This window comes from Lagopus muta, chromosome 2 (assembly GCF_023343835.1).
Source record: "Lagopus muta isolate bLagMut1 chromosome 2, bLagMut1 primary, whole genome shotgun sequence".
NCBI lineage: Eukaryota > Metazoa > Chordata > Aves > Galliformes > Phasianidae > Lagopus > Lagopus muta.
The window spans coordinates 73,505,931-73,578,019 of record NC_064434.1 but is presented as its reverse complement, the minus strand read 5'-3'; the positions used below and the strand labels follow the sequence as shown (position 1 = coordinate 73,578,019).

The 72,089-nt window shown below is 36.2% G+C and overlaps 1 long non-coding RNA gene across 2 annotated transcripts; it reads right to left on the bottom strand.

The window, feature by feature from the left end:
- Positions 1 to 36,145: 36,145 nt before the first annotated feature.
- LOC125689102 (uncharacterized) lies at positions 36,146 to 48,066 on the bottom strand. 2 transcript variants are annotated; one of them, XR_007375042.1, is made up of 8 exons: positions 48,011 to 48,066; positions 47,278 to 47,421; positions 45,293 to 45,363; positions 42,107 to 42,278; positions 41,194 to 41,367; positions 39,576 to 39,736; positions 39,285 to 39,374; positions 36,146 to 38,710 (listed from the first exon to the last, which is right to left on the bottom strand). It is a non-coding gene; the product is annotated as an uncharacterized LOC125689102 (long non-coding RNA). The 2 variants fall into 2 exon arrangements; XR_007375041.1 differs by having other exon boundaries at positions 39,692 to 39,736.
- Positions 48,067 to 72,089: the final 24,023 nt, after the last annotated feature.

The following is a 72,089-nucleotide window of genomic DNA, read 5'->3' as shown; positions in this document are numbered from 1 at the left end:
AGCCAAGGGGTTTAAGAGCTTAGTGCTGTTGGTGCTTTTAAATACCTACTCGCTGGTGATTCCAGTTGTGAGCTAGGCATTTTGCTCATCCACGTTGCTTGGATAAATTGCTGTGATACACCTCTACTTTCCTTGATGCAAACAGTAACCCAAAATAGAAGAATTTCATTCCTCCTGCTCCAGAAACCTGTGTTTTATGCAAATTCAGAGAACATAAATTCAGAAGCCTCCACTTCTTAGACTGTCAGTGAAGTAATTAAGGTAGTTTCCCTGAGCTTGATGACAGGCATGAAATGTATACTCTATGCCTACCAGGTAGACACTTGAAGGCATAAGTTATTTGTATCCTTCTACCTGCTTCCACACTACTGTCTCCTAATGAAATTCTGTCTTGGAAATCAATTCCTAAACAAGTTCTTATGTCTACCAGCTGGCTAATATATCCAAAAATCTGGGGAGTTTCTCAAAATTATAGGCTTAGGCTTCAGCATATTCATGAATTCATAAACTTGAGATCTTCTTTTAATATTTTATGATTGCTATTATTGTTATTATAATTGTTCATTTTTATTGTTGTTATTATTTTTATTATTATCATTTTATTTTAGGACATATTCTTCAATATAAAGTGCCTGACTCTTCTGTAGGCACTTGTAAGAGGTTATCATAACATACTTTAAACTTTGCTCAACATGCAGACGCAGTGGATTACTAAAACATGTATCAGTCTGGCCACTGTTCTCATGGCTTTTTTTATGACGTTTTCTCATTCTGTTTGTAACCATCATGAGTACTGTGGGATCCACTTTATGGGTCTCCTTTATTTAAAAACCTTTGCAGGAGTTGATCCTGTAGGGAGACCGGGAAGACACACATATGGAGACAAAACACACGTGTCTTTGAGATCACACCCAGCCCTAATATTTTAGGACTTGTCCCTTTGGCCTCCATACTTTAGAGAGATCTCATGTTCAAGTAGGAATTTGTTTCCCAGAAATTACCCGTGGTTCTGTATCCACAGTTGTGTTTTTTGTTTTTTGTTTTTTTTGTCCTTTTCTCTATAGATATACTATTTTATTTTGTTCAATAGTAAGAAGTGCAAGAAGGTATAAGGGTACTCTGACAAGATCTGTTTTCCATGGACTCATGTCAGTATATTGTTTTCTTTTAAATTTGTAGGCTTTTATCAGTTTGTCCATTCTTTTCTTCAGGCTCAACAACAAGCTGACAGACATAATTCGTTTGTTGTTTTATGGGGAATAGCATGGGAAAAAAAAGTTTAAATTGTTTTGAAAATCCTAAGGATTCTGCATTAGTAGAATCAAGATTCAAACATGCATCACACAAACTCAGGACTTTCAAAACAAATTTAATTTAAAAATAATAGAAATAAAGCTTTGCGTTGAAAGCTATGTGGCCATTTTTTAAAATTTTTTAATTTTTTTTTTTAATTTTTATTTTTTTTTACTTTCAAGTTGGTGTGAAGTAGAAGATAACTTATTTTTTTAGCATTTGTAATTCTATTTTCAGAGGTTTCTGTAATTAAGACACGTGCCCAAAAGTTAAAACTCACATAGCCTGCAAGGAAAGGTTCATATTCAAATGTAATCATTAATAACAGTAATCTATTTGTGACCTCCCAGTCATGGTTGTGTTGTTAATTACAAGATTTAACTTCTCAGTGATTTGAACTGAAATCAGAACTTTGCATATTGATGTGGTAATTAGTAGTTTCCATTCTTCTCATGCAGTACATATATAATTTATCGCTTGGACAGAGATGCATACAATAATAGTAAGAAACTGCCATTTTTTCACTGTATTCTCATACTGAATGTCTCTGCTTTTTCCCCAGAGAAAGCTAACATTTCAAGCTCATTACATTCTCAACAACAGAGCAAAATTTAGAATTGTATTCTGTACTGGAGATAGAAAATAGGTTTTCATACAAAGGGAGCATAAGATTTGCTCCCAACCAAGAAAATAAATAGAATATACAGGTTTGTCTTGGCTGTTTCTGATGCTGTGTTTCTTGCTTCACCCAGTGTAAATGCATGCCTTTAAGATGGATGTAAGTTCTGTTACTTAAAGTGATAGTGAAAAACAGCCATCACATTACTTAAAAGCAGAATTCTATGAAGCCTGCAGAGGCAATAGGAAGGCATGCTGGATGCCCCATGGGAAGAAACCACCTTCAGATTATGTCCAAGAAGCAGAGTGGAGAGAGAATTTGGATGTCAACATAAGCAACAGTCTGCTGTCGTGCTGCTTGTGGAGCCATATTGATGCCTACCAGCAGTTCACAGTGAGACTCTGTGCCTTGGTTTAGCAACTTTGTATGTAGGCAGATGGCTTCATTTCTTCAGTCATCTTCTGAAGAAAACTGGTTTAAAAGGCAGAAGTGTATTTCCTCTAGGAAAAACCATCATCTTCCAATGCATATACATCTCATAATTTCAAGAGTGAGAGAAAGAGTGAAATTCTAGAGAGATCCCTTAGAAATGGGTGTGTTTTGAATACACATTTCTATTCCTCTCTAAAATACATTGGTTGGGAATAATTTGGAGAAAATTACAGTGTCTTTCCTTCTGCAGGCATTTATATAATATCAAAACTATTTACTGCAGTAACCAAGAAAATATTATATGCTTTACTTCCAAAAAGGTTATTTTAAAGCCACTCATCCAAGAGGAGAATGAATTGCACAAGGAAGAGTTTGCTAGCTAATCACAGTCTGAGTTTGCAAACATTGGACTAGGAAATGGTAGAACGCTAGAGTATGTTTTGTTGTAGCTGTGCATAAAAAGTTACACTAGAAAATGAGTAGGAGCACCAGCAAAATTATACTGAATAATCAGTTTACTTCATCACCCTTTCCCACTATCTTATTTGCTACTAATCATAGAAATGCTTTCCTGACTTGCATGTGCATCAGGGGTTACCATCGTTCAGCATCAACAGGGGGTAATGGAAATCTGGAAGTGCAATGTATCCCTGCTTGAACAGCTGTAATAAGATAAGAACATATAATAATGATGTAAACGACAGAAATTTACTGAAACCTCATCCCCATCAGGAGCAATCTTTTCTCATCTTGATCAGGAAACACTGCTCTTTTACAGGAAAATCTGCTGCCATGGGGTGACGCTGGGTGCCTGGTATTCCCCTCCAGCTTCTGTGCTCACAGCCTGGAAGGTCAGAATGAGCACAGCACTTCCCCAGCTCATTTATCTGAAAAGCAGCGGCCCCTCAGCAACATACTGTTCCAGGCCAACACACAAAGAGAGAAAACACCAATAATTTTTTTTTTTTTTTTTTTTTTTTTTTTTTTTTTTTTAAGGGGCTTAGTGTTAAAAAAAGTCAGGTCTGAATTTTCAGATGCAGAAAGATGATTGCATAGTCATCCCCAACCACCTGTGGCAATTAATGCCCAGGATCAGCAGATCAGCAGGCCCTGAGAGAAGCATCAAGCCTTCCCATTCCCTGGAAGCAATATCATGCTGACATTCCCCCAGCCCAGCCACGACCAGAGCATCTCCTAAAACTCTGTTCTAATTCAGAGTTTGTTCAAAGCAGTCAAACTCTTTCACTCATTCGGTGACTTTACAATAAGCAAGATCCACATATTACACATAGCAGGTACATGCTTTGATTTCTCTGCTTTAGTTCTGCTGCATTTAAAAAGGGAAGTATAGTTTAGATCCCACTTTTGAAATAACAAAAATAAAGACATTTTATAACTTCTTTTTGCAATATCCAAGTATTTTCTACAGTAAATAAACCAGTATGACTAAATGAGATTTTGCATTGTATTGCTAAAATTTGTATTCTAATAACTGTGAAAAACTTTCCATTAATTGTTTTGGTTTGGACATCAACAAGGGGAAATTATTTGATTTTCACTGCAGCTTTCTTACAAGTAACAAAAAGGTTATTTAATTATCTTTTAGTTTCTGTAGTGTGATAGATGAGATTTCAGATTAAAAATGGATTAGAATGGATTACAAAATATAATAAACGTAGCTTCAAGATTTTTCCTTAAAGTAATTTCCTTTATAACTGAAGCTACTTGAATTACACTAAAACACTGATAATTCTTATAATCATTCTTTGCATTAGAAAGCAGATGGTTTTTTCTTAGTGTGAAATTACAAAATGTACAAATAAAAAGATTTAATAAATATTATTGTAATTGAGATCTGATTCTTTCTGTTAAGATCACAGCTCATGTGTGTTTACAAATCTGAGTATTATCTGCAGTAAAGCCACAATCATTTCTAATTCATATTTAGTGAACAAAATAAACATACTGATATGAAATTTAAAGTTGTAAGCTTTATAAATAAATATGAAAACAGTAATCATTAAACCAAGCTAAAAAGGAGTCAATACCAATTAGAACTGAAGACCACTGGAGAAGAACAGAGGGTGAATTTCCGCTTCATTCTTACTATTGTTTATCCTTGCGTAAGCTCTTCATACTCTTTATCTTAATTCATCTTCACGAGTGTATTTGAGCTACTATCAGCTACAGGAATTACACACCAAAGATGTTTATTGACAGTTTCAAAGTATAACACTTGGCTATAGAGTACCTGGTAAGAAGCATTTACATAGCCCTCAGCAGAGCAACTTGTGTTTCAAAGTTATTGAACTGATTGCAGAAGGTATGATGAAGTATAATGACTATACTACACAAAATATGGAATAGTCCTAATTTAAATCTTTCTTTGCATCTCAAATTTTGAAATAACTGACAAATTTCTAGGCTTAAAGTATGGAAATTTCCACTATAATATTTTGTATGAAATAACACATTATCTTCTTACATAAATGATGAAATACATAGAAGCTAAAAATGAAATGTAAATATACTTTGAAGGATTAGAAGTCAATGGTATGTAGTAAGGAAAACTAACAAACTGTTGTTCATCTGGTAGCTCATCATTCTTTGTTGCTGTCCTGAAACTGTAAAGAGCTGTCTGCAGAAGTGGTGCCTGTTTTGCCACACATCTCTTTTGCCATCTTCTTCAGTCGATGGACCCAATTCTATGAGGCAAACAGTTCTACAGAAGGCATATGGCCGGGAACATGCTCTATATTTTTCATATTTCTTCAGTCTTCAGGACTGTAGATAAATAAGTTTAGGCTTATATTTAAAATGACAAATAACAACTAATAATACCCCAAATTTCAAAGCTATCAGGTTATTTCAACAAAAATGGAAAAAACTTACCAATAAATGAAGTCTTCTGAAAATGGACTTTACTAATGTTCCCCTTGTTACAAAAGCTAGCATAATATTTGATGTAAACAGAGAAGAGCAAAGCAAGAGAGCAAGCTTGTGAATATGGCATAGTTACAAGTTACAAGCAGTACAACTGTCAGTTTGAAGTGAATTAAAGGAGAAAAGAACAAAGAGTCAAATGCGAAAAGACAGTCTATTTTTACATAAAATCAGTGTTTTATTATAATCAGGTTTTATGTGGGTCTTCAAGCACAAGTCTACCTCCAGAGATTTCAGCAACAAGCTTTGTGAGAAGGAAAAACTCCCGATTTAATTATCACTTCAGGTGAAATTGTTGAGTCCAGCTGTGAAACACAGATACAGAGTGACATAAAATTTCAAGGTTCTGAATACTGTTGAATGCTGGAATACTTTTATAATATGAGCTATCAGAAAAGGCCTATTTTATAATGCAATAAGAATTTGACAAATATAATCTTTTTTTTTTTCCTTTTTTAATCCCTTTCTTTTTTAATTTAATATCATCTAGAAGATACTGTTCATGGACAAAGGTAAAAACCTAAGTGTTGTCTTACTTTATTAATAGTAATGAAATTTAAGAGTACTTTGAGGAACTATTCATATTAATGTGAAGGCTCATTAACTAGTCATGGGCATACAGGCCCTTTTCAAATACACCTGACAATACTCTGCCTCTTCTTGCTTTCTCCATCTTCTACTCTCATACACTTTAGGCTCACTTTTTCCACATTTTCTTATGTATGAGTAATACATAGATATTCATAGCACATGAATTTCAAAACTAAGCTGGCAATCAGCTGATGAAAGCTATTTTTAAAAGTCATTGATTTTGTATTAGGTAGATGCGAAAAACTGACAATTCAGTTCTCTTATATGAAGAAGCGATACAGTATTTATTGCAATGGTCTTTTTATAATAAGTTTTCTAATAAAAATAGAATACTTTTTTTTTTTTTTAACTGCAGGTGTCTTATAGGCCTATACACATTTTCTCATAGCAGATTTCCTTCAGGTTGATTAATAACCAGCCATCCAGTGAGTTTGCTACCTATGGACTTGAAAGACAGAAAGTAGAATTTAAAAAGCTAACCCTCTCTTCAGCCTAAAATTTAAGAGGTAAATACACATAGATACTAAAAATTTGATTCCAGGAGATTCCTGCCCTTATGAATTACTTTTGCCTATATTTATGGTTACAAGATGTTTAACATTAAATACTCTTTAATTCTTCTGAATTTAGACATCTAACCATAGATATCTAGTTCAATATTTTGGTTTAGAAATCGCATAATTAACATGAAGAAGGTGACCTTCTTAGACTGGAGTCCTCTTCCCTATCTGTGTGACTGTCAGTGCTAGAATAATCACCAGTTCTTTCTATACTATTTATATAAGGAGATTAGATGTCTTGTTTGGCCTGTCTCACCTGACTCTAGACACTTAATGAATTTTACCTGAAGCTTATAAACGTTCTCTGAAATTAGTAGGAATCTCTGCATTTTTATTGAAATGAGTTTAACATTTAACCTTTAACCTCTCACACAACCTGCATCCAAATATTTGAACATCAAGTCTTCTTTATGAATCTAGCAAAAAGAAATGGAAAGTTTTAAAGAATAAAAAGCGTTAGATAATTTTACAATGTTTACACTGTAAGCGATGATTTTTATGATCTTGATAAATGAATGGATATGAGTAGTAAGATTACTCGTCAAAAGGAATAAGTCCAGCCATATTTCTTACTATGGCACAGCTAGAAAGACCTGAACCTGCAGAGTCAATTTCCTTCAAGAAATGCTTCTTTCTACAAAGACAGAAGGATACTTTCTGAAAAGAGAACTCTGAAGAAACAAGAAGCATTACTCTCAGTGACCTATGTATGTAATGTGTGCTCACCAACTGTTCCACACAATCAGGTAGAAGACTACACACAGCTAGTGGAGGAGATTTATTTACATAGTCGACTGATTAGTATCATCTCCAACACTACCGTCCTAGTTCCCATCAGGACTGCAATTTATTTCTTAGCTTCCTTCCTGGTTGACAGGTTACACAACCAAGAAAATGGGTCAGACCATAAGTGTAGCAAGCCATCTGCCTGGGAATTTCCAACAGAAGGATTAGATAATAGGAACAGAAAAAAGCCTACAATCTTTTGTTTACCTTCTCAGCAATCAGTAATTCAGCAATTTACAGACCTAGAATTTGAATTCAAGCCATCATTGATAACAGCCTGAACTCCAACTACCTTATGTGAACTCATAAGGTTGGTTTTTTTTTTGTTTGTTTGTTTTTTTTTGTTTTTTTTGCTTACACTTTTGGTGTCTGAGAAGTCCCAGTAAAAATAGGTTCCCCTGCAGAGAAAAAGGGCTTGCTTTTGTTTTCACCCTGGTACTGAACCATAACAGTCAGATAAAGAAAAGCAATAATCATTCTATATTTATCTTTTTCATACCTGTCACAGTTGTATAGTTTATCATATCTCTCAAGATTACAGTTTTTTCTCAAGTAGAAATTTCATGTGAATCATCCTTAGTATAGAAGTGTTCCCACTCCATAAAACAGTGATTATTAGACTATCAGTGATCAGAATCTTATTACTTATATGTACTTCCTCCTGCAATACCATGTTGATTGTGAGAAATTTCAGAGGAAAAGTGAAAAACATCCATAAAATATTATTAATAAAAACAAAAACTTCTGAAATGAACAGCAGCCACTGAGGTAGTTTTCTGGTGTCAGATAATGATGGTACTTGTGGTAGCCAGAACACATACTCTTATAATAGATATAAGACGTGAAAGAAACACAGGATCTGCTGGAGAAATGGTTGTACATTTGTAGACATTTAAATGACCCATATAATATTTAAAAAACATAATACACTTGCTTGGGGTAGTTGAAGTTCCCCTTACCCTTGAAAAAAATCTGTTTGAAGACAGATTACTTCAAATGATCTTTTTTTTTTTTTTGTCAGCTCCAGCATCTAGTTTTCAAAAGTAAAAACAAAACAACAAGTAAACAAACAATAAAAGCAAAACCACAACCACCTCCTATAGCACTTTCCCATATGGCACAATGAGAATTTTCCCTAAAAGCAACAGTTGTTATTTTTCCATTTTCTCAACGTGCAGGGATCTAGATCAGAAGAAGGATAAAATTTAACAGTATTCTTTGTTCTCACTTGTAATTAAAAATTAATGAACTAATTTCCCTATTCTGTCAGTATTCGTAACCTCAGAGACAACAGTTTTCAGATGTTAAAAAAAATCAGATTTGAAGAAAAAAAACAAATAACATTGTATTTTAAGTGACTCAGTCATGCTAAAGTGGTAACATGCTTACAATCAGTATGTATGAAGCAAAATAATGAAATAGCAGCTGGTAGCATTTCGGCTGTTTTTCTAATTTCCTGAATCAGTCCTGTGGAACAAGAGCTTCATAGTTGGTAGTACATCGGTGGGATATTCTTCCCATCATTTCCATATTATGAAAAAAATTTTTTTTTTCCATTACTGAAACGAAGAGCATTTCTGTTCAGTCTATCTTGCTTCAGCCACTAAGGCTACTCCATTTCACTGGAAGAGGACAATGAGTAGAGAATACAGAAGTTTTCATATCTAGCTATACTTCTGGAACACCAAATTCTTTAATATCACTGAGGGATAATCTACTTTATTAACACAGCACCTTCATATTCTCACAGCACTTCTTTCATTGGAATAGAAATGCTCATAAGGAAAACACTAAGACTTAAGAAGACAGTTTGGCTTATTGACGGTGAGTCATAACAAGGCCTTTCATGCTTGCTTACTTTAATTTCCCATCTTAACCTGGTATTTAACTCCACACTTTTTTTTTTTTGAGCCCAGTTACATGAGAATTGATTTGTACAATTATCACCTTTGAGAGAATGACTCAGCAGATTTTAGATAGAATACATACTGAAGTTCATACATGAACAGGATTTCTTCGTACAGATAGAACATATTTTCCATCAGGAATATAAAGATTCACAGTTCATATGTGAAAACAAACAATAAACCAACCAACCAACAAAAAAAAAAAAAAAAAAAGACCAAGGAGCTTCAAAAGATCTTATACTGCATTTATTTTGTCTGATATATACCATTTTAATAAAATAGCGTTTCCTTGTAGTCTCATTGGTGACTTTTCAGTGTTATCTAATGCTTTTTCTCCCCTCCATCTCAACAAGCATACAAATCTCATATTTGTATAATTTTATATTTAACATTCATTAAAACAAATGAGAGCAACCAAGCAAACTATAAAATAAACTCATGATATAAAAATAGAAGGGATCTTTTAAAGTCATGTTTGTTAAGACTAAGACATTGAACTTCACATTTATTTAAAAAAAAGAAATTAACTTCACTTTTAAATAAGGTATTTTTGTCAAAAAAACTAATGCCTTAACATTTCTTTAAAAAATGAGGTTTGCCTCAATCTGCCTAAGAATCATGGAAGCTTCTTTTAATTGCTACATTCAGACTCTTTTTTTTTTTTTCCATTATATTTCAATAGTCTTTAATTATATTCAAGTGAAAAGGACATAGCTGCTTTGATGGGCAAATTTCCAAAGTATTTCTTCAGTACTTCATGGGAATGACCATGTTTAAACATGCACATTTTTGGTTTGCTTAGTAGACAGTGGCAGAACTTCTATTTTTCTTCCAAATGCTAATGCAATTAATTAGGGGAGAGGGGTTGCAGGAATAAAAGTCCACTGTTTTCAACCAAGCAAATCCCTTCAAACAAGGGATTTAACTCCCTGAGTTTTGCATGAAAGTTCATAATTTGAATTGATCAAAACCAGGAAACTAATCATTAAAAAAATATCAGCGAAATTTGTAAGTCTGACTTTAATTGTCTGCCTAATTTGGGAAAATTTCCTCTCCCCACAGAACAAATCTTCCAGTTTCAATGGATTGTCATCTACGAGTACAATTAGCACAAAAATAAAATTCAGCCAAAACTTCCAGGAAACTTGGCATTTCTTGTGAGGCTTCATTACTTCCAACTTCAGTAAAAGTTGCATGGTTTTAGAACAATTTTTAAATCTAGAAATAAGCAGCTACATTGTTTATTTATGAGGCAAGTTTAGTTTGGGCCTTGGAAAAAAAAAAAAACGCATTTGTATAAATTCACTCCTGAAAACAAATTATTCCTCTATTCAGAACTGCTAATGTTACTTGCCGCAATTATAGAACTGACTGTGGCTGTAAATTTTGCATAGATTAGATGCACTGGATCAATAATAGACAGCAATATGATAAGGACAATGCATACATTCAAAGAAAAGGCAATGTTAATTTAGATTTCAACTTCCAGTGTCATGTGATTAGTCATACTTCAGATAAGTCTCAGACAGAATATCCAGCAGAGAGAAGAATAACTTATTCTTGGGCCAAATGAGTGAAATAGAGACTGAAACCTCTCCTGGATTTGAATTTCCAGTGAGACCTCAGTGAGGTCATTTAGTGTGTCATTTCACATTTGTGTGATAAAGTGCAATAAACCAATCCAGTTCCTTGACACGACAGGCTAGTGCTTAGAAGCAGCTTCTTCACTGTGTCCTAACAATGTGTCTTGGTACTTCTCCCAAAAAGGAACATCTTCATGAAAAGTTACTTAGAAACATCTCCTGTGTTGTTTTGTTTGTTTTTGTTTGTTTTAAGAAGTCTGCACTCTCCAGGGAAAGCCCAAAGAGGATGAAAATCCTTTCAAGTCTTTGCTTCTGTCAAAAACAGTTCATTAAGGCCTTCATTCAGAAATTCAAACCAAGTCAGGAATCTTCAACTGACATGATATTAACAATCTCTCTTATAAAGAACATTCCTATCTAAACAAAAGCATTAATAATGTCTATAAAGTACCTTAATTCATTTTGCTCTTAGGCTTTAAACTGCATCCTAAAGGACTTTTGTGTGTTCAAGATGACAATGTGAAAAAATAGAAGCATTCATGTCTGTAGAACTACCATGAGCACAACAGAAAAATCATACAGAAATAACTGATTTTTAGTTTTCAACCTTAATCACGTTCTTTTAATGATAAATTTTCCTGTAATTATCTCATATAGCAAGCATATTATAGACCCCAGGTGCATACCCACAGAGCTGCTTTTTTAATCCACAATGTTAGGACCATATGTTCATACATTTTCCTTGATCTGAATGAATGCCAGGTGCAGATATTACCTCTGTAATCTCATCATACCAAAGGGATGTTACAGCATGACTTCTGTAGAGAACCAGACCCAGACATTAAATTTCAAGCCAATTCCCTCTGCTGCAGCTTTGCAAGCACTTTGGGAATATATTTTTCCTCTTGTTGTAGCTTATACTCAGTAGGCAGTCAAGCTCCATACAGCTGTTCTCCTGCAGTAGGATCAGGAAAATAATCAGAAAGATAAAAGTGAGAAAACTTGTGGGTTGAGGCAAAGCTAGCTTAGTAGGTACAGCACAAAAAGCACACGACTGAAGAAAAACAAGGAATTCCCATCATCTGGCCAATGCTTAAAAGTGTGCTTCATTGCTCATAATGTTTACTTGGCAAAACAAATGCCTCACTCTGAATAATCCCTCTCCCTCTTCTTTATCCCAGCATTACCACGTACAACACTATATGGTGTGAAATATTCCTTTGGCCAGTCTTGTTCAGATGTTCTGGCTGTGTCCTCCCCCAGGCCCTTGTGCACACTTGCCTCACTTGCAGGGCAGTTTGAGAAGATTAAATACCCTTGATTCTGAGTAATATTATAATTTTAATATTTATTTAGTAATATTTATTTAGTAATATTTATTTAGTAATATTTATTTAGTAATATTTATTTAGTAATATTTATTTAGTAATATTTATTTAGTAATATTTATTTAGTAATATTTATTTAGTAATATTTATTTAGTAATATTTATTTAGTAATATTTATTTAGTAATATTTATTTAGTAATATTTATTTAGTAATATTTATTTAGTAATATTTATTTAGTAATATTTATTTAGTAATATTTATTTAGTAATATTTATTTAGTAATATTTATTTAGTAATATTTATTTAGTAATATTTATTTAGTAATATTTAGTTATTGCTGAGCAATAACTAAAACTTGTATTATCACCACTACAATCATCACAAATCCAGATCATAACACCAAAGGAGCCACTGAGAAGAAAATTACTTCCGTTACTGCCAAAACCTTTATACCTCCATTGCAGAAGAATGGAACAGTGAAAATATGCATACCACCTTGTCTGAAACTCTTGCAATCAATCATCTACATAGCAGAGAAAAAAACATATGTATGCAGCAAGAAAAACAGACATTCATGTTCATTTATGTGTTAGATTCCCAAATATACTTAGGTCTTAGATCAAACAGTCTCTTTTTTCCTGAATATTGTTTTAAAGATTTTATTTATTGTCAGGAACCTATTCTCTTTGCTACTGAGTGCCTACAGTTTCTCATCCACTTCAATATTCTCACAGCACAACTTCATTTTCTCCTGCCTTATTTGGACAGCAAAGTAGTAAGAAGGAGAGTTATGGAATTCATTCTTTGACTACAGGGTGTTTCTCCTCCTTCTAATATGAGAAATCACTGTTCATCCACTGATCATCACTATGACATTTTGGTTTTGTCCAAATTCTCCATGAATTCATGCTTGTGTTATTGATTTTCTGTAAAGTAGACTTCAAAAAGGACAACCATCATAAAGCATGGTACACAAGATCTTTGTCAATCTCTCTGAATGGACTGCACAGCATATTAAATACAGCATAGATACTTATCACCTGCATAAAAGAAAACACTATGATCTGCTATATTTTGGTACAATCAGTTTTCATTGTGTCTAGAACTATAAGGCACTGCAGACTTTAGTAAGACAGTGAAAAATGATATTTTGAATATCACCAAAAGTGGCTTACCAAAAACTATTCTTGAACATAGGAAGCTTTATAGCACCTTATATATTGGCCGAGTAAACTCACCTCGACTAAATTGATCTTCCAGGCTAGATCTGTCAGGAAGGATATACTTTCCTAAATTTTCTCCAAAGTAAACAATGCTTCAATTTCAGAGTTTCCTCCAGTTAACTCAACGTAAGGGCAGAAAAACTGAGACAGAGAGCCCTTGGTTCATATGTCTCCTTAGACATAGCTACCCCTGTTATAAACAGCTGCAGGCTTTTGGTTAGACTTTTGTCTCTGTCACAACTTCTCATGCACAATGATCAGCACAGATGACTCCTAATTCAGTGGCAGAGAGTTTAAACTTGTGCCACTGTCTCTGCTGAGAAGTCTAATAGCCTTTCTATCAAAAATAGTGATGGAAGTTGTCTTCAGTATAACTGAGTATTGACACATAGTTTTTCAGAGGCTGTCTGTAAAATTAATTCATCTTTTTTTCCTAAAAGTTGAGACTATATTTATTTTCACATTTTATAAGAACTTGCTAAATTAGAGTTGCTGTGACCTTCCTATCTAATTTCCAGAATATATCCTTCCATGTGATATTCCAGTACTGCATCTCTGAGACAGAACACCTGGCAACCATTTTCCAGTTCTTGCTATAGTGCAACACAAAATGAAAATGCAAGTTAAGTCACAGAATCACAGAATCACAGAATCACCCGGGTTGGAAGGGACCCCAAGGATCATGTAGTTCCAACCCCCCTGCCTAGCAGGGCCACCAACATACATATTCAGATCAGGTTGCCCAGGACCCCGTCCAACCTGGCCTTAAACACGTCCAAGGACGGGGCATCCACAACCTCCCTGGGCAGCCCGTTCCAGGGCCTAACCACTCTCCTAGTAAAGAACTTCCCCCTAACATCTAACCTAAATCTTCCCTCCTTCAACTTAAAACCATTTCCCCTAGTCCTGCTGTCGTCAGCCCTTTTGAAGAGTTTACTCCCCTCCTGGGTGTAGGTTCCCTTCAGGTATTGATAGGCTGCAATGAGGTCACCCCGCAGCCTTCTCTTCTCCAGGCTGAACAAGCCCAACTCCCTCAGCCTGTCCTCATAGGGGAGGTGCTCCAGCCCCCTGATCATCTTAGTTGCCCTCCTCTGGACCCTTTCCAAAATCTCTATGTCTTTCTTGTACTGAGGGCTCCACACCTGGACACAGTACTCCAGATGGGGCCTCACAAGAGCTGAGTAGAGAGGGACAATCACCTCCCTGTCCCTGCTGGCCACCCCTCTCCTGATGGAGCCCAGGATCCCATTTGCCTTTCGAGCTGCCAGAGCGCACTGCTGGCTCATATTCAGTCTCTCGTCCATCAGGACCCCCAGGTCCTTCTCTGCCGAGCTGCTCTCAAGGACCACTCCTCCCAGCCTGTACAGGTGCCTGGGGTTCTTCCGGCCCAAATGCAAAACCTTGCACTTTGCCGTGTTGAACCTCATCAGGTTCACCCGAGCCCAGCCCTCCAGCCTGTCGAGGTCCCTCTGAATGGCATCCCTTCCTTCCACCGTATCAACCGCACCACTCAGCTTGGTGTCGTCAGCAAACTTGCTGAGGGTGCACTCAATTCCCTCATCGATGTCATTAATAAAGATGTTAAAGAGCACCGGTCCCAAGACAGACCCTTGGGGGACACCACTTGTTACCGGCCTCCACCTGGACATAGAGCCATTGACTACCACCCTCTGTCTGCGGCCTTTCAACCAATTGCTTATCCATCGGGTCGTCCACCCATCAAATCCACTTCCCTCCAATTTGGAGATGAGGATGTGGTGGGGGACCATGTCAAAGGCCTTGCTCAGGTCCAGGTAAATGACATCGGTCGCCTTCCCTTCGTCCACCAATGCCGTCACTCCATCATAGAAGGCCACAAGATTAGTTAGGCATGACCTTCCTTTGGTGAAGCCGTGCTGGCTGTCTCGGATCACATGCTCATTCTTTATATGACCGAGCATGTTGTCCAGGAGGATCTGTTCCATGATCTTCCCAGGCACGGAGGTGAGACTCACCGGCCTGTAGTTCCCCGGGTCCTCCCTGCTCCCCTTCTTGTATATGGGAGTGACGTGACCCTTCCTCCAGTCGTCCGGGACCTCACCTGACAGCCACGACTTCTCAAATATGATGGAGAGCGGCTCGGCAACCACCTCGGCCAGCTCCTTCAGGACCCTGGGATGCACGCCATCCGGCCCCATAGACTTGTATTCATTCAGTCTAAGGAGGCACTCTCGGACTTGCTCTGCCCTTACAGTGGGGAGGGATTTACCTCCTTGGTCCCCACATAGAGGTTTGGGGATGCAGGGTTCAGGGACGTGAAAAAGACTAGAATCCTGGCCACCAGTGAAGACCGAGGTGAAGAACTCGTTCAGCACCTCGGCTTTCTCTTCATCTGTTGAAGCCAGTTCTCCTTTTAAATTTACCAAAGTAGGTACGCCCGTTTTGGCCTGTCTCTTCTGGGCAATGTACCTGTAGAAGGTTTTCTTATTGTTTTTCACGTCCCTTGCCAAGTTCAGTTCTGCCTGCGCCTTGGCTTCCCTGATCCCACGTCTGCAAGTCCGGACGGCATTCCTGTACTCTTCCCAGGTGACACAGCCTTGTTTCCAGAGCTTGTACACCCCTTTCTTCGCCCTCAGTTCTCTCAGCAGGTCCTTGCTGAGCCATGCCGGTTTCCTACCTCGCCTGCCCACTTTCTTATTCAGCGGAATGGAGACCTCTTGTGCTTCCAGGAGGGCCTCTTTGAAGAGCCGCCAGCTCTCCTCAACATCCTTGTCTTTGAGGGCAGCGCGCCAGGGGATCTTGGCCAGCACTCCATTGAGTAGCTTGAAGTCTGCTCTTCTGAAGTTCAGTGTCCTGGTCCTGCTCTTCGCCAGGCCCACATCGCTTGAGATCACAAACTCAACCAGGGCGTGGTCGCTGGAGCCCAGGCAGCCTCCAACCTTGACGCCTTTGATGATCTCCTCGGCGTTGGTGAGCAGCAGGTCCAGCAACGCTTCACCTCTGGTCGGTCTGTCCAATACCTGAACCAGAAAGCTATCATCAATGGATTCCAAGAGCCTTCTGGAGCTCTTGCAGCTCGCCGTGTGGTTTTCCCAGCAGATGTCCGGATGGTTGAAGTCCCCCACCAGGACAAGAGCCCGTGAGCCAGACATCTCACGCATCTGGAGCAAGAAAGCCTCGTCGACAGCCTCCCCTTGATCAGGTGGTCTGTAGTATACCCCTAACACCAGCTGACCTATATTTGTCCCATCTCTAATCCTAACCCACAGGCTCTCAACCTGTTCCTGACTGCTTCTCGTAGGGAGCTCCTCACAGTTTATCCAATCTCTGACATAGAGAGCAACTCCCCCACCCCTCCTACCTCGCCTATCTCTCCTAAAGAGTCTATAGCCGTCGATGGCAGTATCCCAATTGTGGGAGTCATCCCACCATGTTTCTGTGATAGCAACAAGGTCATAACTTCCCGAGTGCATCACAGTTTCCAGTTCCTCCTGCTTGTTACTCAGGCTGCGTGCGTTGGTATAAAGGCACTTCAGCCGGGCTATCCGTCTCGCCACTTTTCCCTTTATAAGGGATCTAGGATCCCCTAGAACAGCAGCATCCCCAGCATCCCCCTGCCCTAGTCCTTCCCTATGCACTCTGCCATCATTGCCCATGGAGTTTGGTATAAGCCCTCGAATGACCCGTTCAATTCCAGTAGCCCTTATTGTGTCCCCTTCCCCCTTCATTCCTAGTTTAAAGACCTGTTTAAAGTCCTTCCAAATGGGAGGATACCAGAGAAAATGAACATTGGATTCTCCTTGTAGTTACTTGACACTTAAGCCAAGACGTTTTCTTTCTGATCCAAACAGAATTTTATGATTAAAATAAAATTTGAATATCAAAGGGACAGTTCACATTCTGCTGATCTATTTGCAATTATAAGAGGAAAATTGTGATCCAAAGATAAAATTCCAGCATGGAAAGAAATCTTTTCTGGAGAAGAATTCTGAAGTGTTTCCTGCTTTCCTTCCCTTCCACCACCTTCTCTCCCTAAAACACTGGAGAAGATTCACAGAATAGACAAAGGTATAACGATTATTAATTTACTTCACTAAACTCTTTGCTACTATTCTGTTTTTGTTTTACAGATAATAAAACAGAGGCAGCACAGCTTGTCTGAGATCTCCTATACTTTGCATGCTTCACATGACTTCCGCAGAGTGAAACATAGATCTTGTTATTATAATACTTTCTTACTGTTCCTGACAAATATGATGTATCCTTTACCTTCATTGGTAGTATCAAGCAGTGAAGTTCACTTTCAAAATGTAAAAACTAGAAATTTAAGTCAGACAGTTTAAAGTGATAAAGAAGAACTGCAGATAAATCTTCCTCACCCACAGACAACTCTGAAGTTGTTCTAAGTCCCTTTAACACATCTTTCAGCCTTCAGATTACAAAGCATGACTTGTACCTTAGAAGTGCTCTGCACAGAACACTGCAATGAGTATAGAACAATGTAATTATTAAGACTTATAGAGTTTTGAAGCTATTTTCTTTCCACAGCATGGAAGAAATTAATGTGACTAATATTGTAATACTCCTTACAGAATTTATTAATTTTATTTCGTACCAAATATTTTCCTAATGAAAAGATCTAATTTTTGTAATAGTGATAAATACCCTAATGTATGTTAACCTGGTGTTCACACTGTAACCAGATACCTGCTTTTAATTTTTCAGCACATTTTTCAGAGTGAGAAAATTTAAAGTGTGTTGTTACTTTCTGAAATCCGTGCATTGACAGATGTGAAAATGAGATTTCACTCTAAAAGCAGTAGTTGCATTTGTATTCAGGTAGTAAGTGCAAAAATAGCAATGTAAAATGTGCCTAGCAGAATATTCGCAGCCACATTAAGTCCGTGAAACCATACAGTACCTTCTATATGATATAAAGCAGTGCTTATGATTTTTTTTTTTTTTTTTTTTTTTAGAACAGACATAATCAGGAAATTTATTTTCAGGATTTAACAACTCCAAAAATCAGGTAACGGGGTCTGGATGTCAAAGGAGAATAGCTTGATCATATTCTTTTCCTGTAAGACATGTACCAGTCTCAGTAATAGTTTTCTATAACTTACATTTAGTTAAACTTTCTCTAAGTATAATTAAGATCAGGGTTTGCATGAGAAGATGAAGATGTATTTCATATAGGTCCCAAAGTGGAAAAAAAAGTAAGAGTAGTACGATACTAGAAAATTTGTTGAAAAATAAAACTATGACTAAAATTTGAATTCTGGAGTTTTCTTTACATCACTTCATATTTCTACCAACATTCTCAGTGGAAAAAACTTCCATTTATAGAAGAAAGTTTTTCCATTTCCTTCCCATGAACTGCTGCGTTGTCAGAAATATGTATATAACTGTCTTGAAACAGTTAAGAATAAGATAAGTACTTAAGATAAAAGGAAAAATACATAAACCAATTATTGCCTAGCAGAGGAAGAGATCTGCTTGGAATTCAAGAGGTCTCAGATGAACTTTACAAATCCTGCTTTCCAAAATGAAGGCAAGGGATACTGCCATTGTATCAGAGACTTTTGATACTTCTTTTCACATCTTTCTAATGAATGTCTCAATATAAAATGCTTGCTTAAGCAGTAGTTCTTTGAGGTTTTCTTTAGACAGCAAGGAAAAAATTAATATAAATATCATAAAGAGAAGTTGAATTGAAAAATGTATATACATGTTCAAAGTTCAATAAATCAGATGGAAGAAAGCATTTAAGTATTTCAGTAGAACATTAGGAACAATTTCTTCTCAGGAAGAATGGTAATGCATTGGAACAGACTGCCCAGGAAAGTTGTGGAGTCCCTGTTCCTGAAGGTGTCCAAGCGTAGGGTGTAGGGTATATGTCATACTGACGAACATGATTTAGTGGACATGGTGGAGTGGGCTGATGATTGGACTTGAGGATCCCAGTGGCCTTATCTAACCTTACTGATTCTATGAAAAGCAACCCATGATATTTAAAGAAAAACAGTTTAGGACACCGTAACAGGATGGAAAATAACACAATAATAGCAGAGCAGCAAAGTTTTTGGCTGTAGCAAATGAGAATGAGTCCAAATACAATAGCCACAAAAATGAAGGAAAATATCTGCTTACCTTTGGAAGACCTCAGGTAGACAGGAATCTTGAACAAGAAATACTCTTACCTCCACTGCCAACCTTTAAATGAAGTCTGGGAAGGCATGGATCCTGACTCCAGCCTTCCAGTCATTCAGGTGCAGTGCTCCCCAAGGTTGGCCATGTCTTCCCCACCATGTGCTCAATCACTGTCTCAGGCCATGACTCAGCTTTTGCACTACAGACACACATGGATAAGTATTTCGAATAGCTTCTTAAAACATCTTTTTACGAAAGTGGTAACTAGTCCATTAGAAAACAAAAACCAACAAACTAGTAACATACAGAAACTATGAATAAAGTTTGGAAGAATGACTGACTTCTGTTTATTTTTTTATTTTTTCACTGAACAATATGCAGCTTTGTAGCATTTTTAGTGAGCAGAGGAGTATATCTGCACACGCAAGGGATAGCGACTCACAGAAACAGATTCCTTTCTTGGCAGCAGGTAACAGGACCCTGGGTACACAGACACTTGCCAAGGGCTGACAGTGCCCATGCTCCTTTTCAGGCTGCGGTCTCTGCATGTCACAAGAGATCTTCTTCCACCTTTGTGTCAAAGGTGCTGCTGCTCTGTGCTGCATACATAAACCTGCACAACTCCCAGATCTTCCTTCTCTTTCCTACCCCAAAGTCTTGCCATGCTTTCTTAACCCACAGTGACATTTAGAGCTTGGTTAGGCTGGAATGACCAGAGCAGAACTGTGAAGTGTAATTTTCTGCTAGTGTTTGCTCCTTTGACTTTCTGAAAGATGTTTTGCTTCTGAACTTACACAAGGGTTGCTCCAGGCAGTGTCTCAGATTACTTCATTATCAATCAGTTCATTCACTGCTTTTCTCCCTCATACAACTTTTGAGTCAACCACAATGCTCAGATAATAAAAAATTCCCAGAGAGGCTTCAATTCTGAACATGAAGACCTTAATGGATAGAAAATTTCTTCACTGATGATTAGCCATCTTAGTTGTTTAAGAAGACATGTCTTATTTCAAGTTTCAGTTGGCTTGCACTCAGCCTGCATTTAGTCGTCCTTGTTGCACCTCTCTCCTGGATTAAAGAGCCCATAATTGCTCAGTATTTTCTCCCCACAAAGGCTCTTATGTCCAGAATTCAACTCACTTCCCAGACTTCTTTCTGATAATTTTAGCACACTAACCTCTAAGTACCTTTGGGAAAAGCACTTCATATATATTTCAAATCACTTTCATGTCCTTCACTGGCATCTCTTCACATTTTCAACAAACTTTACAAATGCTTTAGACAAAAATCCTACATGATGTTCCAGTACTAACAGACAAAAGCAAAATTGCTTCTTGCCTTCTACTCACTCTCTTCCTCCGTATTTATCTAAAGATTGCATTAGTCCTTTTTGATCCATTGCTACAGTGGCAACTCCAATCAAGTTATCTATCCATTATGAATCCCTACATCATTTTCTCTTATACATCCTTTTCCAGGGCTACTATTTTCCTGCTGTTTTTTCTGCTTTCCATTCTTTTTTCTCAATTGTGTAAAAATTCACATTTGGCTATTCAAACAGGTGGGGTTAATCAAGTGAGTCAGACTGTTCTACTGAACAATACAAAACCCCAGTGCTGCAATGCAGTAAGTCTTCCTTTGCTACTGAAAAGGTCTCTAGAGAAACTTCCCCCAGGATGTACTGGGAAGAGCTAGTGTACTATCATGTTTTTCACCTGGCTCTACTGTGCCTACTTCATTCTCAGAATAAATTGCATTATAACACGCTCTCAAATTCACATAATGAGCATTTGCCACTTACTTAGACATCAATTAATCTTTGTACAAATTATGTTTCTTACATTCCCTTGTCTTTTTTATAAGTTCAAAACAAATGCCCGAAGCAATATTTCCCATAGAAAAAAATTTTTACAAATAAAGTCACATCCATATTTGTTCTTTCCATGGCTAGTTATGCTAAAAAGCAAAAATTCTAGGGCTAAACTTGGCAAGGGAATGAAGATTTAGTCAGCTTTTGCAATGCTTACTGCTGTTCTTTACAAGTGTGAGAGATCAAACTTAACTGCCACTCATGTAAGAAGTAACTCATTAGTGCAAAGAAACAATTTTCATGAAGGGACAGCTACTCAATGAAACAAATTTTGGGCTGTAACTCCAACTGCCAGCATTGTGCCTTTACTTCCTACAGATCTACTTTACCCTTCATCCAGTCTGCACGGCTCAGACTCTGTTGGCCTTCTATGACCTCTAATGACTTTCTCTAATTTTTTTATTTTCCAGTAAGTCCTTTGAAAAATAAGTAGATATATAAATTATTAGACAAAAAAGACTCTAACTGGATGTGAGTAGAAAGTTACTCATCTTTCATATATAAAACATCCTTGAGTAAAGCTAATAAAAAGTCACATCTTTCTCAAGAAGTCACAGTCAAAAGACAATAAGATCTCCATGACTAAGATGGAAGGTGTATAAACAAAATATATGTTACCACCCAAGAAAATATATATTACTACCCATAGTAATTTAGGTAATTTTATTTTTCTTAGTATGCTTCACATATATGCATACACATTTTTCATATATATTTGTATCATAAAGTTTTACACATAGTAAACAAAGGTTAACCAAATCTTGGCCCTAGATATCTTTTCAGAAATTTTCCCCAAACAGCAACAAAAAAGTAGATTTTCTCTTTAAGTGTGCCTCACACCTCAGAACAAAATTCTCTAAGAATTTGACCACTTTCCACACATTTTTATTGAAAGAAATGTACAGAATCCAAGTAGATTTGGTAATTAGTCCAGCCAGGCAACAGTTTGAACAACCAAGTGATAAATTGTCTTCAAGCAGATGGCCATACAAAATAATGGTACCTAACTCTGCTATATGGGTACCTCTACTTAAATGGGTCAGAACTGATCTGGAAATTGGCTTTCTTTCATTCTACAAAGCTCAAGCTTGGGAAGACAGTAAGATGATGACATCACTTTACCAGGAAGGAATATATAATTTCTTGATAGAAAGAAGTATAAAAAGATAAAAGCTGGTTTCATACATTCATTCCTGAAATTAATTTCTACTTGCTTCAAATCTGTGAAACTGCTTTTTTTTTTAATGACCTTGTCATTTTCAAGTAGAAAAAATGATTTCTCAGGGAATCTCTACCTTATTCACTATGCACAATAATATAGTTATTTCACTGAGATTTCTGTCAAAACTGGTGGCAAGATGAAATTTGGGAGGTCATTAGATATTTTTTTCCAAATTCTGTTTTACTGAGATTTAATTAGTTTTTCTAAAAAACTGAGTATGAAAGAGCAGTTAATGGACTAGCTGGAATAGGCCACCTGCAGACTCTAAGATCAAATATAGTGGTGGGTTTGGTTCTACAAATGCCCATTCACAGATAAAGCTTTGCAGAAATTATATGTTATTTCTGCACAAAATGTGGAAGACAGAACTCAACAGCTATTGAACATACTGGGTTTTAGAGAGAGTGGAAAGCAGAAAGAATTTCAATATTATGTCTCTTAACCTTCTTAATATGTGCATACACACACCCCTTATGAAGCTATAACATTTTAGATGCTTTTATTCATTTTTTAGGTTTCTACAGAACATATATTCTGAATAATAATTTGAGGGTGATGTATATGCAAAAAAATTTGTGAGATTTTTTTAGTATTTTTGACAATAGCTTAGAAATCTAATTAAATGATTTACTTATTTTTTCTCAGAAAATAATATCAAGAAATGAAGCTGTAAAATGGTAACAAAATATGTATACATAGTGGATGTTAACCATTTGTCATATATATTATTCATGAATCTCTAGAAAATAAAATGAATATATCAACTCACATGAAGAAAAAATTGCTGAAAACTGAGTTACTTTTACCACAGTTATCATCTTAATCCATTTCCACATTACATATTTGGTTTTTTTCACATATTCTTTTTCACATATACATAGCCATAATGTAACTGTAAGTTAATAACTTCTGTTTATATGTCTTACACATGTTTTCTCTTTATCAGGAAATCAGAAAAGTTACTTCAATATGTGGATTGAAATTTTAACATTTTTTTTCCAAAATTTCACATTCACAAAGATTTGTTTAATAATAATTAGCCTGAAAGCTAATCACTGTCTATTAAGTCGTTGAAGCTTACGAGTAATGTGTTTTTCTTTAAGACTCGCAAGTCTTTTCTCATGTGATAGAAAAAAAAAAAACTGTCTAAGTTCAGTTTCAGTTCAGATTTCTAACAAATTACCAGCCATTGAATCAGGCTGAAAAGCTTGATTACAAAATGTTTGTCTTCTTCTGAAATGTATGTTTCAGTACAGAAATGTTTTTGATATACAGTGTACATTCACTTCGGTCAAGTTCATATAAGATCTGATTAATTTTCCCAGGACAGAAAATATAGAAACTTGATTGTATTTACTTTAATTTGTTGATTTTTTCTTTTTAATATGGTGAGATGGAAAAATATTAAACATTAATTTCTAACAGCTTGCAAAAGAACTGTATGTTTAGATGCATAATGTTACCAAATACAAATAATTTTACTGCAGTAAAAAAGAGAAAAGCATATTATTGAAGATAACACTAGTTATAAAAGCAAGAGAAGAAGGGATATGAATCCTCACTATTAGGGCATTACTATATTTAGGTTGGTATGAGAGATGAATCCAGACAGACTGTGGGCAGAATTGGAAGACTAACAAACAAACAAAAAAAAGGTTTAACACATGGGTAATTTTCCCACTTGGAAAGCTGTGAAGCAAGTTATATTTGTGAATGATGGAATAACAAATGTTACTGTTCTGACATTTTAAAAAGCATCATCCTTTTAAAATTCATAAGAATACTAACGCTACAGCAAGCAAGTTAAACAACAGATAATTGACCCTGGTCTGTTTCCTTAGATACAAAGTGCATACAATGGCATTTTTTTAATGAAATTAATTTTCTTCAATATATCCTCTTATAGTAAGAATCCGTCTTAATTTAGTTAGCTGTACATCTATAGCTAATGAGAAAACGATTTTGGAAATAGGTAGTATAAACTCTGAGACGATGTTAAGCTCTAGTTTAACAGGATAGCCTCAAGGAAAAGGAAGAAAGAGAAAATAATTGCTTTCGGTAGCACAGACCTAGGAGTGCTAAAATATGGTCATCACATTCTTCTATGCCATACTACAAGATTTTTCTAAGATGACAGAGGATTTTTTCCTATAGTCATTTTTTTTAATTCATTAAGATTTTTCAATCTTGATTTGGCTTTTGCTCTGGTGGAGTTTCAGGAGTTGGTATCCCAAGATCTAATATGAAATTCCAAATTCACTAACTTATAAATTAGACAGCGCTAGATTAAGTTTTACTCATTCTGATTTAAGTAATTTATTTTTAATGTTCAAACAGTTGTATCTTTACCCCTCTCTGGGGTAGATTTTTTAAAAGTTTTTCTCACGTTAAATGATATAGTTTATTGTGCTGTAGTAACAGTCCATAATCTGTAGTTAGCTTCTTTCACTCCCTTTCTCTTTTTTTTTTCCCCCTCAATATTCCCAGCTTCAAACCTAGAAAGCTGGAATATGCAATTAAGAATGAACATGATACAGGGCCCAATAAAAGAGATGGTGACTATCTGAATGACATTAAGTGATACAAGATATTACATTGACTTTTGTACTCAATTTAAACTGTCTGTGACTTCATCCCTGCCTACGCTTTCCAAGAAGAGGACTATCATTTTCTACACCAATTAATTAATTTAATTACAAATAAGATGCTGCAGTGGTGGGAATGGTATGACTTTTCTGGACTGCCATCAGAAAGAGGGTGAATGTTGGCTGGTTCTTGGTCTTGGTTAGCTTATCCCCTTAAGAAAATCCACTGGACATCCACTTAGAAAAGTCATTCTGAGACCCAATTGCTTTTTGACTGAGAGTTTGAATATACTGCTGATTCCATGCAAAAATTATAATTTGAGCTTTCCACTGCTTCTCACTTTCATTAAGCCTTCAAGATACATTCCTGCCTTTAATTATTTCATAACACCTGTCTGTTTTCAAATACATGTATATACTTTGTACAATCAATGAATACACAGGCATTATAGTATAGCAGAGAGCTTGGCTACATAGTTGCTACAGGAAACAGAAAAAAATAGAGACACTCACCCGCATCCTGTGCTCACTTGAGATACCCCAGTCAAGTGGATCCCCAGAAGAAATCTTTCCCTACTCGTAGTCAGCTCTTAAATAGGTCTAGGAGCAGTGGACCCAGGCTCCACCCCTTCCTGCAGCACAGGTGAGTTGCCTTCACCTGTGTTCCTGCGGCTGACTCATTGCTTGCCTCAGGTGGTCAAAAAGAGGTTCAGGCCATGATTCAGCAGTTTCCTTACAGTGCTTCCTTTGATAATATGGTACATGACTGGAAAGGTTGCTCTTTTTAAATATCTGCTAAACAAGGAAAATGTAATTTTCATTCCAGTATGTCTAGAAAAAATGATTTTTTTTTTTTATTTCACTTATCAACTGTAGCTATTATTCCATTCTCCTTATATATTTTAGACATGCAAGCATAGAACATTCCATTTTATCTTGTTGTTCTTTATTCAGTGATTTTTGGGCAGATGCAATGGAGGAGTCATATCTCTATATGAGAGAGATCTACAAACCTTGCAATGTTTTTTTCATGTGTTTCTTGTCAGGTCATGTCATCTCTTTTTTTGTTATTTTTTTCCTTTTGTTCATTTGTAATGTAAGGATAACAATGCCTTCTTACATCTTCAGCACTGTTTCAGCTCTGAAAATGAATTTTGTAGCATCAAACATAAGCACTTATTATTCCATGGCTGAAACAGCAAAAAGGGAGCATTACAAAACAAAGCACTGGTGTATGGGAGTATCCACTACACCTTAAATATATGATTTTAGGAGAAACTTATGGATAAGAAAACTACAAATAGCACATAATTCATATTATTCTCTCCCTCAAATTTGTTTGTAAAACGATCTATGAAAATATTTTTCTATTGGATGCACGTGGACAAGAAATCACGTCACCTTCTGTAAAATTTAAGTAAACATTAACCATTTTGATAAAAGTAAGAAAGCTATACTTCCAAAACGAAGTGGCAGAACAAATTGAAAAAACTTTACCTGCACCTTCAAGAGAAGTGTGGCCAGCAGGTTGAGAGAGGTGAACTTGCCCCTCCATTCTGCTAGAGCGATTATGAGGCTTCATCTGGAATGTTGCATCCAAATGTGGAGTCCTCAGTACAAGAGAGACATAGACCTGCTGGAGTGCATCCAGAAGAGGACTACAAAAATGATCCAAGGGATGGAACACCTCTCCTATAAGGACAGGCTGAGAGAGCTGGGGCTGTTCAACCTGGAGAAGAGAAGGCTCTGAGGTGACATGATAGCAGCCTTACAATGTCTAAAGTAGAGCTACAGGAAAGAAGGTTGCAGACTCTTTAGCAAGGTCAGTTGTGAGAGAAAAAGGGGAAAAGATGTCATGCTTGAAGAGGGTAGATTTAAGGCTAGATATAAGGAAAAACTCTTATACAAAAAGGATGGTGAGGCACTGGAATAGGTTGCTCAGAGATGTGGTGGATGCCCTGTCCCTGGAGACTTTCATGGCTAGGCTGGATCAGGCAACCTGGTCTACCTGTAGATGTCCCTGTTCATTTCATGGAAGCTGAACTAGATGATATTTAAATGTCCTTTCTAATTCTACCATTTCTATGATTTTCTGATTCTATATGTATAAGAGATCATGTGCATTCAATGTTTCTGTGACCCAAGATAATTATTTATGGATGCACTGGAATGATTCATTGACTTCAGAGACAAGGCCAACAAGATAAGAATTTTGAATTCTCCTCTACTCACAAATCTGCAAACATTAATTAGTATCATAGAATCATAGAATGGCTTGGGTTGGGAGGGACTTTTAAGTTCATCTAGTTCCAACCCCTCTGCTATAGACAAGGACATTCTCCACTAGACCAGGTTGCCCAAAGCCCTCCACCTCCAGGAGGGGGAGAAGCATTCACAATCTCTCTGAGCAACTTGTTCCAGTGTTTCACAGTCCTCACAGTAAACAACCGCTTCTTAATATCTAGTCTAAACCTACTCTCTTTCAGTTTAAAACCATTTCCCCTTGTCTGTTGCTACCTGCGCCTCATAAAACATCCCTTCCCCAACTTTTCCGTAGGCCTTCAGGTACTGGCAGGCTGCTATAAGATCCCATAGGGAGGTACTCCAGCCTTCTGATCATCTTCATGGTCCTCCTCTCAATGCGCTCCAAACATCTCAATGTCATTCTTGTGCTGGGGTCCTCAGAACTGAACACAATAATCCAGTTGGGGGGCTCACGAGAGCAGAGTAAAGGGGTAGAATAACCTCCCTTGACCTGCCGGTCACATTTCAGATAAATAAAAAATTTGACAGGAAAAATAAATAATAACATTTACAAATTCATTTTTCTTTTGGGTTTTATTCAAGAGCTTCATAAGTAAAGCATTTGAACAAATTATAAAGTCAGAATTAAAGCTTGCAATACACACTTAGTTTAGTTTCCTTGTGAGAAGATTTATGCATTTCAAAATTTTTTTCATTATTTCTCATATGTATTACACTACATCACAAAGTCCTGTAACAAGCCTAAAATCACTGGCAGTTTGTATATGTGAGAAATTGGAGCTATATCACAGAGAAGTTAAAACAAAGAATGCTCTCCAAGCAAAGGGTCCCTAGCCAAATATCTTGCAAAGATTCTGCCTATGCATGCATTCCTACTTTTCTGGGTGACCACACTAAATCCCAGCTGTGCAGATATTTGAATTGTGCAAAACACAGCTTATACTTGTCTCACCATGAGCAAACTTTGAATCTGAAAACACTATGACTGCACTATACCTTAAAATCTTAGTATCTATTAATATCTGTTAATAGCTTACTATCTGTTGTAGCTTTGTGATACAGCGTGCTCATCAGGTGGCCTCAAAAAAACATAACTGGAAATCTTTATTTAAACTTTCCTTGTACATTCTCTGTTGTAAGTTTAAAAAAAAAAAACAACAGTTTTCAGTCTATTTATACTGAAATTATACAGATAAATCAAACATCTCAAATTAGATGTCATTCTTCTTTGCACAAGTGTAGGAACAGTTAGAGATTGATCGAGGCTGTCTATCAGCTGTCTTTAACTTACAGCCTCTGTATTCAAGGGGCTGACAAAATACAAGTAGACAGTTTTCCAAGAGATTATGGATTTGGATGATTTTTATCTCTCCTTGTGAACTAGTTGGACCCACATTTCAAACAGCTTTGGACACCTACTTACTGAAAAAAAGAGTCCTTAAAGTACTAAAAGTCTTAGGTAAGCTTTGAAAGAACAGACTAGTAAACAAACAAATATGCCAGTATCATCCTTCTGTCTTGGGGAGAAGTTAAAAACTTTGTAACAAAAAACAACCTGAAACACAACCTAGATATCTATGGGAGTCACTGATCACTCTGATGTGTGCACATTCAGCATTCATTTCAGTGTAAACAGTTTGCTACAATAACCTCCCACTCAGATCTTCAGAGGTGGAGATAAGTGCTCTGTTGGGAGTTGCTGTTATCAAATAGTGCAGGTCACACATCATTTACTGCAAAACCCCAGCCTGCTTCTGGTTCATTAGTTCCCAGTTCTGAATGCTGCTGCCCAATGATGGATCTGTTTTCACAGGAATTTGGAGAAAAGAGGAGGGGAGAGGAGTAAACAAATACCAGAAAACTCCAATGTTCACTGAATGAAAATGGGAGTATTTGCTGTGTTTTGTATGTTGCATATATATATACATATATATATATACATGATTACAAATCATTGAAGGAACCCAAATATGATAAATATCTGGAAATCTCCCCTCTGACTGTAACAGCTAAGAGGCATTGCTCTTGCACCACTAGCATAGGGCATGGTTTTAGCTTAGGTGATTTCAGAAGTTTCTGCCTCTAGCCTTGCGCTTATGCAAGTAGAGGAGGAGGAGAACATAGAAGAAATGCAGAATGAAAAGTAATTCCCAATTAGACACAGTGGCTGGTGAAGCAATGAACCAAGAGACAAACACCCACGCAGACATTTCAGATGGTAGAAGTGCATCTTGCGCTCTATGGAAATCTCCTGTTGTGCTGCAAAACCCTATACTGCTCTCAGAGCTTCACTGCAGCTCACTGGTAATGGGTCTGAATTCTCAACAGCCAAACAATCAGAACATTACCTTGAGTGTGTGCCAGACCACAACTATTTGCAAACTAATATCTCAAAGAAAATAGTCAGTGATTATAATTACCCTTCAAAATTATACTCATCATTGGCAGACACTGATTAGCTTTCATTTTACAGCTTATTTGAAAATGAGTTGCAGACAATACTTCTTGCTAATTTCCAAAGAGGATAATAGGAACCTTTTATGTAACCTCTTGCCACAGACGTACATATGAACTGATAAATGGCTGTCACAGACTTGGTATTTCACATTTTCCTGGATTTTATGCTAGCGTTGAATTTTGGTTTTGCACACTTGAATTTTGAATTTCAGATCTTCATTTCAAACTAAAAGTTAATGATCTCTATTTGAACCCTGCATCAGTGTTGTCGTTTACTAAGCTCCATACCTGTAGTAATATTAACTTAGATGGTGAGATTTCATGTTAAATACTTTCCCTTCCCTTTCCTTTTCCTCTCTCTTTCTTTATTTCTTATACTTACCTACCTACACTGCATTTTAATTAAAGCAAATTGTACATGGCAAAATTTGAAGTATTTGTTTTCAGTAGTTTCTTCCAAAGCATATTTCCCTTGAAGGGAACTAGGCAAGACCTATAAAACATAAACTTGACCATTTAACAACTCTATTAATGATTTGCACTTATTTAAAGTAGCTAATATCTTTAAAATATTTATCTCTTTCTTTTACTGTTCTGGCAGAATTAGAACATTCTGATGATTCATTCGTGTTCATCTACAATGGATAACTTGACTGTGCCTATTTCCATCAAAATATTATCTGCAGAATATTGCATTCATTATTATTTCATATGGTGTTCCACGTTTCAGCAGAACTTGCTATTCTGCATATTGCCTGCATTATTCTAAGTCTGCTTTTCATCTGGAGAGTGAATGATGTTTTGTAATCTCAAAGCCAAGAAAAAATGAGTGGAGCAGAGGCAATGCTTAAGTTAGTTTGGGTTTTAATTTGCTGCATTGCACACATCTTTCAAATTTGCCATAAGCAAAACTTGTTCATGCACTACAGGGCATTTCATTCACTTACAAATAATGGAATAGAGGAGGAAAAAAAGAAAAAGATAGCAGAGAAGCAGCATGACATAGTTACAAAATTCAGAGAGGTAGGGGTGGGAACTAGAAAGAAAAAAGAAATATTATTTGATGTACAGTATGTTTATGTATCTCTAAAAAGTATTACATCTTATTTGGTGCTTCCCTACAACCATATAAAATGTTCAAGTTTGTGATTCTCTTCTCTCCTCTTGCCTATCTGTCTTATCTTTCCTTTATTCTATCCCTGGTCCAATGACCCCAGTTACCACTGATGTAATTATTTCCATCATTTGTAATCATGTCAAAGCTTTGTACTTCATTGTACCACCTGAGCAAGAATGAAAGGGATAGAGAATTTCTGTAGCTTCTGTATCTTTGTCAAGTCTATCTTTCAGAACTCTGGAATATAAACTTCTCTGTAGTAGACCACCTGAGAAAAATTATTGTCTTCCAGAGATTTCTGTCAGATTTTAGTCAATTGCTATTTGTACAAAAAGTGATCCTGGGCTACATCAAATTTCTGATGGCTAAGTCAATATGCTAGTTCATTAATTACTCATGATATTGTCAGTCTCACCGTTAATAAAAAATAAACAAGTTAGAGAAAGGAAATTATCTCTTCATCTAAGAAGAGAAGTTGTTTGCTAGTTGATTGGTTGGTTAGTTTTCCCTAACTAAATGACTTCAGAATTCCGTGTTTGGTTCAGAGAATATTGTGCTTGCTAGAACTGTATACATCTAAGATTAAATTAAATTTTGCTGGCATAACCAGCATTCTGAAACATGCTTATAAATTTAAAAATAGTACTGCTATTCTGCTAATACTGGACACTTTGGTTTCCCAAACTCTCTTTGACATGTACTAACTACATTAATTTTTGAGAGTTCAGGTGTTAAAAATGAATCCCTGAGCAGTTTCAGTAAAAGGAAAATGCCCTTTAGTAATCTGTTGACTCACACACTGTCCTATGAGTTGATAGATACCAAGGTCTGTCTCTGTTCTGAACACTTCTCTGACTACTATTTCACAGTGATAGAGAGCAATGCAATTTTTAATTCAGGTTCCAAACTTCAGACATGCTTTTGAAAAAAGTAAGCAGTGGCCTGTTTGGAGAATGCTTCATTTTGAAATCCTGGCTATTCTAAATGTGAAATATGCTGTGTACATAATTCACTCGGCAAGACATATTTCTTGGTTTTAATGACTGTTGATTATTTATCCTTTTTAATAAGAAATAAACTTGTTCTTCAGTGCTATAGGAGAAAGGTCAAAGGAGAAGGGGCATTTGGCATTTCTACGCATTTGGCTATTTCTTTTGTTCTAGAAATAAATATAATACAAATAATTCTCATGAAAGCAATACAGAATAGGAACATACCCCAGGCAATATGTATGGATGTATTAAGAGTAGTAAAAGGCAAAAGCATGATACTAAAAGGAATAACAGAGATTTAGCACAGCTTTCCCATATTAAGAAATCTAAAACAAGCTGACTTAATATTTAACAAAATCAAGTAGTGTTCCTATCATCTTTCCTGTTAAAAACATGTGAAGCCTTTCAAATTTCTCCATTTCTGTTGTGGCACGATCCATGATCAATGTTAACTGGCAGTATAAACCTCTGCAAGCTTATGTTAAATTAAGCAAGCAAAAAAGGTCAATGCAATCTTCTACAGAGCCATCATAAGATAAAGCAAGGAGGTAACATTTCTAGTCCAGCCTTACCTAGATTGTGCTATTCCTGCATAAATTGAAGAAAAAATGGAGAGCTCACAGAGATTATCTCAGATAGTCAGAAAGAAGTGATGGAGTGAGAATTAACACAAAAGGATTATGAGAGTTAAACATATATTAAGTAAAGTGGTTACTGGTATTTTAAAAAAGGTGAAGAGAGAGAGCATAGTAAGAATGAAATGAAAAAAGGGATCATCACTATCAGGAGAAACAAATATTCAAACATAGTGTAAATACCAGAAGATGTGGGAGGTACAAAAAAAACCAAACCTGCAACATAAATTGGAATTACTTAAGAATTACTTTTGAAAACTATAGCAAAACATAGCAGTAGACATTATGAAAAAATCTAAATTGCTTAGGCTAAAAATAGTATTCTTCAACTTGTACTTCCTAAATGATCTTAAAACTGAAATAATGAAATCACTTATCATTCCATACAAAGTATATATTTTTCTCAGTTAGCTAAGCTGTGCTGTGAGGACAGAATAAAATCTGAGTCTGGGGCCAATATGGTGTGTGCAAACTGACATATTATATTTATAAATACATTTATATCGGTGGTAGGTGGACTGTTGACATAAATGATCTTGGAGGCCTTTTCCAACTTCAGTGATTATGTGGTTCAAACCACAGATGTTCTGTGGGCCAATCTATCTCACTTAATTAGCCTTAAAGTGCTTACTTAAAAACAAACAAACAGGAAGTTCCTGGAGTATGTGGAAAATAACTTCCTGAAACAGCTGGTAAGAGAACCTATCAGTGAAAACACCCCCTTAGGCCTGCTGTTTACAAACAGAGAAGGACTGGTGGGTAACATGGTGGCTAGAAGTTGTGGCATAGCAACCACAAAATGATAGAGTTCCCTGTTATTGCTAGAGACTGGAGGAGGGCCAGCAAAACTTGGGCTTTGGAGGACAGACTTTGAAAAAAGGAAGCGATTGTCTCCCAGTACTTAGCACTGCTGAGGCTGTACATCTGGTAGTGCATTCAGCTTTGGACCCCTTGCCACAGAAAACACATTTAGACCCTAGTATGTCCAGAAAAGGGCAGTGAAGCTGCGAGGGATCTGGAGCACAAGTCTTACAGGAAACAGCTGAGGTAACTTGAATTTTTCAGTGTAGAAAAGAGGAAACTCAAGGGAGACCTTATAGCTCTCTACAACAACCTGAAAGGAGGTTGTGGTAAGTGGGGGTTGGCCTCTTCTCCCACACAATACCATTGGAATGAGAGGTAGTGGTCTCAAGCTGTGCTGGAAAAAGTTTGGATTAAATAATAAGGAAAAAGTTATTTTCTGAAAATGCGGTACTTTATTGTAACAAGCTGCCCAGGGTGGAGTAACCATCCTTGGGGATTTTCAAGAAACCTGTAGATGTGGCAAAAAGGAATATGGCTTATTGGACATGGTGGAGATGGGTTGACAGACTCGATGGTCTTAGAGGTCTTTTCCAGCCATGCCAACTCTGTGATTCTATGAAACACACACACACACACACACACACACACACACACACACAGCTACCTTTGATCATATTAATTAGTTACTATCTTAAACCAATATAAGTTAGCAAATCCTGTTTGCAATACAAATCATCCTAGTGAAAAATTATGTGATTCTTTTTTTACTGTAGATGTTTTGTTATTCTCAGGACAAGCATCAAGCCTCCTTATCTGCATGATTGCAAAGATTTCTTAACAGTTAACTTAAAGGACACTCTGAGCTTACTGAAAAAATTGAGTGAAAGTCACCTGGAAATTATAGGGTCTCCAATGCACTCGAAATTAGAGGTCACCAATATTTACATGTACTGTTTAAAACAAAAATTTTTTTTATCATAAATTAGGAGTGCGGATATTGCTTTGTGCTTTACTGAACAGTGAATTGTGCCTTTATATAAATGCTAGTTTCTTTTTGTTATTGCAGCATATGTCCTCTCTAAAATGAATAGGGGAGGAGGATTAATTTAGATATTTCAGTCTGTAAATTTTAACAGCATATTAGGATAGCTCCTGAATTATGAAACAAAGCAATACTGGGTGATATAAACTCTGCAAAACCCCATCCTAATTTTATATTCCTCACAGATCCAAAAGCCTCCTCCACTGTGTGCTAAAAGATGGCTGTCAATCAAAATGATTAAGCTCTCCTGCATCATATCAAACACAATGCTCTTCATAATGACAATTGGAAACACCTGATCTGATAAATCATTCCCTTATAGGATGCCATATATATCAATTCAGTAAGTCCACAGATGTAGGACAGACTAAAAAAAAGTTTGTCAGGTATCTTCACACAAAAAGAAGAAATAAAAAAAGGTTTAAAAGATTCATTAAAAAGACAAAAGAAATTTTCATGCTACAGGCAGGTGTAGATACAGTGAGAATGAGCATTACTTACCTTTCCATAGAATTGCATAGCCTGAGCTTTCATGCTTCTGTTATTGCTAAAAAAGTGTTGTGGAAATGCCATGAGTTGAGGTCTTTGGTGGAACAATCTGGTATATTCTGAATTTTAAGTAATTTGCCTTCTTATACTCAATTATAGCTAAGGAGGTTAAAATGAAAACATTACTTTGAATTAGAGAAAGAAAAGAGCACAGTGTTTACTAGATATACAGATTGTTTTCTTGTTCATTCTTGTGTAATGCTAATTTGGCAATTACTCTGCTTGCATCTGATTTGAATACCACCACACCATAATTTTATCTTTTACTATAATAGACATCCATTTACTTAGAAATAAATACTGCTTTTGGTCAGGTTAGTTCTGGTTCAAGCAATATCAGTCACACTTGCCTTATATAGTTCTTTCGCATGAGCTGGTCTGAAATAATCTAATCAGACTCATCCCTAAACTGGCACATAACAGAACTGCATAGCACCATACACTCTGCCAAACAGCCTTGTTTTGTAAATACATTCTGCAGTCAGAAAAGTACCGCAGCTCCTTGTGAAGAAAGAAATCAAGGACACAATGGACCTGTGCCCAAAATGATACAGAAAGTCAGATGTGATCTCAAGAAGGATATTTACTTCTTTCATTCCCAAGTTTTACCAGTCTCTGCTACAGTGCAATTGCCATTGTGCTCTTAAGATTTCTGCCAGTGGAGTTTGCAACATTCAGTGCTTAGTGATACTTTTATCTTCACAGGACAGTGCATTTGCTTTGGGTATGAAAAATTTCTTTAATTAGAAGCTGAACTATAATGTCAAACCACTTCTCTTAGAAAAGCAACCGAGGTGCTAAATACAGAACGTGCTCCACTGCATGTAAGCACTTAGTAGTCTTCTCAATTTATTTTCCAGAAATAAGAAATAAAAGCCTGTGCAATAAAATGATAGAGAGCCATTTGAGTAGGAATTGTAGCTCTCTAGTGACATTAACAACACATCTCACCTGCAGCTCCAGCTAATGCCCCTCCCCTGACAAACTCTTCTTACACACAGGAAACTCAAATAACTACTAAACTGCAATAATACCAATTAGAATGTTATGCCTCCTTGTTTCATCTTCCTGAAATACTATTCATATCATGTTTTGTGCATAGAATAAAATACTTGCCCAAAAGGAAACAAATTAGACCACCTGCTTTGGAGAATGTCATTTTAATGGAAATCATTTACAGCTGGCGGTGGAAAACAAGCAGGAGATCTAGACTAAAGAGCCAGAGTGAATTTTCACTGTTAAATCCATAGTTGCACTTTTTGTTTTGCGTGTCGTAGAAACTTTAGTATCCAGCAAACATAAGTCACAGTGCATTTTCCTGAACTCTCTGGAAATTCATCTATATGTAACATTTCCTGTAGCTACTGAGTGAGCCTTGGGCTCTGTTTGACAGAGAAGGCAGTGACTGAAGCATACCTACAGGGATAGTTTCAGCTGTAGGCACACATGAAAGACAGCCTAGCACTGCTCAAAGCACACTTTATGTAAGGTCATCAACATACCTGCCAAGGATAGTGATTTCACCTGTTGAGAATTCAAAAACTGTACTCCAGTCATAAGCGAGTAAATAAGTTATTCCTTGAGTGCTGTTTCTGCTATATTGGATTTTACTCCAGGTGTTTTTAATGAATTAGGATTGAAATAACAGTAAGTGAGCAGTAAGAGCATAATATACAAATGCAACTAAATAATCTGAAAACACTATAGAGGGTTTTTTTGGAAAATGTTTTTCAAATAAGAGATAACTTTTTTAGGCCTATGTAGTGCTTTGCTAAACTGAAAATGCATATATTAGAGCTACTAAAAACAGAATTTTCCTTCATTATTTCTAATCCTACAATCTATAATGGTTATTAAGATCACTCATGAAACTAATTTTCAGTACAAGCAGAAAATGGAGTAAAGAATACAAGCTTATTCTTCCATTCATATTTAAAAACATATACATTGAGCTGGATAAAAACAGATCAGGTAAAATCTCCAAGTATTAACTTCAGTAATCTGTAGTCTCTAATTCTTCATTTGCTACTTTTCTTCAAGTTAAAAGAAAAAGATTTTGTACATGAATTTCTGTCCAAAGAGCTGACTACCACAAACAAACCACTAAGCTAGTCCATGGCTTCATACAGTGTAAACAGAACAACAAGATTTCTGATATAAACTCTTTACTAGGACTATCAAGTTGAAACAGTCCTTCAGTAAGGAGACTATTCGACCTTTCCCCTTCAGTGGTTCACACCATCAAATCCCATGTTTCCTACAAATAAATTAACAACAACATAGGTTTTTTGGGTTTTGTTTAGTAAGAAGAATTAGATCATAGAGTCAACTGACAATTAATATAGCACCTGGTTTTCAAAACTTTTATCAGTTTAATGAAGATTAGAAAAAAAAAAAAAGGACAGATTAGAGAAGCTAGTAACAAGCTGGGAAACTATGAGAATATCTATTTTGTTTCAACATATGAGGCTTATCTTACAGGGAAAACAAACATCGCTTTCTGAATGTGTTTTGGGAAAAGCATCTGTCAGTTTGAAAACAAAAATGTAACTATTTCTGATCTGTGAAAAGGAAGCAGTTAGTATTAGCTAATATTAGTTAATATGAAAGCAGTCCATAAAAAAGGAATGATATTTTATGAAACAAATCTGTCTTGGTGATAAAAGTAAGGATTGTGAAGGTAGAACAATGTGATACTCTTTTCCTGAATCATGAAATAATTCTAAACAAGAGGAGGGGATTTTAAATCTATGATGAAAGATTTTTTTTTAAAAAATGTATAAATAAGATCAGAGTGCCATTTAAATACGAAAATTTTGGAGAATTAGTATGCTTCTGTTCTGTTCTACCTATTAAAGTGTTATAAAGAGCACATGTGTAACAAGTGTAATAAGTTAAGCAATTTTACTTATCAAAATAGCCAAAAATGAGAGAGAAAGAAATCTACCAGCCTGCTAGTACATGGTCTTCACTTTAACTTCCAATTTCTGGCTCATTTTAACATATTAAATTGCTTTAGGGCATCTGTAGGCAGTATAACAGAAAATGTTAACTCAAACTATTTCACTCTTCTCCTGTATCTTGAGGGCAAGTTTTGAAGTAGTTTCTGAATTAATCCGTGAACTTCAGTCCTGTTGTCAGTCATGAACTTATGAAGTTTTTACTGAAGGTGTTGTTTTTCACACAGCTGTCCTCTTCTCACATGGTCTCAGGACAGGACTGAGGTGGAGCTGCTAAAGCAACTTCAAAAATTCTTCAGTAAATCACAAGTGCCAAAAATCTTGTTCCATAATGTTGGCTACATATTTATTCATAGATACACCCAATTATTCATTCAAAGCAAAGGGATCAACACAACAGAAACAAAACTTGTCTTCTCATTTTTCAAATAAGTAGATACAGGCAATTCTTACTCTGTGGTTTGTTTTATAATGATTTTTACTAAGCCATTTAATATGCAATTCTTTAAAATTATTTAACTGTTATAACATTATCTTCAAAACAGGCTATTGTTTGGCAGAAATTTTTATTGCTCTTAACATACAAGAATATTAAAAAAATAAAGGTAGAATTTCACCCAACAACATGTAGGAAGCCACTTAGTGCTTTACTTAGGAAGCCCATCTGAGACAGAACTAACCAGCATATGAATAAATATAAAATGATACCCTTGCCTGCTTGCAAAAGAAGAGGAAGCAATGCTCAGATAATTACAATTTCTGTTCCCCTGATAATGAGAAAAGGATATCACGGACCTCATCATAGGAAGTCTGCTTCCTAAAAATCAGAAGGTTAGCATCAGCAGCACTTCACTCTTTCACAATACTCAATAATATTTCATATTCCATCCTATGTGATACTCATATAAGCAGACTACAGCTATTGCTTCATGCAGTTCCATGGGCCTCCCTACACAGAAGAATTTATGCCTGCTGCCAACAGCTTGTCTATGCTATTGTCACAGTCAGACCATTGCTCTTGCATAGGCCAGTACCACAAAGTATTCTGAGTTGCTGGTAGCACTAAACAAGGATACGTTACTGAAATGTTCATCTCCAGCTGAGCCACAACTGCATACACAAATAAGTGCGTAGATAGGAGGGACAACAGCAAATATTGCCATTTAAGCAATAACCCTTTCTTACAGTTATAGGCAGAGGAGACAAGTTCCAAAGCATGTGCTGAATATTTGCTTGTTTTTGATGAAGGATAAAACCAGTTTTTTCTCATTTAAAGATGTGTTTTTGTTAGAGAAAATAGTACATGACAGCAGTAATTTTGTTCCATAGAAATGTGTTAACAAACTTTAACAGCAAGGAATAATTCATGAACATTCAACCTTTTGGCTTACCTGGGCCACATTTAATGAATGGAAATTGTATTGGGCTTCATATATGTATGTCACTCTAGAATCAATTCTTCCTATTTATGTTCATGGAAACTACAACAGAGAGCACAATAACACTACTCAATAGAGCATATTACCTACTGCAAAACACTATTTTTCAACTATGTTTCAATAGCCCTCACCATTACCTAAGCATTTTCACCAGTGATGAACAAGAGCCTGCATGCCATGCCCATAACAATCTGTACCAGCAAAGGTAACCTACTGTCACCATTGCTGGAAAACACCACCCACCTCCTCACATTCACTGTTTGGCCACCATAAACATTCAGCAAGCATTGGTGATGACAGTGGGTGCAATTTTTTTCTGCATAGAAGAATTCAGTAACAAATTTTTCCTTCATACATACTTCCATGTCAGACATCGTTCTGTCAGTCAGTCCCTCTTCTGCCATCTGTCAAACATCAACAGCACGTAATAGGTTATTGTTGGGAACCTCTATTGCCATACCACAGACATCCACCTCTGACATCATAGGCCAACAAAGTAAAATAGGAGGAATTACCTTCAGAACAGCCTTCATATATGTAGATACATATTAAATTGCATATACACATACAAATACCTAACAAAAACTTTTTCTTTAACATGAAAAATAACATTTTTCTATTTATAACATATGCACTGTGTTTTCTATTGTGATAAATGAAGTGACCAGGGATTCCAAAATTAATTAAAATCTATGTATTTTAAATAATCTGACGGTTTGAGGACATTCTCTAAATTCTAGGACTGAGTCAAATTATTCAAATCTGATTATTATTATTTGAGTCATTAATAACCAGAGAAGACTTCTAGTCACACATCCACTCTACAGCAGAAGAGTCTTTTCAAGTTTTGAACATTGTTTCTGTCACGGGAAGGAGTTGACAAAGCTTTGTACAAGCCATGAGGCTGTTATGTCTCCCCACCTTAGAGCAGTTTTCTTATAAGACTAAGCATCTGGAGTCTGATCCCTCCTAATGTGCTTTGTTCTGTGATAAATTAATCTGTTTAATTACTGTATGAAAAGCGTCTTGCTTTCCTCTGCCTCTAAATACTAGCAGTGTACAAACGCAGCAAATATTCAGCCCATTCAGGCAGTAAAGAGATGAAAGCTCTGCAATTCACCCACCATATATTCACTCTGATTGCTCCAAGAAGTAGTAGTATCAGAAGTTTCCTCCCTTTTCAAAGATGCTGAGAAACACAATTACTCTTTTAATCTGGGTTTTGAATTGGGGAAACAAGGAAAAAACTAAGCAGTAAAATAACTGAAATGACACTGACAATGGAAAGTCATTGTCAATAAATTCAAATAGAAATGCAGATAATTCAGAAGCTTTCAAATAGCTATCTAATTATAGGTTCAGTGGATGTTTATCTAGTAAATTGAGTGAGTGAATTCTCAGTATACTATGCTTTACTTAAACCTGTATTTATGGTGCATTTGCTTCTCATGACAGTTAAGTAACACATTTCAAATAGTATCTTAGTGAACCTAATCTGCAGGCTGTCAGTGAAATTAATATCAGACTGGAGTAACTTTTTATGACAAATTCATATCTATCTTAAGCCACTTAATCATTGACTGCCTGGAAATAGCAATTGGGTTGCTTAGTGGCACCAGTACAGTTTCTCAAAATGATCTCTAAAAGACCAAACTCCATCAGGAACTGAAAGAATAGGAAACAACTTGTAGACCTGAAAGGTCATACACCCTTATTCCAATACTCTGCAGGTATACCATAGTCACTACAGGAACTGAAATTTACTTCCACTAAAATACTTATGTTACAAGAAATTACTCCAAATTTAAATTTAGGTAACAGCTTCATCTTAAGAAGGGAATTTAAAACATTTCTTTGTCACCTAAGTGAAAGGTCTGTGGGTGGAACAGCCTCTGTGCAGTCAATGGGGATTTCCTTCTGGAGAGTGATTCAGTCACCTCTAAGTGCTTTTTGAGGAGGGTGATTTCTGAGTTGATTCAGTGAAACTCATGAGGTGCAGACAAGATTAAAATACTGTTTTTCAGGTGCTTTCAGTCTGAAAAAAGATGAACACAAGAAGTATTCTTACATTTATGTAAATACATGTATACATGAAAAAGTATCAGCTATCGCACTTATTGAAGACAAGAGTTTTGATTAATATATTAAAAACAAATAAGGTAACATCATGCAATTATTTGCATTTCAGCCTTTTAAAATTAAGCATGGGATGAAACGTTAATTGATTTATTTAAATCAAAGCTATGCTTTGAGAAGATTGTCTAACTTTGCTCTTGACTCCAAAGCTCTTTGTAATTTCTTCATATTGATTTAACCTGTAAAGCCTTAGTTCTCACTTCGCACAGAAAACTGACAGCATTTGACATATCAAGAAAGCTTTTTCTCCCCCATTAAAATGCTCTGTTTTGAGGACTAGAAGTAGATGGGTGGTATCCTCCAGAGTTTGATCATTGTAATTATTCAAGCTGTCTGTACTACAGCTAAATATTAGAACAAAATGAAAATAATAATAATAATTTAAAAAACACATACTAAACCAATAAAAAACACACAAGTAACAGACTTCCTACATACCCAAATTCAAACTATAAAGCAAATCCATAGTTTCTCTACTCTGACTTGAATTCCTCTGCCTTCAATATCATTTCAGTGTCTGACACTGAAAGATAAGGCATACTTCAAATAAAAACAGTAGGGAATGCAGTCAAGAAGTGACATCATTAAAAGCTTAAGTTTAGCTCTTAATTAATTCTTCTTGATTTTTGTGTTATTACCTCAAGCAAGGAGGGAATTTGAGGGCTGAACAGCTGGAACTCTAGAGAATGCAGAACATCCTCACATGGATTTTATTCTCTCTCACGTCTCATTTGTTCCCATGATAGGTCAATCCATCTTTAGATGCTTAGGGCCAAATCATATACATGGAAGTTTTTGAAGCAGATGATGCTAAGGAGAGGTAAGGAAAAGACTGGTGTAAACTTCTATTAGATTGATTCAAAGCTGTAATACTGTCTGCAATTATAAAGTGTACAATCAATGCTGGACAATTCATTTTGCTATGGTACTATTTTTTTGAAGGGCAAAAACTGCGAGGAAGGGTTGACAAACAAAATTATTAATCTGCAAGAAACATAAGGTGTAAAAGGCAGCATCTGATGCACTGTACTAAGGAGTCTAAGCTTTGTCTGAGAAGTTAAAGCACTATCTCCTTCAGCAAATTATCCCCACTTTCCCCACTGGTGATTATTGTCCTCTCAGGTCTGCTGGCATCATCATACGTGCATCTTTCTATAACATTTCTGTCAAATAGGAAAAAAAAGTATCAATCTTCCTCTTGAAAGCATTTAGATTTACACAGATTGCTTTGACAGAATGAGGCTATATCAACAACATATGCAGTTCTGTTGACAGATTTGAGGAGGCAGGGAATATTGGTGACAAAGCAGGTGCAAGGAGGTGCAGGCAGCAGTATCTTAGGCTGCCACAATACAGCTGCAATAAAAAGGTCCTCTGTAAACACAGCCCAAGAGGCAGCACCACCTTCCCATCTTTATCAGTGACATCAACGGGGGGATGGAGTGCACTTCAGCAGGTTTATAAATGACGCCAAGCTGTGTGGTGTGGTCAGCACACCCAAGGGACATGATGCCATCCAGATATACTTAGGTTCAAGCAGTAGGCACAGATGAAATTCATGAGGTTCAAGAAATCCAAGTGCAAGGTCTTACACCTGGCAACCCCCACTATCAGTACAAGCTGGAAGATGTCTTCCAAAAAGGTCTTGGGGGTAGTGATGGATGGGAAGCTGAATGTGATCCAACCATGTGCCCTTGCAGCTCAGAAGGCCAACTGCTTTGATCTACCATCTCATGCAATGGCAACAAACTTACCAAGCCTGTAAGATAAAAGTATCCTCTGCAGTTCTCACTAAATTCTTGTAGCTACCACTCATGGTACATTAGCCATAAAATAGAGAATCCCAGCTTCCTTAACATTGTCTTGTTACTGCTACCAGCTCCCCAGCAGCTAATGGTCATGTATTGAAATCCTATATGAAGTTGCAGCCTTATATTAAGTGGAGTTGTTATTTGGCCATTCAATAATGTGATCTTGAAATATATTTTTCAGAACAGAATATTAAGTGAAACCAGCTAGGAGATGCTCAGAGGATAATACATATGATCAAAAGAAAATGTTCAGTAGTTACCACAAGAGTAGTTTCACATCCACGTAAAAATATATGGCAAAAATTATCAACATGATTTACTCCTTTCTTGTTCTAATAGCAGAATATTTTAAAATGAAGGCAGCAGGCTGTAGAATATTTCAAAAGCATAAACAACTTCTATAATGAGGCCTTGTCCACATTAGGTACAACATTGTTTAAGCAATCCAGTTTACAGAAATGACCCTGATTATGCTATAACACAGAGACATTCTATGCTCCATTAAATGTATTGCTCTTATGTTACAATCTTAAACAAGTTTAATGAACTGAGTTTCTAAAACTGAAGTACAGTATGCCTAAAGTAAACTGGAACTCAAGTCTTGCAAGTGAGGAAACGAAAATTTCATCAGAATCAGATCAGTTAATTGTCAGAAAAAAAAAATCTTAATACCATTCATGTCATTACTGTAACTCTGAAGATCTTTTTCTAACAAATATTTCTAAGGCTAAACAGGAAAGGGAAAACAGATGATTCACAGAAGTTCATAATCTTTTGAAGAACTGAATATTTTGCTTCTTACAAAGGAACAGATTTGTACTGGATTTTCTCAGGTGAACTGAAGGCTCAAAATGCCTAATTAATGGCTTTCCACTAATGCAGAGTCCACCATCATTCCTGTCCTCCATTTAAGTAAGATTGTTACCTGAGAGAAATTATTGACAGTTGTCATTTAAATGTAGGTAGTTATAAGCCTACCTCCCTCTTGACCTCTGGGTTTTCTCCAGGTATCCATCAGCTGCAGATAAAAGTTCCATGAAGTTCCACCTGTGTCCTGGCCATCATCTGAGCCTGTACTGCCTTACTTTAAGATTTATTCAATTTTTCTGCCTTTATTCCCCCAGGAGACTCCCTAGAGTCACATGTAATTAAGAGAGTATTTAAATTTAACATGTCAAGCTTTTCAGCTGTACGTTGAACTGACTTTGCTTGTAGAATTAAAATATGAAGGGCTCAACAATAAACTGACTTAAACTGCTGAATTGCATTTCAGGTAGAAAACGTTGACAGAGTTTGTCAGGAAAACCAATGCTACTTCTCCAAAATCTGCTCTACCAATTTGAATAGTGTTTTTATTTCCAACTAGTTATTTTGTTAAAGCTGTATAGAATTCCTAAACACAGTGGTTGGAGCATGTATTTTTTTTTTTTTTTTTTTTTTTTTTTTTTTTTTTTTTTTTTTTACTACAAAGGCTTATAACTTATCTGATTATCAGCCAGCAGTTCATGTTTTGCAGTTCAGTGTGTGGTCTGTTTATATGTCTCAGCAAGACCAGAGTTAGCAAATCAGTTTCTTACAGTAGATAGCATAATGCTTGTCTCAGTATAGCCCTGCGATTTATCAGAAATAAAGCATGTAATAAATGTAGGAAGTTGCTTATATTCAGAACTTCACATCAAACCAGTTGCAAGGATTTCAATCCCACTGGAAAAGTTCAACAACAACTTCACTGGGGAAGACTTGGAAAGACTTTGGACTGGAAGCTAATTAAGAACAAGATCCTCAGTGAAGGTCCCCTTTCTTACCAGGCTTCTCAGACTTAATAATCATATCCCTGTCCACCACAGATCAACCCAGACCATAAACTGACTATCTTCTTCTTAAAATCTACCAGATCTTTTGGCAGTCCCTCTTGGTAATTCTAAATCAATTAGGATTGTGGCTGTTTTCTGGACTGCTTCTGAAAAAAGCAGTATAATTTCAGCTGTATATCAAGTCAGGATGCATCCTCACCTGATGGCTCCAACCCAACAGCAGAAACTTCCTGCCTCATGCAGGCTGCCATCACCTTCCTGTGGTAAAGCCTGTGATGAGACAAGGTCAACATCATAAGACTCATTTATCATTTGGGATTTGATATCCAGTGTAGTTGTTCAAAGCTGGTACTAAGATATGAATGTATGCCCAGCCAGCTACAGCTTTGGTCTCTTAAGTTCTTTAATGTGTTTTCGTAAACTATTTTCTAAAAGATTTTTACTATGCTACTAAAAATGAAATAGTCTCCTTTATTTCCAGATTTATGCTTCACAAAATAAAAACAAAACAAAACAAAACAGGAAGATTTAACACATCTGAATAGTGTAACAGTTTCCTGTTAAGCTGCAGAGTTAGTTTCACACTCAGAGACAACTAATAACTATTCCCATGGGAATAGTTTGGCTAAAGTGTTTATACATAAAAGCCTGAGAAATAGCTCACAAACATATTAATCAAAATTATTCATGTACTAAATGAATTTTGTGGCAATTTTGAAATCTATAACTCAATTTTAATTTCTCAATTTCAAGTTACTGTGCCATTAATGTGAAATTTATTTTTTGATTCAAGCAAAAATTAATGATCTCCTTTCCCATCTCTCAAAGTTGATTTGACAGGTTTGGTTTCCTTTGAATGTATATAAGAATTTATATGCAGGTTTAGAAGGGCCTTTAATGTATGCACATGTATCCAAAGAAATAATTGAGAAATACTATGAAGAAAGATGTGTGCTGCATCACTCTTTTCAACGTTCTGCAGTACTTTATATCCAGGAATCTTAATATCTAAGTAAAATGCTTTCTCTTGAAAAGGTCAGGAGACAAACACAAGGAGGTTGAACAAGATCAGTATCAAGACTAGAAGTCACCAAGTCTGGATTGTCTTATAATGATTAAATCTTTCTGTCATATGCAGTCATACTTCAATTCCCAGTTCGTTCAGAAAATCACATAGATTCAAGGAAAAAGTAGGCAATAGTTAATAGAATTAACTGACATAGTTTAACATAGTTAATAGAAATTACAGCAGTTAAAAATGCTTTCCTTCTATGTTTTTCTTTTTTTTTGGGTGGGGGGGGGGGGGGGGGCGGGGGAGGAGTTCTTTTTTTTTAAAAAAAAAAAGTTTTGTGTGCCAAATGTATTAAAATATGGTAGTACGTAAGCACTATATTATACATTGTCTTAAGAATCATTATTTCCTTTAGAATTCCCTTAAATAGTACTATTTAATAGGAAATACTGGACTAAAAGAACCGATATCTACATTTTTGTGTCCAGAATTAAAATACTCTGGGTAAATTGTGTTATTTAGCTGAGAGAATGGAGCTAGGGAATTGAGAAGAAAAAAAAAGAGAATTCAGCTAGAGGCAGTAGACATGAAATAGTTCATCATAATTGTGAAGTTGTAGTCTAAAGAGCTGCTGGCAAGACAGTGACATTCAAAATGTGAAATATCTGCCTTCAGACCTTAAAAGCTGAAAACACAGAAAGAGTTACTGTTGTTGTATATGCACACTGTTTTTGTCTGTGTTGAATCGATGCAGTTTTGGATATTTTTCATATTTTAAATTTTTTTTTTTATTTTAGTTAACCTTAAATCACAAATACATCTGAAAACTACTAAAGTAAAAATACTTGTTTTAAAAACTTGTCTTTGATTTATAAAATAGAGACAGTGAGCTAATGAACTATCATTCAGTAATTATGTTTTACAATTTAGGAGAAGGATTACAACAGTTTATACATATGCTAAATCTTTGCTGAAGATATATTAATATATTTTGGTATATTTAGTGTATTTATCAAAATAAAGATGTTCCTAGATTGATAGATAACATGTCAAAGTTTGTGACTCAGTTTCACAAATATTGGCTTTCACCTTATCTCCAACTCAGTTCTCCCTTCCATAGATATGGACAACATAGAGATATGATATGAGTTCTTGAAATTCATATCACTTACTTGCTTGAAGAATAGGTTAAATGTCATTCTAGTCTCATAAAGTCTAGAGCATGCCTCTGAAGAAGGACAGTATGTGAGAAGCCACTTCCCACTGCCTTTCTCGCCTTGCATAAGAAAGAGGCAGATTTCCCACAGAAAATGCAACTGATAAAAAAAAAAAACAAAAAACTTTAATACAAAACAAACAAGCAACCCACCACCCCCCCCCCAAAAAAAAAAAAAAAAAAAAAAAAAAAAGTAATAAATGTAAAAATGAACATCAACAAGTGTAGAAGAAGTGAGTACACTGTAGCAGCGTTAAAGCTTTGCTGAGAAAATCTTGAGGGAAAAGCATGTGCTTGTTACAGATGACAATCACCAATGACAGCTTGGAGAACTGTAGCCTCCCATTTTAAAGAGAAATGACAGCTGTCAAAATAACTGAAATGACAATTACCAGTGCTGGTTTAGTTCAGCATTGTCACAAAGCCAAGAAGTAGCCCACTTCCAATTTCAGTGCAAATTTACAAGCTTCCTTCAGTATGCAAAAGACACACATTTTCCATTTTTTATTTCATGGTAGCACCTCTTTCTCTGTATTACAACTTTCCACCTTGTTGCCTTTTACTACTTTCTGCTGAGAATATATAGCGATCAGAAAGGTTAACATGGTGGAAGGGTGATACAGGAGCACAGGAGCAAAGAGACTAGCATGAATGGAATGCTGGTCCAAGAAAAAAAAAAATGCACTCACCCATCTCTGAAGATCACATCTCAGAAGCAAAACTCTACAAGAGAGTGAACTCCAACCAGAAATCCTTCCCCAGTTGCAGTCAGCCCTTAAATGAGGTCTAAGAGAGGTGCAGCCAGGCTCCACCCCTTCCAGTCACACAGCTGAATTGCCTTCACCTGTGCTCCCAGGGATGACCAGGTCCTTTCCCCAGGTAATCAATCAGTTGTTCAGGCTGTACTCAACAGTTACCATACAGGACCTTAGCTCCATTACTGGTAATCTTTGTCACCTCATGGATGACAGCTCGTCTGTGCCTTCAAATAAGCTCCTACAGATTCTACCCCTCTCTATCTCCTAGTGCCAGGGAAAGATGCCCTCTTATATAGGAGAACAAGAGGCTGAGATCTTTTTTCACTGCCACAAAGACTCTTTAACCCTCATCTCCCACTTTTCTCTCCTGAAAGACTGATTTCTGCATCAGTCTGTGAAAAGATTTCTGTGAAAAAAAGAAACAGACCTCTGTCCTCCATCACTGAGCTCCTTAATAGAGCTCCCCTCATGGACAAATAACAAGTAAAGTAAAAAGATTCTTTACAGTTATGTGGAACAAGATTTGCCATGAACTTACAAAAATACTGACATCACTATCTATTCACATGTGCACATGTGAGGGATCCCTGATATTATTTAAGTATTGTAAAGGTAGTAAGTAAGTCTCAAATATAATATAGAAATTTCCAATTGTAGATGAAATAACAATTTTGTTGGGAAAAAAAGCAACAACAACAAACACAGCAGCTATCTGAATTATTTTTTCTTTCTTTTGTCCATCCTGAGCTATATGTTCTTGAGTGTGTTAAACTTAGGAGATGTTACAGCTTCTTTTCTTGCACTAGAAGATAGAGAAAAAAGAGGAGGGCTGGAAACACAGTTACTGTCACTTAAGGAGATCAGGAGGTAAGAAACTATAGAAGTGATGCAGCAGGAATATTGAATATTCACAGTCTTTCAGGAAAAGCACTTCCTTATATATTTTCAATATTATTATATTTTTTATCTCTAATCTTTCTAGTCAAGTAGACACAAAAAGTATCAAAGCAGACTTGATCCCTCACAAAGTAGAACAGAAGGGCATTCACCTGGCAGAACTGATGTTCAAGCTCCAGTAGACAATTATGATAAAATATTTAAAAATGCAGTGATGTATAAATGCTCTCATTCTCATGCAGTCCTTTTGTTCTCTCTTCATGGCCCAATTAATAATCAATTATTTGAAATGAGTGTAGAAGAGCTTTAATTCCCCTTTGTCTGAGGACAACTTGTAGCTCCAGGACAGTACTTCAAGTTGAAAGTTTCATGGAGGGAAAATTTTCCCAGCCCTTTTAAAGCAATTTAATTACAAGACTGCTATTCATTGCCTTCATTATTTTTTTCTGTGAGTTGACTATGGAGTGTAGATGTGTCATGCAAGAGTGTGAATTTGTTGAGAAATAGCATGGCTGAAAGTAAGATGTTTTAGCCTTTGATGCTCTACTGCCCATAGTTTTCCATGGGTCACTTGTGGTTTGAAAATGGACTTTCAGCAGTGAAAAATGGATTCTTGGCCCATAAGGAAATACTTCTTCTCATAGTTGTATACCAGGTATGTGGGAACCACTCTCACATGAGATTCAGGCCACAGGAAGGCTTCTGCTGTCTGTTTCATAGGACAGCCCCACTGAGAAATTGCAGAGAAAAGCTCTGTCCACAAAATCCCTTAAAGTGAGGTTTTATGACAAGTTGTCTTCTACTAAGATTGTTAGCATAACAAATGTCATGCAAGTGTCATGCAAATGTCCATCAAAAAAGAGCAATATTGATAAGCTTTTTAGGGAAGCTCAGCGCAGATTATCCTTCAAGGTCAATTTGTTTCCCACTGCTATGATTGTTTGGAGGACATTTGCTATTTATTTATCTTCTATTTATGAGAATAGAAGTAATTTGGCTTAAATGCTAAATCAAGTCTAAGCTTTTCTCAAGTAAAGAACGGTGGATGTTTGAAAATAACTTTCATATAAATTCATGTGCTAGTATCTCTTATCAGTAGAGAAGACAGAGGTACACCCTTTTTTGATTCATTTCTAATTATCTGACAGCTAATATTTTCAACACTTTCTAGAAAAATCAGTAATTCCACATAAGCCTAGGTTAGATATCAATCTCATTTGGCTGCTGCAGAGAATATAGCTTGGAAAGCCCATTTCCTGGCAAGTGCATAGTGTAAGAGGAATCAAGCAAGACTCTAGATGGTGAAGTTAAGACCACCTGCAGTGTAAAGTGCAAACTTACCACTTACTGTTTTATACAGAAACTGGATCATTCTCACACAGTAAGTATTGTATTTTCCTGCTACTTGAAAATTTCCAGTTGAATCACTGGAATCAAAGAGGGAAGAAGAATGTTTTATTTTTTCTCTTGAGTTAATCTTCAGAGAGGCTTCTGTTTCTTGCTAACTAGTCTCACAGGATGCTATGGTCTATGAAAAAGTGTGGGAACATTTTTAATTGCATAAACATTTTCCTGATACGTCAAGATGAAAAACAATAGAATCAATCATCTCGATTTTAATTCATGAAAAATAGTCTGTGTTTGAAATGTGGGTGGACCCAGACAAGGACTCCAGGCACCAACTCTTGCCAAATACGTAATTCCTAACATACAATATTTTTTGAGTTTGAATTCAAGTGCTGAGAGCTCCCATCTATGCACATTACTGTATCAAAATCTGAGAAACCTCACCTTGGCCAGAGTGTCAGAGCAAGATCACACCAAGCAGGCGTTGTCACAGTATGTTGATAGAGTACTTTGCTGGTGGGATCTTCTACACTGTGATGCCTTGGAGGGCAGAGTGCTGACTGTTTGGGGCTGAAAAGTGGTTACTAGGATTGGTTCTAGGTTTCTTCCAGACCTTTCGTTGTTCTTGTCTCAAAAATATGGATGAACATTGTTGGACCAATATTGCTAACATGAGCTCCTGAAGATAGTACTCTTCAGGAGAATTTAGCTCTGGGAAGATCTCATAGCAAGATGCTGCCAGGATGCTGAGGGAACTCACGGATACTACTGTCCCTGAGCAGCCCCCCAGGATTCACCAACTCTGCCCAGACCCAGGGCTTGCTGTCAGCCTCAGAGCTATCAGCATCCACTCTAAGCAAGGCTACAGCAGGGCCAGGTTCCAGCTTCCCACAGCTTTGCCCTGCTTAGCTCTGCTAAAACATGGGCATACATCCTTTTCTGGTACTGTCACCTAAGAGGCACCTAATGCCAGGTACTGCCCTAGTGCCCTTGACTGCTTGCCAGCTGTGGGGACCTCCTGATACTCCTGGGGAAACCTGTGCAATGCTGTCAGATGTCTGTGGGATTCACTGCATCCCAATAACATTATTAGAACATCCTGACCAACAAACAAAAGCAAGATAAGTGACTAGAAAAGACACTGTGGAGGTTTATTTCCCAGTATCCCATAGGAAAGACTACAAAGCAGGGTAGTTCATCTTTGACATTTTTTAATCTCCTAACTCATGCAAGCTCCTCTGCATCTGGCCTCCATCCAGGCTTTTCTGAGAAGCGTCTCCTTCCCAAATCTATTTGCCCTCTGTGTACATTTTATCATTTTATCCAATGTTTACTGCCAATGAATGTCAGGGTCCCAGTTATATACTGCTGGACACTGCTCCAGATGGACTGGAGAGAAGTGGCATAATAATCTGGAAAAGGAGAGGATTGAAGGTCCTGCTCAGTTTCCCATGAATGTTCTGGGGTAGCATGTTGGATGCCAAGAGCTTCAGCTGTGGCACTGATGTCACTGGTCTTTAGATAATCACAGTATCACAGAATTGTAGGGGCTGGAATAGATCTCTATAGATCACCGAGTCCAACCCCCCTGCTAAAGCAGGTTCCTTACAGCAGGTCACAAAGGTAGGTATCCAGACAAGTCTTTAATATCTCCAGAAAAGAAGACTCCACAACCTCTCTGGGCAGCCTGCCAGTGCTCCATCACTCTGACAGTGAGGAAGTCCTTCTGTTTGTATGGAATACAACTACTTGTACCCACTTCACTGGGAGATGTATACCCCTCGATAACAATCAACCAAACAGGGATGCTCCCTATCATCCCTAAAGAGCTCCACACAAAGTGATGCCATGAATGTTACAAGGAAAAGAGGACACCTCAGTCTTAGATCCATTTGAGAGAGTAAAATGCTTGAATATTTGCAATCTGTGAAAAGAAAATAGCAGGGTAAAGAACAGCGAGGCAGGAAGGGAAGTGGAAGAGGAGGATCTCTGTATGCTAAACTGATTCATGTAACTCTTTGTGAGCTTTTGAAAAGAATCAGCATCAGAAGCACTTTATTTCTGCCATTTCAGACCATTTCTCAGCTCATTTCTTAGATTATTTATTATTAATCACTAGTATTGTCATAATGTACCACTTTATTATAAATATTTCGGCTATGAAATTTCTGAAATGAACTGAACACCTATGCAACATGTGAAATTAAACACTGATTATTATTAAAAAACAATCTTGTTAAAAATAATGAGGGAGTAATAAACAATACCTTTATTTCTTTGTTGCCTTGCAGCCCAAGACCAAAAGCAAGATTTATAAACAAATATTTGCTTATAAATAAATTACACAGGAAAAATAAACAAACTCCAGGACTGGGTAGAAGGGATTTCACTATGAATAAAACATAGTTTACTATACTCTCTCTTTCTTCTGATGGGGAAAAAGAAGTATCTGTCATATCTCTGTTTTCGTTCACCTTTCTAACAGAGTTATTATGATCTCACAGGAAATGTGAAATTGATAGAAACTTTTCTCTCTAGTCATCCTGTCCAGTGCCTCAAGGTAACAAATTTAAGAAGCTGGCAGAGAAAACAACTGATCTACAACAATAGCATCCCTACTTTGGAAAAAGCTCTTGCCCTTGAAACAAAGGGTAAGTGTATGAAATGAAAAACTGCAACTTAGTGTAAGGCAATAGAACTGCAAGATTACAAATCATACCAAAGATTGCAAGCAAAACATCAGCTTCTTTTTAATATTCTTGTCTTATTTCCCAGTTCAGATTATTTAACTTTTACTTGAGAATCAAGGAACTTCTGCCTAATCAGTTTTTCACATACGTTGGAAAGCTTATGTTTCCTTTTACAATTGTTTAGTTTGTCTTTCCTCCTCCCAGAGGCAAAAAAAAAATACTGCCATCCTGTCCACATGATAATCAGAGAACGTGTGCTGCAAAGGCACATTTGTAGATCAGATTTACCAATAATCAGATTTACCAAAGAAATATTTGTATGGGACAGCAATGACCACATCAGCAGAAAGACAAGAAAATATCTGCATTGTTTCAGTATACCTGAAACAATGTACATGCAATGGAGACTGACATCTTCAAAATATTCATAACAATATTCAGATTCAAACAGGTGGCTTTTTTCCTCAATATTACAATACCATGACTATATGTTCAGTAATAGGATCCAGTTTCACACAGACCTTTTGTTTTCAGTTAGGTCACTAAACCTGTATGACCTGTTAAGCTACAGGAACTCACTGCTTCTATTGTACTGGTTATTTATTTTCATGTTTTTATGCAATTACTTTGTATTAACAGGCATGAACCTATGTCATCAAATCTGGCTTCTAGACAAGATCCGGGTGGGAATTCACAAACAGCAGCTGGGATGGGAAGGAAAAATAGCAATAACTACAATTAACATGACCCCCGCATTTTTAAAGTAATTTCTTTCCAGGTAATTGCTGTATTAAAAACACCAAATTAATTCTGAGGCAATACATCACTCCTAAAGACCTTTTGGAGAACGAGAACTGAAAAAAGTGACAAACAAACCATGAGACTGTAGTTGTAGAAAATCCTTTAGACAACAAAAGACATTCATGGAAATGGTGTGGTCGTAGATAATAGAAGTTATCTTTGACTGTTCTTTATTTCTAAGTACTATAAGTTTTAAGATACTGAAAGAAGATGTGGAAATCCAGTAGAATTTTTCCTAGTCTTAAATGGCTTGTTTAGTTTTGTTCTAGTTGCAGTACACAGAATAACATCTCTCTACCTCAAGAGGAGAAAATATTATGCTTCTGAAAATCCAATATGAGGTATTATCCGCTGTTTGGCATGAAATTAAACATAACATTGAACAGAATTATTGGCAGTGCTGCCAATTCTTCTTTCTCTTTGGATTTCAGAATGTTTCACTGGTAAAGACAGCGTCATTCTACAAGTGGAGAAATGAGAAACTAAGGCACAGAGAAAGAAATGACCTGGATGAATTACTTCAAGACAAAACTAAAGATCAAACTCAGAACTCTTTCATTTTAATCAGTATCTACTTACAAGTTCATAGTTTTTACATCTTCTTCAGTCACAGATTTTTTTAAACGTACAGGGAGATCAGCATTAGGAAACAAAAGTTCTAACATAATGCAGATTACTGTGGTCTGACTTGTGTTTGGTTAAAATTCTTCAGAAATACAAAAATACATCTAAATGGGGTATTAGAATTCAAGCAAACTAAACAAAAACAACTAACATATTACATACTGCAATAACGGTTCATTAGATTTAGCCTTCATGTAGCCTCAGGGTTTTTTGTTTGGTTGGTTTTTTTTTTTTTTTTTTTTTTTTTTTTTTTTTTTTGTGAGTTAGATTATCTAAATAGATTTTTGCTTGCAGCACTTATGTTTGCATATCAACTTTGCCCAAACCTGAACAAAAAATTATCTCTAAGTGAACAATTACAACTTTGATAGCCTCAGGTCTAATTCCAAGAAAAGAAAAGTGTTACTGTCAGGAAACCTGCACTCATTTAGTGTACATTACTGAAAAGGTTTTGTCAGGAGGGCAGGAACTTGGAGAGCATCTCTTATGATACATAGCCTATGATCTAAGATAAAGCATCAGATCTCAGCAGTGTAAGCTCCCAAGCTCATTTTGCTTTACTCTTGCAGTCCTGTCTATAAAGGACACTTCAATAAGGAGGGAACTCCTGGGGCATAAACCTTGTGTTGGGTTCCCAGGTGGTCAGAAACAAGTCTTGAAGGTTTGTGGCTTTATATGCTTCATCAGGAAGGGGTAAGGGGATCTCTTTTGCCTGGCTGAGGAAAAGAAAAAGAAGAGGAGATAGGATCAGAAAGGAGCTTATACTCTTTAAAAAGGTTTTTCAGATATTTTGAATGACTGCTCTCATTTCCAACCGAAATCGCAGGATGAGCATTCCTCAGAAATCAGCCCTTTTGCTGCCATCGGCAGACTCATACACTCCCTGTTTAACTTCTCTAGCTGACAAAAGCTTGACACTTTTTTGAAACAAGTTTCAACCCTGTCACTCTCCATACTGAGGAATACTTCAGCAACACATTACAAATAGTGCCTTTTCAGTTCACTTTTCAGGTCTCCGCATGCCTTTCCAAAAGACTGAAGCCAGTGTTATGAGCTCAGGAAATTAATCAAAGCTACAGACCCTGCCTCGCTCGAGCCAGCAGTAGGCACAGAGTGCTAGCTGCATACATGAGTGCAGGTAGTATCTTAGTCATTACTGCTCTGGGGATTGATTAGATGAATCAGCTCAGCAGAGATATCATGATAATCTGGAGAAATATGGAGATTGTTTCAAAGGATAAAGCAGAGATGTCATTAGACCACAGCTGTGATACAAAGAATATGAGTTTCTATTCTCCGGAATTTAGATGTAAGGCAGTGCAAACATAGCTAACCTGAGAGTCCCTGCAGTGCAGAGATGGGCAGGCTGTGCCAGCAGTTAGGCAGAGCTCCGTCGTCTGCCCGAGGGAGGATGAGAGAGCATACTTTGGGGATAGCAGTGCTAAGTAGACACTTAGCATACAAAAACAATAAAATTTGAGAGAAAAGAATGGGAAAAGAACCAAAGTGCCAGAAAGATATCAGCTATTTGTTTCTAGAAGAAAACTCAGTGTTCAATCACAGAACAAATCCAAGAGGATTACTGTGCAGAAGACCTATAATTCTGTGATCCCATGACCTTTTGGTTTAGCAAAGTACTTATGTTTTATTTTGTGGATGCGATGAGTGCTCTTTGCAAATGGGCCGAGAAAATGCTTGTTAGTTGGGGGCACATTAACAATGACTCAGTTGCAGAAGGAAAAGAAGGGGTTTCAGTGACAGCTACACTGCCCTGCTTGCCAGGGTCTCAGGTGCGAGTCACTGAATATGCCTTTCTGTCAGGAGAATTGCATTACAAGGCAAATGCAGTTCTGCCTAATTAAGTACTTGCTAAAGAATATCTCAACTGCTGATCAGCACTAAAGTCTTGCTGAAAGCTCTAATAAGTCTTTCAATAGCAATCTAATATTAAAGAGAAACGGCAGTGACTAACATCTAGGTTTGAATGTTCACTTCTAACAGATTATATTTCCAGATATTTAGCAAAGATAAACAAATACATGGGTTTCACAATTTGTTTTCAAATTAATGAAGCAAGGACTTTCTCGTGATATTTTATTCTGCCTTATTTTTTTCTTTCCTTTCCAGGGAACTCCGGCATATATCTGAGAGGACAATCAGGTGAGAATTAAAATAGCAGAGGAGGAAGAAAAACGTCCAAATGTTTTGCAGTCTATTCTAGCAGGATTTAAGCATGAAATCTATATATATTTTAAAGTTACTATTTGAGATGAGAACATAGATGTATGAGCTTAATTTTGATTTCTTAGTTATTACTGAATCTTCCGACTTTTCTAATTCTACATATCATCATTTCTTGTCATCACTGTTTTGAAAATCATGCAGCGCTATTGACAGGAATTCCGATCTCTGACTTTGAGGTGCAAGATCCTGCCAGCTCCCTTTGGCTACTGCAGAATTTGAATGTAAGCATCCATGACACTTGGAAGAAGTTCATCTGGGTAACAATGTTCCAACACAGTTTTCCTATGCTTTTCTAAATTGGCTGGATGCAGTGAAACTAGAATTTTGGAAAAAAATGATGGGAAAGCATTCTGGAAATATCAGAATTTCCAACTGTGTAGCTGTGGCATTCCTGACTGCTCATCCAAGAGGTAACTGTACCCTAGCGATGCTTGGAAATGTTTGAAAACCTAACTACACTAGTGTAACATATGAAAATTAACATTTTTTTTTTTAAACTATCCACTTGGAATTCAAAATTAGTTAATTAAATTAGTTATTCAAGAAAACAAACAAAAAAGTCATACTAATTTAGGCTCTGATTAAAACTCTCAAACATCCAAAAGGGAAACTCTGGTGGTTAAAAATAGAAAGTACATTCTCCTCTTTGTTTTCTTGGGGGGGAAAAAAAAGTGCATTTTTGATACCACTTTACTGAATAGTGTGGAACTTGACATGATTAATCTGAAATTAGTGCCTCACTTATGCATGCCTGAATCTGATGAGTACCTGAAATATTCTGTCTGTTATTAAGTCTGAACTGCACACAGATAATATAAATTAATTGCCTGAAAGCAAATATGCAGTTTTCATACTGGAATATCAATGTACTTCCTTTTCTTGGGCAACTCTTCTAATTTAAATTTTATGTTCTCATTTGAACTTTTCCATTTTCATTTGGGAAAACCAAAATATTTTGAATGTGAGCATATTTTTAATTCGTCAGAAGATATTTTACATAAACACTGGTGAAATTCATCTCTGTCCTCTTTTTAGTCAAAGAAAACATTATAAAATATTTCCACTAAATATGCAGGTGAGGTAGTTTGTGCCTTCAAACCATTCAACAGTATAAACAAAGTATGCAGGTCTGTTTTCAGTAGCTTGAAAGTAATAATGCCATTCAAAATCAGAATTAGAAGAGCAGAAATAATGCCCTTGTTTTCCAGCCATGGTTGACCGTTTTTTCAGAGACATTGATCTCATGCAACAAATATTTGTTTCCTGTTACAAGCAGCAGCAAAATGAATGTATTCCCTTTAAGCTCCTTGATAATAAACTTTTTTTATTATTAATTTTTGCAACGTCTGCTCTGGAAGAGTAGCATAGAACTAACATTCACAAAAAATGAGTCCATAAAATGCACTCAAAACTATCATGCAAATTGAGATACTTGTCTCATTAGTTGCTTTTTAGGTAGTCACTTTATTCTTTCTGTAATAGCTAGGAATTTTAGACAAAACATAAGAAAGCAAGTTTTTCTACACAAACTGCTGGCTGCTTTAGAAAACAACTGTTTTAATTATTTGTTTATCTAGCCTCCATGGCCTCCTTTTTTTCAAGGAAACATCTGAAAACAAGAAGGATGCTACAAACCATTGATAAGCTCTGGAGTCAGACCTTGCTTTAAGTCACTAAGAGAAACTCTGAACTGTGGTTCTGACCCCTCAGCCAGAGTTACTGTTACTGCCCTTGTTAGGTATAATTAGAAATAAAGCTTAAGATATTGCAAGACTTTTTATGTAATACTCAGTACAGCAGAGGGTTTCATCAAATGTATACCTTACTTATTTGGTGTATTTGTAAAGAAAGAACACATTAAAATGGTGAAATCTTTCTCCTGTCCTTGTCTGATGATGCATTTCTACCAGTTTTATCAAATGAAAAGACAAGAGAAATTTCTGGAGGAGCAACCTTGCTGGAGAATATGGCTGTTACATTCAGTCTGCTTGCAGCCAGGCTTGGGAAGGCCTCTCCAGCAGAGGTAAGGGCCTTTCTGTCACCACACAGAAACCCAAAGGAAAAGAAAATAAAGGCCTGATGTGCAGCAACACCAATCTAGGTTCGCACTGCTTTACATAACAATATCACACTGTTCCCAGTTCTTTTTTCTAGAAATCCCAGAACTCAAGATAGGCAAGAATCATTACCTGAATAAAACTGTAATGCCAACTATTGCATCCAGACTATGCTATATTTAGGTTTCATAGATGTAGTCAGTGATGCTGGAAACATGTAGAGATCAAACAATGTATTACTTTTTAAAAGGAGGAAAATTTTACAGTATTTAGGTTTCTCTTGGCAATAAAATATTACTTTAAAGAATAGAAAGCAAACATGCTGAGAGAAAATGACTTTTAATGTCTATATATTTTAATTTCATTGAAGATATATGTTTGGAAATAAGAAAAGTAGTTCTTTAAATTAAACCACATTTCACATTCGTTATTATTGTGTAAAATAAACACTCAAAAAAGAAAAGAGGAAGAATGCATAAAAGATTAAGATTTCCTTGCACGTTTCTCAATTGAGCTTACTAAATCACATGTGTCAGAAAAGTTGTGATGGCATAAATGAAGTTTATATGGGAATAACTATGATAGGAAGTACAACGTAGTCACTAGACAGCAGAAGAAAAGCTTCACAGAAAGGAGCTAATCCCAAATGAGTTATATCCTGTATTATTAAGTAGCAAGTAACATTCAGAAAGAAAGAGTGATGAAAGACATTCAACAATAATGAATTTCCAAGCAATGCTATCCAAAATTAAACTTTTTTTTGAAAATAGTATTTTCAGCTTTTGTTCACTTAACAAATCAGAGAGGAAAGCATATTTCTCTTAAGAGTAAAATAGAGTTGAAAAACAAACAGAGTTGAAAGATTAGTCTTATGAAAAAATGCATATGGATAAGGAAACTATGTCGAATATCTCATAAGTACCCATTCTGCTCATTTTGGAGAAAAAAAGGAAAAATATATTTACATACTCCTAATATGACCACTTTTCCACATCTGGAAGAATACATGTATATGAGGCGTACACATGCTATGCAGGGCATCCTACTCAACCAAATGAAAATTTTGGTATATAGTTATTAGCTTGAAAAGGTGAACAATTTTTTCTAATGATCTGAATTAGAGAGGCGCACAGGACAGTCAGAAAGCTATGCAGCAACAGGAGCATCTAGAGAACTGAAGAGAAGCAGAATTAAACTAAACAGTATAAAGTCAAGCACGCAACCCAGAAAATTTTGGGTGGATCTGCTTATGCTGATGAGGCAGCAGGCAAAGCACAACTCTTTGCAATTAATTGTAAATAAAGCCATGAATATATTTAGTATAGCCAGTGCATATCTTGCTTTTGAGGGTATACATTGAAACAATGGTCCTGTGGACAAAGTTGTTTAAACTTGGCTTTCACCCAAGCTGAGATTTCAGTATTCTGGCAAACTCCGCAGACTCGTCCGCGGCACCAATTTCAAGGTCCTAGACCTTTTAACATATTCTCAGAGATGTAAATACAGTAAAGTTACATACTATTGTCAGCCAGCTAAATTTATCTGAATTCCAAACATGTTAATAGTGCTTTAAGTTGAAATAAACAGGACTAAATCATTCATTTTCCTCGACACAGTTGTACTGTGTGATTATTTGGGGGGGCATTGCAGTTTTCTAGACTGTTCCTTCTGGGGCATATCATTGCCCGCAGGCTCTGAACAAGTGAAGATTACAGACATTTCCTGCTAATTCCAGCATCCTGCTCCTTGGGAAATAGTGATGCATAGAATTATGGCTACAGGCTTACTGGCATTTTCTGACACTGTTTTGTTGGTTTTTTTTTTTTTTTTTTTTTTTTTTTAATTTGTAGGTATTTATTTACTTTATTTTAACACATGTACTGGCAAGTATTTACACTAGGATTCATTTCCAAGTAGTAAGGGGCTCTACTTGTTTATTAGGTAGCAGTTTGATAATAACATCTTTCCTCAAGCACTACTGTCATTGTTTCTGAGAAAACGATTCTCATAGTGGTTTTTAGTGTTCCCTGTCAGTAACTGAAGGAAAATTCTCCCATTTTGAGACCTCCTTTCAAGGAATTTCTTTCAGAGTAAGTAAGAGACACTATAGCTTGGAACATTACTTGCTTGATCAACTAGTCTTTTATTAGATAGTTTGATGGCAAGGGTCAGTATTTTGTTTCCTCATTTTTTACTTCTTATTTTATTGGGTTTTTGATGGCTTTTGTTTGTTTACTTGTTTTCCACAAGTAAAGTTGAAGCAGTTCAACTAGTTAGTGGGCCATTTTCACCCATTCCAGACAAAGTTTTAAGAGAGGTGACAGGGAAGACTACAGTAGCAATTGAACTACTGAATAACAAATTGCTTGCAGACAATTATTTTCATTAAAATAAGCAAACTACAGCAGTATGAACAAACATGTAATTTTTCCTTATGAAGGAATATTTATGCAGCGTAAAACACAACTGTTTTAGGCTTCTGGGTACATGAACAAATTTCTTATATGATGCCTGTATTTTTGTACAGTTATTCTTCCCTTCAAATATATTTTTCTTGTTTCGTTGTTTGTTTGTTTGTTTTTTCTTTTTTACTCTGATTGTGATGATGTGGATTTATAGAAATGCCATCCTTATTGCAAGGCCTTAAAGTATCAGAAAGCAGAGTCCTGTGCTTCTCCTGGAAGCAAAATCTCCTACTGTCAGTTATTTCTGGGAATACTACATATGCTCTACTACTCACATAACATTAATTGGGAAAGACCTATTAGTAGTTTTACTCTCCCCTCCAGGGCAGAAGTGTTATCATAAAGGAAACGTTAAGATCAGAGACTTTGTTGCACATTGTGACAATCCAGAGAATTCATCACCTGTAAGTTCCAAAAACTAGAGAACAGATTTAGGGAAACTTTAGATGTAAAGATTTTTAAGAAAAATAAATTGTCACATTTTCTAATAAAAGGGAAACAACAAGTCTAATTTAAAGAAGAAAACAAGCTTCTACTTCCAATCATTCGCTGAATAAAAGCCTAGGGAGTAGGACTTCCCACTGTTTGAACAATTTTCATATTCTATAGGTAATGTGTGTGGTGCATTGGGAGAATCATGAGGAAAAAAAAGCGCCTCTCAAACATCACCTTTCCCAAGACATTAAAACATGTTTTTCTTTCCTCTGAGCTCTGTAGGAAAGCCCAGGAGCCCAGAAGTAGGCAACATCTGGAGCTTCCTGCGTGCATGAACCTCAATTGTAAAAGAATCACAGCTGACTGACAACAGTTTTTGCTATCAATATCCTGCCGAGCTATTAGCTCACAGTTTATACTGCTGTTTTTATCTCCTGACAGCTGTGAGCCATGCTATGTGAGCAGTTACTGCAAGGGTTTTACCTGCAGTTGTATAAGCTGTGGTAAATAAGATCTTGATTTGCAGTTGCATTTATTTTCAGCATCATGGACTCCCCAGTAAACAGGAAGCTATTCTAAATGTGCAGGATGCCAGTGAGGTTTAAAATTGGCTGAATTCAGTGATTCTTCTGCTTCCCTTCCAATAGGGCTTTTTAATCTTAAAATGAACAGACTTTCTAAGCTCATTGATAAAAAAAAAAAAAGCAACACTATTTTAAATACACTGCCGAAGTGAAAAAAACATCCTGCCAACTCTTCTCTTCAATAATATCCTGTAGCAAACATAACACAGGTATTCACACTTACAAAAGATGCCTTCTACTGCCTGAATTAGTCTCAGTTCCACAGTATAGCCATAAAATATAATAATAGTAATAAGTAATATATTATTAGCTGTAAAACGTTTTCATTTCAGCTTGCTATAATCTATTGACATTTCAGAAAGACTAATTTACATAACCCTGCCTTCTCTTGAAAATAAATGGAGATTAATTTTATACACATGAGAAGAAAAACAGCATTAAGAGCTTCATACGTCCATTACTGTTAAGCAATACTGTCCGTTTTGTCTTTTTTTCCAGCAAACCACACTGAATGAAATTAGCTCCAGATTATGTGAATTAGGTGGAGTGCCTCAGCAACTTTTCTGCTGTAGCTCACCATTAGAGTTTGTGAATAATAAGTTATGTTATTTTATCTTAGTAACGATGAAAATTGCTATAGGAACTGTTGCCCCATTTCATTAACATGGACAATTCAGTTATTTTTGCCAAAAAGATAACTATCATTGCTAGCCTTTATGGCTGGATTTAAAGGATACACTGTTATGCTCTCAACTATGTAAAGAAAATATTTGTACAGTCGTGATCCATGCAGAGTTGACATTCAAATCACAATTTCACAACAGCAAACTAAAATACGTGCTTTTAGCTACCTGGCCTTTTTTGGCCTTTTTTATATATATAAAATATATATAAATTATATATATATTTAATATATATATATTTATATATATATATATATATATATATATATTTTTTTTTTTTTTTTTTTTTTTACAGCAGCACTATCTGCTGCCAGTTGCAGAATGCTACCCCAGCAGGCTAGGCTTGTTCACTTTCTATGAGAGTATCATAGGTTAACCCGGGAGGGCAGCCAAGCTCCACATGGTCACTTGCTTTTCCCCAGTTCAGCAGGATAGAGGAGAGGGTCAGAAGGGTAAAAGTGAGAAAACATGAATTGAGGTAAAGATAGTTTGGTAGGTAGAGCAAAAGCTATGTTGTAATGAAAGCAAAACAAGAAATTCATTAACTGCTTCCTATTGATAGCAGATGTTCATCTTTTTCTAGGAAAGTAGGGCTTTTTACCATAATGTTTCCTTGGGAAGGCAAACACCATAACTCTAAACATTCCCTCTCCTTATTTACCTCAGCTTTTATTGCTACCACCAGCCATACTGTGTGAAATATCCCTTCAGCCAGTTAGGGTCAGTTGCCCAATGTCCCCTTCACAGTTCTTTGTTCACCTCCATCTCCTCACTAGCAGGGCAGCATAAGAACCAGGAAAGTCCTTGACTTGGCACAAGCATTGCTCAGCAACAAATAAAAAGGGGTGTGTTATCAGCACTGTTTTCATCACAAATCCAGAGCACTACAGCACTTGAGTGCAGCGAAGAAAAAACCAACTCTCCCAGCCAAAGCCTATACAAAGAGGCAATCCCCAGTCCCTCTGAGTTCTCTCCTCAAGTTATCTGAGATTGAAGAAAAAGCATTAAAGGAAAAAAAAGAAAGAGAAAAAAAATTATGTCTCGATGGTTCATCCCCTATGCACATTCTCAAGTCCTGTACAGCCAGTTCAGCACCATGTCATGCAGCTTTGACAGGCAGATGCATAGGCAGAGCAAGAGCATTGTATCCAGAGGGTAGAGCTCTTTGATTGCATTTCCCCATAGAACACCTTAATCTTCACCTAAGTGTATTCACCAACACTCACTGCTTTGCAAGGCAAAACATACACCTAGCACGTGGAAATACCCTGCATTTCTCAAGGCTTTCAACACTGAATGCACTATTTTCTTGTTTCTTTGTGAAGTTACATTTACAGAGGTGTACTTTGTACATCTAGATCTCTGGAGAATGCCATAAAAGAGTGAGAGAACCAAATTAATATTGTAAGACTCTTTGGTGGTGCATCCACAAAGCTGCCTGAAAGAATTTGATTGGCGATTAAATTAAATTGGACTGACTTCCAGTAAGCTTTCAACAAAATAAACTTGACCATGAGAAGGAGGGAGTGACCTACGCAAATATTGGCTTGGCTTGTAAAAAGAAAAGTTCCATTTCACTTGTTTATAGTCTCTGATAGCAAATGGTGCAATGGCCTAGGACGTTGTGCCTCTATCTGGACATTTTGAAATAAATTAAAAGGTCTTCTATATTATTTTGTAAGAAAATGTCCTTATCTTAAATGGTACAGGCTTACGCTTACTGCAATTGGAATACCACTGTTAGAATGACAGTCTTACATTATAACACCTCTGTTTTATCTAGAGGTTGTCTCTATTGTCTGAAGCATTATAAATAAACCCTTTACTCATCTGGTAACAAACAAGAACTAGCTAACTTTCTGTGGCACAGTCATTAAAGTCAGTCCTGTGTCTACAGATGAAGCGTTACTCAGTCCTGCATTAAATATTGTTATATCTACAGTCAATCCTCACATTTGCCTTTTAGACAAATATGCTGTGTACATCTTTAATAGGCAGGAAATAACAAGTTTTAAGCCTATCGTGATTCACTTTGGAATTAATATTGAGATTAAACTTCATAAACTGTCTTAAATTTTAATTAAGTATATGTCAAATATTCAACAGTAAATGCTTTCTCTAGTTAGCAGTTGCCAAAAATCTGTTGCTCTCTTCCAAAACTGTGAAATTACAGCTCTTTAATAAAATACTCAACTTATTTTCATTTATCAAATATTGAATCACCTCTTGAATGCTCTACATATGAGTGCATTAAACTTAAAATAACTGGCTTTCCCAATGGAGCCAAAAAACTAAATCAGTAAAGTGCTTAGGATAACATTGCTCTGTCTCCTTGAGAGTCTCATATTCCTGCAGAAATCTTGAATAACCACCAAGCAACTGAACTGTTGTGTCCTGCCAATAAGTTTGATATTGCAAAGGTGTTTCTATTCTCATTCTGCAGTTGAATTAACAAACCAGAGTGTAGTGAAGCAGAGAAAAAAACATTTTCTTGATAGGGCTCACAAGTGACACATTTCCTTGGTCCTCTAAATTACCTCTCAAATGAAAGAGCAAGTCTGAAAACTTCTGTAATTATCTAAACTATTAGCTCTAACAAAGATTTACATGCCTTTCCTACTGTGCTAAACAAGGACAGTTTCAAATCATTAAACTTAAAGCCTTCAGAGAGATGCTGTTAACAATGTCCCAGAACAAGACAGCTAGTAACAAACCACTAATAAAAGTTTCAATCGGAGGCCTAAGGTTGGCTTTAAACTACTTCTCCGTGCATAGACTGAACTATGCTGTTCAAGCTCTTTAAAGTCTATCTCTTCACAGACATCAGATGGAATTAATGATTTCTCAGATTTGATATCAGGTTGTTTTTTTTCATGACAAAAAAAGTATATTGTCCTTAATGCATCTTAAAATTCCGGGTTACAAAACAGATTAAAAATAAGTGACTAAAGAAATTCAGTGTTAGATATGGAAAGCAAATAACATTTTTTTTGATAACAGAACTGACAGTTACTATTCCTTCTGCCTTTGAGTGGGCATGTACTAAGTACTTCAAAAGTAATTTTTGAAGTGTCATTCCCTCCCAATGGCTACAGCATTAATACATTTATTGTTTCTATACCTCTTTTTGTGGTTACATCTGGAATTGTAGAGCAGAACCATTTCTGCAGAGAAGTTTGTTTGTAATGCAAAGCTGGATTTTGAAGCTTTGAAGCAACTTTGAAGTTTTCTCAGGCCTCAATTCTTCCATCAGTAGTCTTTCTTTAATATCATTTGGGATTTTTGTTTTTCTTTTGTTTGTTTTTGTTTCTACTTGTTTTTTAAGAACTAAGTGAGTTACTTGTCTTCTGCAACAGAGCCATAACATCATAGATTGGTAGGAATGCTTAAGAGGACAGAAAACATTTTCCGGTCAGTAAGAACAAGGATTTATGCAAGAAAAAAATTGCTTACTCAGGTTGGGAATTTAAGTCATGTGGGTGATACCTCATTAAAACGAGAACATGGAGATACAGTATTCATGAAGAATTATTCATGCAAGTTTGAAGTATTTTCTGTAAAGTAAATGTAGAAAAAAATTACCAGTAGATGCTCTAAAAATAATCACTGTAAATTTTGCAATCAATTTCAGTATAAACTTTATTACTCTATTCAAAACAAATATGGGAGCAACTTCCTTGTTAGTCTACAATTGTAAAACAGTATTATTAATCTACCTGTATTAACCACAGATTTACAGCCAGGGTCATTTCATTAACAGAATGCCAAGAAAAACAGATATTTTCATGAAAGCAATGCTGAAGCTGGCTGTTTGCACCAAGATATAGATGTAAATTTTGAATTAGAATTTAATTAGTCTCTCTCTGATGCCAAAAATAACAAATATGCCTGATGAAAATTAATGGTGATATATTAAGGAAGTGAAGGTTATCTAATTGCAATTTCATTTTAAACAATGCCTAAATTGCCTAATCAAAAATTTTATGCCTCTTGCCTAAATAGCAACCGCTTATGAATTGCTGCTTTGCCACTGATTGCCCTTCTTAAAGTATAGTAAATTACTGAAGCTTGGAACGCATTGAGCTCACAGCTTATGTAGCTTCTACTACTACTGAAGCACGCAAGAAAATTATTTGGTATGAAAAATATTGAAGTGTTTTGCAAACCACGAATTTATGGAAATTCAAGTTCTAAAAGCTTTTTCTAAAACCAGAACTTTAAGTTTTGTGAGATTAGAATTTTCTCCAACTTGAAACCTAGAAAGCAACATAAAATAACCACTTTCTGGCTGTCACACTGCACACGTCTGAAGTGGCTTTGGATAAAGAAATTGAGATTCAGAGAACTAAAGTGACTCAAGGTAGCACTTCAATGGCATCCCATGGATACTAGTTACATTGTCTGAATCCCAAACCCCAGTCTGCTATCTAGAAGCAGCTGATCTGTGTAATATATAGGCAGTAAGCACTACCTTCTCAAAAAAAATCTGAGTGGCTTCCTGAGGGTGACTGAGCACTGAAGAAAACTCAGTCATATGACCTGTGAACCTCACAGGATCTCTAGCATTTCTTAGTGCAACTAAAAGAACCATGTGAGTTCAAACTTCACTTGCAGGTTTTAGATAGGCTGAAATAGAAACAAGGTTAGAGCCTCAACAGGATTGGATATGTGGGTGGGCTGTTTTGTTGTTGTTCCCCCCGCCCCCGCCCCCCCCCCCCCCCATTCTGTTTGTTCTTGTCCTCTCCAAGTTGAACACTTCATGCCACACTTTAAATTCTCCAGAGCTTAACCACTATGTGTGTTAATTAGCCTGAAAAAGTGAGAGCACACATTTAATTAGTGTTTGCTGTAGGTCTTTTCTCATCTGGTGATTTCCTTCATATTATTCAGAACTCAGAGGTCAGAAAATAAACTTGACAGTGCCAAAATAAAAGTAGCTTACCACTGCTGTACACCTGTCTATCTCTGCTAGTTACAACCTCATCCTAACTTTTTTCAACATCTTACAGAATATGGATTACACTGCTGGCAGTGCCAACATTTGTCACCACTTCTGCTTATAGGGTTTATATTCTGTACCAGACAGAGGCAATCTACTTTTCAGTTTTAGCTCAAGTGTTTGTACACGAAGCCTGGTGTCTGGAACTTGCAACATGTGCATGAGCACGCATACTGTCTTCACATATTTAGTTACATAAAAGAACAGTAGAAAACAAAAGTATGTGAAACACAGATCCCAAGCAAGATAATAAGCATGCAAACAGAATATGGCTGTAAAAGTCAACTCTTCCCCAAAATGCCTATGAGTCACAACCAAATGTATTGCTTTGAAAGTTTACAAAAAGTATCAATAAAGACATAAGCATATGGGTGATTTTATGTTGTTTCTTTGTTTTGTTGTCTTACTTGCATTTAACTTTAGAACTGTCAATGTAAAAAAAAATTAAAAAGCAACAAAAACTACCTCACATCCTTAGTGGCTTAGTTATTTAGATACTAGAGTCTTACATACTCCATGAGAACCTTACGGAACCAAGATGTGGCTGTTCCTTGTGGAGTACAGTCTCTGTGCATAGTGAACAAACAGCTGCTCTCAAAACACTTTTGCACAAACAGATTTTCTCATAACACTTTCCTTCAAGTCTATCTAGCTATTGAAAAAAAACATAGATGCAGCAACTGATGTTGTAAAAAGGAATTAAAGCCAACAGATATTGACCACCGTACAGAGTGAATCACAGTTCTTGCTTTAGGAGCTGTTTTAGAAACACTGAAGGAAAAAAAAAAGAGTGCCCAAGACGTAAATTCGGGGTGAAGACCAGAAGCAACACAACACATGAAAGAGTTCCCTAAGGCTATAACTATATTGCCATTGGTTTTCTATATAGAAAATTTATCTTACATTACGCCAAGAAGAAGGATCCAGGGTCAGAGTAACTCCTACTACACCTGGGTCAAACTTTCTCCTTAATTTGATTTCTAGGATTTAAGAACCAACTATGAAAATCTACCAGAAACTACCTGTGGAAAATAAAAGTTTTCCACTATTTCACTATATCATTTATACATTCTAGTGTAATGCTACAAGGCAAGCATTTCTGAAATAAACAACCACTGAAACCAGCAGCATCCTCTGATATTGAAAATAAAAATCAATAATTTACATAGCATACAGTTTACATAGAACCTTCTGGGAAATGCTGCACCTATATTGTTTACCCTGTGTTTGCAGTCACATTGTTTATTTTTCAGGTTAGCTATTATTATATAGCTGATTAATTTGCTTGTTTTCATGCAGGATAAGAAATAATAAATTGTAAACAACAAAAAATAATAAGTACAAAATATACAGCAGCTGATTTCAATTTGCAACACATTTCATACACCACTATCAGGAATAATGGAGATATGAAATAAGATTTGCATCTCTTGCCGACACAGTCGTATACATGGGCACTGCAGACTTATCTGGCTGTTCTCAGAATTAAATGATCCCATAGAGTAAAACATATAATCACCTGATTGGAGGAATTCAAGTATGATTCAGATGATCTAAAAAGAATTCATAGTGCAGTCAAGCCATTTAGACTGTCAGTCTTTATTTACATGATAGTTTGTTTTACAGTGCCCTATCAGACAAACGCAATGAGTCTCCCCAAAGTAAGTAGAGCACATGTGAACATTCAGCCCTTCAAGAAGGTACAGCAAAGGCATCAGATGAAAAACAAATTATTTCCTGGAAATTATACCCTTGGCAGATGGCAAGGCAACCACATCAATGCGCGTATCACTAGATCACACTGCCCTCCAGTGATTTCACTGGTATTATTTGCTAACTTTTAGCACTGAGGTGAAAAACATTACTCAATATCCTCTCACTTGTTGCTTGTTTACCACTGAAACACCTGGACCTATATCAGATACAGTCTACCCAAAAGTAAAGTAACACAAACTGTAAGAAAAGCACATTGATGAAGGAAACTGCCAGCAAAATTTAAGATATGGTATGTGCTCCTTATCACATCCTTTCTGGAGCCCTCCAGTGACACTTGCTACTTTCAGCAGGTCCCTGGAGAAAAAGGGTTGAGGGAGAGAGGAAAATGAGGAAATGAGATTAGAAGTGGGAAAGTGGCAACAAGAACTTCAATTTCCTTTTTCTAATGAGGGAAGCGAAGAGTTTAGGACATATTCCACACCTATCAAGGCTAAAGAAGTAGTGATCATTAATTTTAATGAGAACATACTTACTTGGTTTGTTTTTGTTTTTTTTCTTATTTCCTAACTTCATTTTGTGTCTGTCTAGAATGTTTGGGTATAGTTTCAGGTGTTGATAGTAGCTTCCACACTATTAATTTAGTATAGAGAAATCCCTTTCAACCCTGCATTTTTTTTTTAATTTTTTTTTTTTTTTTTTTTTTAAGATTCAATCTGTCTGCACATAACCTGAAAGCAAAATCCACTCTCAGAAACCAAAGTGTAGTATATTAGAATGACAAATTCTTTCTGTTTTTAAACTGCATAATTAAGCTCAAAAAAAAAATTTGAAGAGTAACTCCAGACAAGTATATCAATTGCTACCTTCCTTTAACTCTTAGCTAAGGGAACAGCTCAGGGTCTAATCATAATGATTTCTGCTTATTCTCAATTCAGAGGGGTAAACATTCAGATTTACTAGATCATATCTTGAAAGATGAAAGAGAAGTCAATACTGTAGGAAAAAAGATAGATGAACAAATTAAAACTGGTTGAAGGGTGGAAGCAAGGAGTTTTTCTGACAGCCAGACAAAAAAAAAAATGTTCATTTATTTCACCGTTAATATAAAAGCAGGCTTTACTTCAGCCCTTTAGGTATTCATCTTAGAGGCAGATGGATAGAGAACTAGAGGGACAGACAGAAAAGGACACACAGAAAGGTGAAAGATATTTTCACGTGGCTGTTGGGAATCAGTTATGGGAAGTGTAATTAGACAAGCTGTTTTGAAGGATCTGCTTGATTTATCCAGCTCACAGTACCACACCTTATTCTATTTTGTTTGGTTGACTGTTTTGTACTAATGGCATAAACAAAGGCTTATTTACACTTTTTAGCTTCAATTCTGAGAGAAATCAGCTTTAAGTAAGTCTACTCTTGCTTTCATCTATATGCATTCTTACAAACCACATTTGAATGAGTCATTTCTAAATCTGGTGACTAATTTCAACAGAACTTTAAGAACTGTTATGAAAATAGGTGAACACATGGAGATAGAGACACTACTAGTACTCTAACAAAAAGGCTTTACCTTCACCTCACACTTACTAGACATCAAACACTGCTCTGTGCCTCAGGGCATAAGACCTTGGCAAGACAGGCTTCTGTTATTTCAAGGCTTATAGAGTTACTTTCTTCACTATTATGCAGGAACAATAGATTTGAAATGAAAAATTCAATCCCGAGTCTTCCCAGCATTGCACAAGTTAAACTAACGAACAGTTCAACTTACTTTCATCATTCATTCCTTATGTATAAACCATTGGTGACACAGCCAGAGAACTTCTGAATGCCAGACAATGAAAACCCCTTCATGCTAAAAAAAAAAAAAAAAAAAAAAAACAAAAAAAAAAACACCAACCACCCAGCTAATCATAGCTGTGTCCTGAGTGCTGACTGGTTTTGACAATTCTTCTGACAAGCACTCTGGTTTTGCAACAGATGGCTTACTTTATGCATTGGAAAAAAGAAAAAGCATAGAATTATTAGAATACATCTTGTCTTTTTTAATTTTAATATTCAAATGGTCAAATTTTCATTAGGATTTTCATGTGTTCATCTGATATAATACGTATAGCATACAGAGAGTAAATCTGAAAAAGGATGTAACAGAAATATCACTGAGTAGCACATTTAATTAAAAATTTGCCTCTTAGCAACATTAATTTCTCTCACATACAGGGAAAGAGACAGTCAGCTAGTCTTTTGCTTATTTTGGCTTTGCTCTGCAATCTCTGACTTCAGTGTATTTCCTTCTTACTTGTACTGGAGACAGTGACAAAGAAATTTGTAAGCAAGTTTTCTCACTTTGACTACTAAGGCTTCTTTTGGAAGAAAATCAAAGGACTATCACCAGTGTAATGGGAGAACATGTGCATATAGTGACAGAACAGGTCTGTAAGTAATTCTGTATCTTCTCATTGTGACATAGC